Source organism: Culex pipiens, chromosome 1 (genome assembly GCF_016801865.2).
Source record: "Culex pipiens pallens isolate TS chromosome 1, TS_CPP_V2, whole genome shotgun sequence".
Lineage (NCBI taxonomy): Eukaryota > Metazoa > Arthropoda > Insecta > Diptera > Culicidae > Culex > Culex pipiens.
In genome coordinates this window covers 126,906,887-126,975,799 of record NC_068937.1, presented here as the reverse complement: position 1 = coordinate 126,975,799, position 68,913 = coordinate 126,906,887, and the positions used below count along the sequence as shown (strand labels likewise).

General features: G+C 41.9%; 9 protein-coding genes and 1 long non-coding RNA gene across 11 annotated transcripts in view; 6 read left to right on the top strand and 4 right to left on the bottom strand.

Annotated features, from left to right (window-relative positions):
- Positions 1 to 16,749: 16,749 nt before the first annotated feature.
- LOC120421806 (single-stranded DNA-binding protein, mitochondrial) lies at positions 16,750 to 17,495 on the top strand. Its single transcript, XM_039585083.1, has 3 exons — positions 16,750 to 16,979; positions 17,042 to 17,150; positions 17,210 to 17,495. Exons 1-3 carry the CDS (start codon positions 16,886 to 16,888, stop codon positions 17,430 to 17,432), a joined length of 426 nt encoding a protein of 141 aa, XP_039441017.1. The 5' UTR covers positions 16,750 to 16,885; the 3' UTR covers positions 17,433 to 17,495.
- On the bottom strand, positions 17,478 to 26,040 carry LOC120421807 (claspin). The gene is made up of 5 exons (XM_039585084.2): positions 25,180 to 26,040; positions 24,957 to 25,121; positions 22,356 to 24,899; positions 17,757 to 17,915; positions 17,478 to 17,697 (listed from the first exon to the last, which is right to left on the bottom strand). Exons 1-5 carry the CDS (start codon positions 25,855 to 25,857, stop codon positions 17,572 to 17,574), a joined length of 3,672 nt encoding a protein of 1,223 aa, XP_039441018.1. The 5' UTR covers positions 25,858 to 26,040; the 3' UTR covers positions 17,478 to 17,571.
- LOC120421804 (cytosol aminopeptidase-like) lies at positions 17,975 to 19,779 on the top strand. The gene is made up of 2 exons (XM_039585082.2): positions 17,975 to 18,245; positions 18,311 to 19,779. The coding sequence occupies exons 1-2, from the start codon at positions 18,051 to 18,053 to the stop codon at positions 19,700 to 19,702; spliced, it is 1,587 nt and encodes a 528-aa protein (XP_039441016.1). The 5' UTR covers positions 17,975 to 18,050; the 3' UTR covers positions 19,703 to 19,779.
- Positions 26,041 to 26,257: 217 nt separating the features above from the next.
- On the top strand, positions 26,258 to 29,010 carry LOC120421803 (probable cleavage and polyadenylation specificity factor subunit 2). The gene is made up of 2 exons (XM_039585081.2): positions 26,258 to 26,552; positions 26,767 to 29,010. Exons 1-2 carry the CDS (start codon positions 26,404 to 26,406, stop codon positions 28,961 to 28,963), a joined length of 2,346 nt encoding a protein of 781 aa, XP_039441015.1. The 5' UTR covers positions 26,258 to 26,403; the 3' UTR covers positions 28,964 to 29,010.
- A 589-nt stretch (positions 29,011 to 29,599) lies between these two features.
- On the top strand, positions 29,600 to 32,008 carry LOC120421817 (anaphase-promoting complex subunit 4). The gene has a single exon (XM_039585095.2). It carries the CDS (start codon positions 29,672 to 29,674, stop codon positions 31,973 to 31,975), a length of 2,304 nt encoding a protein of 767 aa, XP_039441029.1. The 5' UTR covers positions 29,600 to 29,671; the 3' UTR covers positions 31,976 to 32,008.
- Positions 32,009 to 37,928: 5,920 nt separating this feature from the next.
- On the bottom strand, positions 37,929 to 39,348 carry LOC120421821 (histone deacetylase complex subunit SAP30 homolog). 2 transcript variants are annotated; one of them, XM_039585100.2, is made up of 3 exons: positions 39,171 to 39,348; positions 38,910 to 39,088; positions 37,929 to 38,729 (listed from the first exon to the last, which is right to left on the bottom strand). In XM_039585100.2, exons 2-3 carry the CDS (start codon positions 39,084 to 39,086, stop codon positions 38,358 to 38,360), a joined length of 549 nt encoding a protein of 182 aa, XP_039441034.1. In that variant the 5' UTR covers positions 39,087 to 39,088; positions 39,171 to 39,348; the 3' UTR covers positions 37,929 to 38,357. The 2 variants fall into 2 exon arrangements, with proteins under 2 accessions (XP_039441034.1, XP_039441033.1); XM_039585099.2 differs by having other exon boundaries at positions 38,910 to 39,348.
- A 3,227-nt stretch (positions 39,349 to 42,575) lies between these two features.
- Positions 42,576 to 44,244, top strand: LOC120421816 (uncharacterized). The gene is made up of 3 exons (XR_005606027.2): positions 42,576 to 42,672; positions 42,733 to 43,036; positions 43,096 to 44,244. It is a non-coding gene; the product is annotated as an uncharacterized LOC120421816 (long non-coding RNA).
- Positions 44,245 to 45,229: 985 nt separating this feature from the next.
- Positions 45,230 to 46,237, top strand: LOC120421820 (ribosomal RNA-processing protein 7 homolog A). The gene is made up of 2 exons (XM_039585098.2): positions 45,230 to 45,390; positions 45,448 to 46,237. Exons 1-2 carry the CDS (start codon positions 45,363 to 45,365, stop codon positions 46,179 to 46,181), a joined length of 762 nt encoding a protein of 253 aa, XP_039441032.1. The 5' UTR covers positions 45,230 to 45,362; the 3' UTR covers positions 46,182 to 46,237.
- LOC120421819 (integrator complex subunit 15) lies at positions 46,234 to 47,561 on the bottom strand. Its single transcript, XM_039585097.2, has 2 exons — positions 47,403 to 47,561; positions 46,234 to 47,341 (listed from the first exon to the last, which is right to left on the bottom strand). The coding sequence occupies exons 1-2, from the start codon at positions 47,476 to 47,478 to the stop codon at positions 46,308 to 46,310; spliced, it is 1,110 nt and encodes a 369-aa protein (XP_039441031.1). The 5' UTR covers positions 47,479 to 47,561; the 3' UTR covers positions 46,234 to 46,307.
- A 13,589-nt stretch (positions 47,562 to 61,150) lies between these two features.
- LOC120421815 (luciferin 4-monooxygenase-like) overlaps positions 61,151 to 68,913 on the bottom strand; it is a 9,454-nt gene continuing 1,691 nt past the window's right edge. Inside the window, exon 2 of the mRNA XM_039585092.2 lies at positions 61,151 to 62,122. Coding sequence (XP_039441026.2) covers positions 61,266 to 62,122 — 857 coding nt within the window. The 3' untranslated portion in view covers positions 61,151 to 61,265. The remainder of the gene's footprint in view (positions 62,123 to 68,913) is intronic.

Below are 68,913 nucleotides of genomic sequence, written 5' to 3'. Positions count from 1 at the left end.
CCAGTATCAAAAACCATAAAGTTTGATACCCATATTGCCCCAACTCTTACGGTTCGGCAAATGTCCCCCCATCGGAACATCCGCGGGGCCTCCGGCCACTCCGGATTGTGGCCACTACTGCCGAAATGTCAAATTTCATGTCCAGTATCAAAAACCATAAAGTTTGATACCCATATTGCCCCAACTCTTACGGTCCGGCAAATGTCCTCCCATCGGAACATCCGCGGGGCCTCCGGCCACTCCGGATTGTGGCCACTACTGCCGAATTGGCAAATTTCATGTCCAGTATCAAAAACCATAAAGTTTGATACCCATATTGCCCCAACTCTTACGGTCCGGCAAATGTCCCCCCATCTGAACATCCGCGGGGCCTCCGGCCACTCCGGATTGTAGCCACTACTGCCGAAATGGCAAATTTCATGTCCAGTATCAAAAACCATAAAGTTTGATACCCATTTTGCCCCAACTCTTACGGTCCGGCAAATGTCCCCCCTTCGGAACATCCCCGGGGCCTCCGGCCACTCCGGATTGTAGCCACTACTGCCAAAATGTCAAATTTCATGTCCAGTATCAAAAACCATAAAGTTTGATACCCATATTGCCCCAACTCTTACGGTTCGGCAAATGTCCCCCCATCGGAACATCCGCGGGGCCTCCGGCCACTCCGGATTGTGGCCACTACTGCCGAAATGTCAAATTTCATGTCCAGTATCAAAAACCATAAAGTTTGATACCCATATTGCCCCAACTCTTACGGTCCGGCAAATGTCCTCCCATCGGAACATCCGCGGGGCCTCCGGCCACTCCGGATTGTGGCCACTACTGCCGAAATGTCAAATTTCATGTCCAGTATCAAAAACCATAAAGTTTGATACCCATATTGCCCCAACTCTTACGGTCCAGCAAATGTCCCCCCTTCGGAACATCCCCGGGGCCTCCGGCCACTCCGGAGTAGCCACTACTGCCGAAATGTCAAATTTCATGTCCAGTATCAAAAACCATAAAGTTTGATACCCATATTGCCCCAACTCTTACGGTCCGGCAAATGTCCCCCCATCGGAACATCCGCGGGGCCTCCGGCCACTCCGGATTATAGCCACTACTGCCAAAATGTCAAATTTCATGTCCAGTATCAAAAACCATAAAGTTTGATACCCATATTGCCCCAACTCTTACGGTTCGGCAAATGTCCCCCCATCGGAACATCCGCGGGGCCTCCGGCCACTCCGGATTGTGGCCACTACTGCCGAAATGTCAAATTTCATGTCCATTATCAAAAACCCTAAAGTATGATACCCATATTGCCCCAACTCTTACGGTCCGGCAAGTGTCCCCCTATCGGAACATCCCCGGGGCCTCCGGCCACTCCAGTTCAGGTGGTGGCCAGTTCCAATGATCGACTCCCGTGACTGGCATGTCTTAGCTGGTCCTTGCCTCCAAGCCATCTGCTCCCGAACCTCCAGGCCGTCTGCTACCGGGCCACCAGGCCATCTGCTTCTGATGTGTTCTCGTCGAAGTCCAGCAATAGAATGAATTTTCGGGACCGACCGAGCCGGGTTTTGTTGCCTCGTCGACGATCCGAAAATTATGAGGTGGAGTGGGGGTGATTTTAGATACATCAATCTCACGTCTCAATATTGACTGATTGGGAAACGTTCGCTCATCCAACCAGCGTGCACCAAAAAGAGGGGAAATTTGCCGAGAGGGGAATTCGTCACGTAACGTTTTCGCTTCGCGAAAATTTTGGATTGACACCACGTATAGAAACCTTAGGACAAAGTTCTTTGTCAAAAAAAATATGACCATTTACGTCAAAAGATCCGTAGTTCCTCGATTCGCAACAATGGTCGATACAACCATAATCCGAAAACCGTTAGTTCAACAGATCAACGAATTTTGTCCGATATCATTACATTATTGATTGATCGAGACTCTATGGACAATTTGACATAAAAGAATGCCTAGTATTCTACATCAATCAAAGTTTATTGACAGCATTACTCTAACTTAACATTTGCAACTAACTTTAACATCAAATAGATTTGGAAAGGATACAGATTTATTTTAAATGCTAATGCTAAGCAACAACACAATTGTACTATCCTGAAGTCCCAACCTAAAACCCACATTGTGATAGTGAAAAAGTCACAGAAGCAGCGGTGTCTTGTGCAATTGTGATATTTTCACTATCGGAGAACTACCTAGTTCACGAAGACAGCTTATCGGTCAACGCTTAAGCCCTGGGGCTGCGACAAAGCGAGTTCTCATAGCATGAAGTGGTGTCCATAGTGCTTATAAAAAAGAATGTATACCCAAATTTTAACTAATGCACTAGGATCAAATCATGCCCCTTGACTTTACAAGGCCCAGGGATAAATGAAATTTTGTTCTAATTTGGAGAAAAACGAATTTTAGTGTCGGAGGTCACGGTGGCTCTTACGGCTTTTTGAAAACTCACCCGAGATTTTCATAAAAGTGGTCTAACTTCATGGAAACTATGTTAGAAAGGTCCCTTAAGTCATTTATTATCTCTTTTCAACGTTTTATTAGACAAAATGGCTTGTTTTCTCTAAGGTGGCCCATTCTGCACCGCAGGGTGGTCCATTCTGCCCGCACCCTGAAAAAGTAGTCGAATTTTTTTTTTTTCATCAACCAAGTATACAGCATTGAAGGGAACATCCCAAAACATAAGCCTACTACACTGAATTCATACATTTGTATGTTTTTTCTATGGTTTTTGGCGTATTTTACTTTGGCGGGCCATTCTGCCCCCCTGCCCCTACCTAGGTTCCTACTTGTGACTAGTTTACATCCGTGTTAGGGATGAAACAACCTTTCCCTTCTCGGGAAGTTCTTCGTCATGATGGTTATCTTTTTATCATTGTGTTGTTCAACATGGAGTAGTTAACTAAACAGAAGTTACCAAGAATTCTTTGACTATACGGTTATGTCTACGGCATTCAGAATCTCAGATCCCTATGGGTCATACGCTCCCGTTGGTAAATCTCATGTTATGAGCGGTTAGTTCGCGTTTTGGCGAACAACTTTGCTGAAGACTGCAAAGCGTTTCGCCCACTCTAAAGAACTTTACAGAGTTTACAGACACCTTAATGTTCTCGATATTTTACTGTTCTCGAAATTATGCTCGCAGAAAATTTCATTTTATTTTTTCAAACCCCTTGCCGATTCATGTTGAGCAGCAGCATCACACAAAAGCATAAGCACAACTCTGGCCCCAGAGTGCGACGCCCCGCAGCAACAGAAAAGAAGAAGGAAAAAAACCGGTTCCAGGCCGGAGACGATTTAGCAGGCAGAGATAAAAAGCCAGCCGGCCGGTCTTTTTCTTAGGAGCCACCACCAGCATGCTGCTGCTGAGATGCTGAGCAACAACCTACTAGCAGCAGCTTAGAAGGGTGTAACAGAGAGGAGATCCGGAAAAAGGTGTCGATTTCTGCAGGTAGGATCGTTTCACAAAAAGGATCCCTTTTTTTGGGGGGTTTGCTTTAGTTTAGTTTTCTTAAGCAGATTAGACCACCAGCACGTGGTGTTTGAGGATAATTGGGGTGTTTGAGCAAGGGATTTTTAATTGCAGGGTAATCCCGGATCTAAGCAAGACCTTGAAAATTATTTCTTGAGCGACTCAGACTCTGTACAAAGATGTCATTGCCACATTTCCGAGTAGAGTCCCTTTTTGCTCGTTCCATTTTTAACCAGCAGGCCCTTCAAGGTTTTCTCTAGAAGGCAGATGTGTGTTATGGTTTGTGTTGAGGCTCAAGTAACGATCGAAACTCGAGGAGATGGAAGCAGGCAGCACACTACACTTTTCCTCCACTCGAAAGTTAATTAACATTACCGTGTTCACATAAATTATTTCCAGCCCGACAATACGAACCAGCACACACACACATACGAGCTTCTATAGGACCGGAATGAGCGCCCTCTCCGGATCCATTCCAGCTGCTAGGCGAATATTTGAAAAGGGCTTAGAGAATTTTATTGTATTTTTGACTGATTCCATAGCTTGATAATCAAAATCAAACGTAGTTGATTGATATCAAATTTTCTTAAGACCGTTTGAAATGTTACTACAGAACTCTTCATCTAATGTTGCCGTATGAGATTGTGTGCTGCCGTTTGCGTTTCGCCATCCCCATATCGGGGGACGAAGACTTGTACCAATGTGAAGAAACCCATTTCACCTTCATCATTCCAGGGCGAGGAGGTTCGGAAACGCCAAGGAAGGTGGATGTTGTTTGCGCTCTTCTCGGTGTTCCTTTCAGAGGCTCGTCGTCGTGTGTGGTTGTTGCTGTAAATTCTGAACCATCACACCAACACAACAAAAGAGTGAGAGCGCAAAATAGCAGTGTCCTTGTCCTTTTTGCGCCTTACGAGAAGTCTCGAATTCGTGGCGTAATGTGGACAGTTTCTTCGCTTACCACCCGCCAAACGAACTTTAAATTGCAGTTACGTCAATTACATCACATTCATTCATTCGCTCGAGCACGCGGAAGTACTTTCATTTTTCAAAACTCGCCTAGATAAGCCTCCTCTTCAGCGCAATGAATCAGAGAGAAAGAAAAAAAAGTGACCGTTAGGATGCCGTACATACATTTATGTATGACGAAGAAACTTGGTCCACCACCGCAGAGGTACACGGTGCGGTGTTGACGCCAACCTTCGCCGACCCAGGGAAAGAGATGGCGGGGAAAGCTGGTGGTGGTGCTCGAAAATTAACGGTACATAGTAGTTTAGTTTGCATTTTTTTACCCCTCTGTAGTCTTCTTCAACACTGTTTAGATATCCGGTGTACCGGTGTGTGCAGCAATGTGCCGGTTGGGCAATGTGAATTTTAAAAGGGGAATCGAAAATTCTCAAGTGAATTTTTAAGAATAAGCTTTTTATCACATAATCAATGGATACACTGAATTTGTAACATGTGCAAGGACACTTCGCATAGACGCCCTTGTTCTCATCATGTCCTGCAAACTCGTGGGTGTATGGAAATGTATGTATGTATGATCCCCATACCCGCAACAACCTTGGTCCTGAAACACTAGGTGAATAATTCGATCATCTTTTACTCCGTAATCTGACACCCACGTGCATGTTTTTTGCACGAATTTGAATGCTACAAATACCGGTGCATAGAGCAAAATGGTATCGCTCTTCCTTCTCCAAGCGCCAAAAATTTGTAGCGGGTGTAGGGACACTTCGCATAGACGCCCTTGTTTCCACCACGTCACTGAGGGTATGGAGCGACGAGAAAGTAATAATCATACCACATCAGTCGAACGACCAAGGGAGCATCCTACCTCGTACATTTATAGTAAAATTTGCGTGGTTGGTCCTAAATGGAACGTATGAATGTAAGAGTGAGTGAAAGTGTATTTTGATATTTAAAATGGATAGATATCACCAAATAGGGAAGCTTCACCTCCGACATTATTGGTCTTGACATGTCACTTGAATCTTCGAGAATTATTCTGGCCTTGATTGCTGAACTACCGAAAAAACGGAAACTGCGCTACAAAAAAAAGAACGCTCCCTAGGTTGACATTCCGAAAAAGCGAATAATACTCGGACTGCACTTATGTTCTTTAACGCTCATAAGGCCGTTGCAAATATTTTTCTAAGTTTATGCCCCCCTCATCCCCACCTTCAAAATCTATGAATTTATCGACATTTTGAAAAAATTTACCCATGACTGTTCAGCATTTTATGATGTTTTTTTTTTTTGTAATATTAGTATTCAATCTGCAAAGACGGTGTAATTGTCAAATATAATAGAGCATTTTTAAGCTTTCTAAAAAGCACAAAACACAAAAAAAACGATATTTCTATGAATTCATAGACATTTTTAAAAATTAGGACAGTAACATGACTGTAGCATAGGGTGCCCAGAAAAAATGACCCCCTGCTCCACAAGCGAAAAACGGTTTTTTGGGTTATTTTAAGCATCTGTGTAAATTTTGAGCAAAATTGGATGAGATTAACCCATTGATACCCGAGCCTAAAGTTGGCGAAAAAATGTTTTTCATACAAAAATGACTTTTTTAAATCGCTAATAACTTTTCAGGATCGAGTTTTACAGCTTTGGTGTGTTCTACAAAGTTGTAGAGAATTAAATTTTCAATAAGAATCTCACTTTTGGGAATATTTGGATGGAAGTAGCGCACCGTGCAGACCAAACCGTAAGAATCATGGGTTTTCCATACATTTTTTCGATTTTTCCCATACAAACTTCACCTCCGAGTATCAATGGGTAAATGATGACCGATTTTGCTCATATTTGGCCCAGAGTCTTAAAATAGGTCAAGGAACAATATTCAGCTTGTGGAGCGAGGTTTTGAAAAACAGTCCCACATTCTGGGCACCCTACTGTAGCATTGTGTTCAGCATTTTGTGATGCTTTTAGTTTAAAAATAAAAAGACAATAAAGCTTGCAATTCGAATTTGAAATTTCAGGTCAAATGTGCGCTTTCCCAACACGGATGTAGACTTCGAATACCCGAGTTACACCAGCAAATACACTTCCCAAACACGGACGTGGATTTCAAGTACCTAGAACGCAAATAATTTTTCAGCAAAACTATAGATTCCTAAATACATAACTCAATTTCAAGTAGATCACAGATCGCACTTTTTTTTTGTGTTTGACAATTTGACAAACTCGCAAAATGTATGCAAGCTGACGGAACGGAATCGACGCCACACCTTATAATGTGGCCCTATTAAACCTTGCGGTTTCGTCAACGGATCCACAGGCGTGTATCGTTCTTTTTGCGACAAGACTCCGCCTCCCGGGTCTCCTAAATGTGAAGGTATGGCACGGGGAGGGGGCACCGAAAACCTTAACACTTAGAATTTTTGCGTCCGCCTCGGGATTCGAACCAGTGATCTCTGGATTGTGAGTTCAGTGCGCGGTTCGATTGATCCACACAGGCAGACAAGCTGACGAGTCTGCTGATAAATGCAGGCAAACTGCCAAAAAGTTTGTTTGCGAGTTTGTTAGTCATAGTCTGATACCTCCTTTAACTGACATAAATTATGTTATCACTCCTAACTTTTATGTCTACGGCGTAACTAGGGGAACGGCATGTATTTTCATTGAGCTTCTAATGATAACTCATGGTCACTTTAATGTTCAATTACAGCTTCTACAAATCGTTTTTAAATTAAGGGACCATCCATAAACCAAACCATTCAATAACGTAATTCATGTTAGTTTAGCTCATCGAGAGTCACAAGACAATCACTAGATGATGGCGCTAGATTTCCTTCAACATTGTATGCATTCTAGGTACTTGAAGTTCACATCCGTGTTAGGGAAGCGCATATTCGGTGATCAATTTGCATTGCATTCAACCTTTCTGTCAGTGTGAGGAAAACGCTCAATTTGCCTGCAAATTATCTTCATTTTAAAAATTCATATATTTTGAAAATAAAACTGTTTTGATAAGTTGGAAATATGGGCTCGTGCATAAACCACGTGGTCTTTTTAGAGGAAAGGGGTGCAATAAAATTTTAATGACATTTCTAAATTATAATTTCGTTCAAAATTCCCCAAATTAAAAAAAAATCATTCCAAAATGTGCCCCAAATTAATTACCGCATTTCCCTCCTCCCTCCAAGTACAGCGTGCAACACACAAAGCACTTCCCATCCTCGCACCTTCCCCCACACACCCGCCAACACCGGTGCGTGCTTTTCCAACACAAACACTCTCAGAAAACTACAGAAACGGCAGATGCAACGTTGGCTCCGTCGTTTTCTAGATATCCGCCCTGTGTGTCGGTGTGTGTGTGCGCGCCCGCCACCAGCACAAAATTTTGTTTACCAGTGTTGCCAGCGATTTTGCCGGCCGGCTTATTAATCTTTTGTTTGTTTTACTGTTACCAACTTCCAACTACTGTCTGACAGATAACGGGAGATTTATGTCACGCGTGATTGTTGATTTAGCGGGCTGCTTGGATTGAGTCGTGATTTTTCTTGTTTTGCAAAAGTTGGGATGTGCAAAATGCTGCCAACACTGCCACCGGCGGCGGCGGCGACGGCCGTTGTTCCGGGTGGGCAGGTGGTGGCAAACGCATGCACACAAGCAAAGAAGAAGAAAAAACGCCGGTTTTTTCTGATGATGATCCAGAAGAGATGCTCCTTTGTGTGTGAGTGCGTGCGTGTGTGTAAATTAGATCCTTTACCCCCAAAAAAAGAAGGATGAGAAGGAACAAACGGGAAAAAGAGAAACAAAATCATATTCAAGGCTATTCGCAGAATTCCAGCGAAAAAAAAGAGATCAACCATTTTGTTGGTGGCGCTGCTGCTGCTAGACATCAAAACGTGAGAGTGGCGGAGCCGGAGCCCCAAAAGCGATCGATGGTCCCGGCAGCAGCAGCCACCACAGCAGAAGACCGTTGGAGAAATCATGGAGAAGAATCGAGAAAAAAAAACGAGAGCACGATGCACAAGCCTCCATTTTTGTTGCAAGAGCAACGACTACTTGGATGGAGTCTTTTATTTTCAGGGGATGTTCCGCAAGGGTCTACCCGGATGCCGGCAACGGAACGGGTTTTCCGTTAAATTTACGACCCCCCTCTCGTCATAAAAAGAGGGGAAAGCTCAACAAACTTTTACGAAAGACGAAAGAATCACAAAAAACGAAAAAAAAATTACGAAGCGGAACCGGAAGTACTCACCTTGACGAAGCTGATGGACGAGGTGGTGCCCTCGATGTCGCAAATGATCGACTTCGCGGCGAGGATTTTCTCATCGAAAGTAACGGCTGCCATCTTTTTTTCACCTTTTGTGTGTATGTGTGTGTGTGTGCACTAAGAGCAAAAACTCACTGGTCCGGGAGGAAAACGCTCGGAACAGAGGGAAAAATCGATAATTCTACACCCGCAAGAGGAGGTAGACTTTTCAGCGCTGGCAGTGTTGACGGGGACCGGGTAATCGGTTCCGAAGCGCGGACAGGAAGCGGCCAAACTTTCTTCTTCTTCTTCTCAATTCACTCACACCGCACAAGAAAAAAAACCGTGTGTGTTTCGCACAAGCTGGGCTGGCTTTTACTCTTCTTCTTTTTTTTCCTCCTTGGCTGAGAGAAAAGATGGAACGAGAACGAGTGAGAGGCGAGGACGTCTAACCGGGTCGATGGCTTCCTACAGACTGAACGCGGTCGACCGTCCGTTGGCTTGGGGTTGCTGAAGCGTTTCGAGCGCGCGCGTTTGTGTGTGTTTGGGCGCTGCGCGCGCGTTGAAGCGTTCGTGTGGGAAGGGTTGCCAGCCTGCGGACACCTGCGAAATCAAGGTACAGAGGGGATTTGCTAATTGGAATGGACATATTTATGCAATTTCCGCTAATTCGAACGTATTCGAATTAAAATGCATTCAACTGTCAAAACTAGTTGTCAAACTGATGTTTACGTTTCAACTCCACCCAGTCACGAAATATTCTAGCAGAGCTGGTTCAGTCAGAATCCTGCTAGAACGGTGGAACATATCTGCTAGAATGCTGTAAGAATACCCAGCTCTGTAAGAATCCTGCTAGAACGTCGTGACTGGGCATTGTTCGACAATTTCCGAACACGTGGTTTCAAGCTTTTGACAGCTATCAGTCGTTCCAATTAGCGAATTTGGATTCACTCATTCGAATACACTCAACCCCCGGTGGTTGGTCGCTTTTTCGTTTGACACTTTTTAGTTTGTACCCCGTTGGTTTGACAAAGTCAAACTAAAAAGTGACGAACTGTCACTAATTACACGGCGGTTTGTCACTGTTGCATACAAGCAAAAAATTGCATGCAATATGTGGGAGTAGCGAACAGGTACTAAATCAGAGGTGCCGTAATCTGAGGCGAATCGGGACTTCAGTCTGAATAGGGACAGTAGTTTTTAGAGCACTTAAAGTTTTTAAATTTGGAAATGGATGTACACATTTTGTTGGTCTGAGAATATTTCGTGACTGGGAGAAAGCAGATTCTGTTGCAAACAAATCAACTTCTGTGGTACTCAGAGGTGTGATTTTTTTATTTTTAAATTTTCGTTTTTTTTCAATCTTTTAATTTTACAATTTTGATTGGGTCATACAATTGTCTGCATTTTTGTATGACCCAATCTCACCCCCAGACCCAAGACCCAATGTCACCCCTGATGACGGTTCTTGAATTTTCGATTTTTTCTATTTATCATTTATAACTTTAAAATTGCAGAATTTTGAATTTTGGACTGATGATTGTTCAATAGGGTACTAAAGCCCTATGTCAATTTTTATGTACAACGGTAAAAAACACGATTAAAAACCATTTCTGATCACTTTTTTTCAGTTGATTGCAAATTTTTTTTTTACAAGACAAAATTTTTTGATTGATCAACTATGAACCCCTTGGAACGAGCTGTCAAGTAGGAGCTTTTCTGTCAAGAAGGACCACGAGGTTAAATTTTCAAAATTGATTTAAAATTCCATTTTAAACTCTTTGTGGTCGTAAAAAGGGTCATTGTGCTCAGAAAAATAAGCTTTATCGCTATAAATAATAATATCAGCAGTCTAAGCTTCATTTTAGGACCCAATTGGAATGGAAATATTTATGCAACGTATTCAAATTAAAAAGCACTCAACCGTCAAAACCAGTTGTCAAACTGATGTAGATGTTACAACCCCACCCAGTCACGAAATATTCTAGCAGAGCTGGTTCTGTTAGAATCCTGCTAGAACGGTGGAACATATCTGCTAGAAAACCAATACACTCTCAAACGAGAAAAGCCTTCCAACTTTGAGCATCAGGCTCACTCTCTTCAACACACTCACACACACATTCACACAGAAAGCAACACGCAGAAAAATTAGGCATATTTACGGAAATGCGAGCAATTTTAAGATTTTTTACGTTTTTTGGACCTCAAACTTCAAAGCCCGTTTTACCCCGCTTCCCTTTGTCGTAGAGGGCTCATATTTGACATGAGTTCATCTCATGTATAGACAAACAAACGCTGAAAGTTTCATCCAAATCGGAGCACCTCGATACGACCTCTAGAACAAAGCGAGCAATATTTACAAATACTGCCTCTTAAAGCATTTAAATTTGGAAATGGATGTACACATTTTGTTGGTCTTAGTCTGTTCTAACCGAAACCAACCAGAAAAATCAAAATATTGTGCTCCAACATGGTTAAAACTGCTGTCCCAATTCGCCCCATGTGTCCCGATTGACCCCAGTTTACGGTATGTATATGAATCTTGAAATTCCTGCTTAAATTGTTTTTATTTTGAATTTTCATATTTAATTATTTTTTGGATTTATAAATCTCTGAGTTCTTGAATTATTTAAATTTATATTAGGTTGATAAAATTTAATAATATTTTGTATGACAATTCCCTAAGCTTTTTCCTTATTGGTAAGAATGAAGTGATCCAGACGTGAACACTTCATTCTTATCAATAAACTAAATTTGGACCTCGTTACCAAAAATACCACAGGCTCGCACAGACTATCGTTATCAAAAATACCACAAATTACAAAAAAATATTACGAGCTAGCCTATATGTATTTTCATATGATCCTCAAATTTTTTTCCCAGATTGAGTACATATCTAGAGTTTTTTTTTGAAAAGGTCCTACAAACAAAATTTTCAATTTTTGCTTTTTGGGTGTTCTTAGAACCGCCTTGAGTCAGGGGTATTCAAAAACACCCAAAAAGCAAAAAGTGAAAATTTTGTTTATAGGACCTTTTCAAAAAAAACTCGAGATATCTGGAGTTTTTATTTTTTTTTTGAAAAGGTTCAATAAAACATTTTTTTGCTTTTTGGGTGTTTTTGAAACCGCCTCGAGTCAGGGATATTAAAGAAACACACAAAAAGCAAAAACTGAAAATTTGGTTTATTGGACCTTTTCAAAAAAACCTTACTTAATCCACCCTTAAGTACGGTATGCTGATCGGAAGGAACGCGGTCAAGAAATGTTGCGTGTTCTTTTCGTGACCCCCCCAAGAAAAGTTGACAGTTCGGTATGAGCGCGATTGACGGTGTGGTCGCTTGAGGTTCTTTCGAGGAAAAAATAAAAAGATTAAAAATATTCAAAACTTAGAATTAAATAGATAAAAAATGTTTATTCAAAAACTTTTAACAACAATTATAAACAAAATTAAGAAATCAATAAATAAAAGCAAATTTAGAAATTCTAAATATGTAATTATGAAATAAGGAAATTAAAAAAAACTATGTAATTATGAAATAAGGAAATAAAAAAATTATGAAATTAGGAAATAAGGGAATTAGGAAATTTGCAAATTATGATATTAGCAAATTAGTAAAATAAAGAAAATACGAAAATTAGGAAACTATGAAATAATGAAACAAGGAAATTAAGAAATTAGAAAATTAATATGTAAGGAAATTAGGATGTTAGGAAGTTAGGAAATTAGGAAATTTGGAAGTTAGAAAATTAGGAAATTTGGAAATAAGGAAATTTTTTAAATTAGGAAACTAGGAAATTAGGAAGCTAGGAAATTATGAAATAAGGAAAATAGGATATTCAGAAACTAGAAAATCGTGAAATTAGGAAAATAATATGTTAGAAAATTAGGAAGTTAGGAAATTAGGAAACTAGGAAACTAGGAGTTTAGGAAGTTAGGAAGTTAAGAAATTATGAAATTAATATGTTAGGAAGTTAGGAAGCTAGGAAATTATGAAATAAGGTAAATAGGAAATTCAGAAATTAGAAAATCGTGAAATTAGGAAAATAATATGTTAGGAAATTAGGAAGTTAGGAAATTAGGAAATTAGGAAACTAGGAAACTATGAGTTTAGGAAGTTAGGAAGTTAAGAAATTATGAAATAAATATGTTAGGAAATTAGGAAGCTAGGAAATTATGAAATAAGGAAAATAGGAAATTCAGAAATTAGAAAATCGTGAAATTAGGAAAATAATATGTTAGGAAATTAGGAAATTAGCAAAGTTAGGAAGTTAGGTAGTTTGGAAATTTGGAAATTTGGAAATTAGGAAGTTAGGAAATTAGAATACTAGGAAGTGTGGAAGTTAGGAAATTGGGAAATTAGGATATCAGGAAACTAGGAAATTAGGAAATAAAGAAGTTAGGAAGTTAGGAAGTTAAGAAGTTAGGAAATTAGGAAACCAGGAAATTAGGAAGTTAGAAAATGAGGAAACTAGGAAATTAGGAGTTCAGGAAGTTAAGAAATCAGGAAATTTGGAAGTATGTAAATTAGGAAATAAGGAAATTAGGATATTCGGAAACTAGGAAGTTAGGAAATTTGGAAATTATAAAATAAGGCTGGTACAAATGTTTGAATTTTTTTTCTGGAATTCTTAAATTTTTAAATTCTTAAATGCTTAAATTCTTAAAATCCTTAATTCTTAAATTCTTAAGTTCTTAGATTCTTAAATTCTTGAATTCTAGATTAAATTTTCAAAAGGTCCTATCTGCATAGGAAACCCATGAGGGATAGGTTGTTTTGAAAATTTAATCTAGAATTCTTAAATTCTTAAATTCTTAAATTCTTAAATTCTTAAATTCTTAAATTCTTAAATTCTTAAATTCTTAAATTCTTAAATTCTTAAATTCTTAAATTCTTAAATTCTTAAATTCTTAAATTCTTAAATTCTTAAATTCTTAAATTCTTAAATTCTTAAATTCTTAAATTCTTAAATTCTTAAATTCTTAAATTCTTAAATTCTTAAATTCTTAAATTCATAAATTCTTAAATTCTTAAATTCTTAAATTCTTAAATTCTTAAATTCTTAAATTCTTAAATTCTTAAATTCTTAAATTCTTAAATTCTTAAATTCTTAAATTCTTAAATTCTTAAATTCTTAAATTCTTAAATTCTTAAATTCTTAAATTCTTAAATTCTTAAATTCTTAAATTCTTAAATTCTTAAATTCTTAAATTCTTAAATTCTTAAATTCTTAAATTCTTAAATTCTTAAATTCTTAAATTCTTAAATTCTTAAATTCTTAAATTCTTAAATTCTTAAATTCTTAAATTCTTAAATTCTTAAATTCTTAAATTCTTAAATTTTTAAATTCTTAAATTCTTAAATTTCTTATTATTTTAAAATTTCTTTATTCTTAAATTTTCATTCTAGATTTTTTAATTTTGGAAGAAATAGAGTTTTTGATTGTTATAATTTCGAGGTTTTCGTAAATTTGTATTTACGAATTTCGATATTTCCGATTTTTAAAACTTTTGGAATTTCAACTTGTACATTCGATTCCAATTTTAACATTTTTGATCTATGGGATTTATAAAAACGTTAAAAATTAAAATTATTATTCAATTCTGCATATTTTTAATTTTGATTTTCCAAATTTCAGATTTTTGTTGAAATTTTCTTTATTATTTAAAAAAATGTTATTTGAAATTTCTGAAATGTTTGTTTTTTCACATTTTTGAATTTGTTGTTTGGTTGGATTTCAAAATTTCAGATTATTATTGTATTTTCAGTAAGAACATAGATATTTGTATGATTATTGTCAAGTTTAATTTCACTCTGATTTACTTCATTTTGGTCCCGCGAGTGTGGATAAATCGGACAGTGCAGGGGACTCATAATCCAGAGGTAGCTGGTTGGTACTAGCAATAAATTGTTGGTGACACGATGGCCGACATCTATAAAGACAACTTCTTTTTTTACTCCATTTCGACCGAAAAACTAAATCTGTCCTTTTAGTTTCAATATTCTGCTTTTTGAGATTCGGCGGGAATTTTAAATATTATTATCTCCAATACAAAATTATTAAAACGTTTGTAATTATCAGTCGCATTCAAAAAGAAAAATTACAATTCTTTGATTTTTTCATTTCAAACATATTACAAACAAGCACCGCGCGAAGAAACGTCAAACGCAATCTTTCCGTTTCTGTTACTTTTCAGCTGCGTACCGCTTAAGTAAAATCTTTTCGTGACCCTTTCCTTGACCGTTTCTTGGGCGTTTTTTTGTATGGAGTTTTGCGTTCCTTCCCATCTGCGTATCAGCCTTTAGGTGGTTGGTGCCTTCCTCACATTTAAAAGGTAATGCTATCCAAAATAGGGCGGACCTTTAAGTGTTCTATCAATTTGACTCATTATTCATTCATTCAGATTGGGTAGTCAGATCTTCATATTTCGAGGCACTTATGTGCTTACAACTTATGATAGAGTAGTCAAATCTCCAATTCAATTTGTGTCCGTTGGAAAGCTTTTTAATTACCTATCCAAAGATAGGTCGCATGATATATTTGGACAACGTTTTCATCAAAATATCTGAGATCTGGCCTCCAAAAAGTGTATAAATAACACTTAAGTGCTTATAACTTTTGATAGGGTTGTCAGATCTTCAATGTTTGGAACGCGTTGGAAAGGTCTTTTGATTACCTATCCAACGACAGATCGCATGATGGTTTCGGACAACGTTTTCATCAAAATTTCTGAGATCCGGCTTCGAAAAAGTGCATAAATAACACTTAAGTGCTTATGACTTTTGATAGGGTTGGCAGATCTTTAATGTTTTGAAAGCGTTGGAAAGGTCTTTCGATTACCTACCCAACGACAGGTTGCATGATAGATCTGGACATCGTTTTCATCAAAAAATCTGAGATCTGGCCTCCAAAAAGTGCATAAATAACACTTAAGTGCTTATAACTTTTGATAGGGTTGTCAGATTTTCAATGTTTTGGGCGCGTTGGAAAGGTCATTTGATTATCTGTTTAACGACATGTCGCATGATAGATCCGGACAACGTTTTCATCATGATATCTGAGATCCGGCCTCTAAAAAGTACATAAATAACACTTAAGTGCTAATGACTTTTGATAGGGTTGTCAGATCTTCAATGTCTTGGGCGCGTTGGAAAGGTTTTTTAAATACCTTTCTAAAAATGTATAACATGCCGGGTTTTCTTACAAAAACCACCCTTTTTACAATCTTCCGGACTTTAGTCAAAATCGTTTTTTTAGCATAACTTTTGAAGTACTTAACTAAACTGCATAATTTTTAATAGCGACTTATGGGACCTCAAGACGGATCGAATGACGCCAAAATGGACAAAATCGGTTAAGCCAATGTTGAGATAATCGAGTGACAATTTTTTGATCAACATCCCACCACACACACAGACATTTGCTCAGAATTTGATTCTGAGTCGATAGGTATACATGAAGGTGGGTCTACGAGGTCTAATTGAGAAGTTCAGTTTTCGAGTGATTTTATAGCCTTTCCTCAGTAAGGTGAGGAAGGCAAAACTCCAGATATATATAATGGCATATCTACAATCACTTAGCTTAGAAAATATCACTTAGCTTAGGAATTTGAATCAATGGAAATGAAGCCGAGCTTCTACAATGGAAAAGTAATCAAATTAGAAACTGACGTATGGTTTGAATAATTTCAAAATCTACGGTAAGTTGACGTTTCAATATCAAAGGTAAACAAACAACTGCATAGCAACGTATATCAGCCCAGCAAAATTTCTAAGTTGATTGTGGATGACGGCCGTAAGTTGCGTACTTTCCTAACTACTTTACTTAGATGTTCTAAGCTAAGTGATTGTAGATAGCCCATAAAGTTTTTTTTTCTAAAGGTCCAATAAACAATTTTTTTTCAGTTTTAATGAATACCCCTGACTCAAAACGGTTTCAAAAACACCAATAAAACTAATCGACGCTAAAATTCTATTGGACCTTTAAAAAGATACCTGATTTTATCCTAGTTTGGCAACATTTCCTTTGCCGTCGTTCGACAAGGCTGTGCCATGGTTATTTGAGACAAACGCTTGCCTTGTCCGATGCCGGCAGCTGTCAACAACAATCCGTAAAAGCATTTCTCACGAATCAAACAAGAGCGCGCATTTTTTTTCCGTTCCATTTGCATTTAAAATAAAACAAATTCATTGTTCCAAAATGTTTCTCCGACCGACGGCCACCCGCCTCCTCTCGAATCTCCCCAGCTGCCTCGCCCGAACCTACAGCAGCGCTCCGGATCGCATCGAAAAGAGTAAGCTAATTTCCGCAACATGCTTTCAAACCGAAACAAAATTACGTGACGTTCCGTTTCAGCCGTAAACACGGTCACGCTGCTGGGCCGCGTCGGTGCAGATCCTCAGAAGCGAGGCAGCGAAGCCCACCCGGTGGTCACATTTTCCGTGGCGACACATTCCAACTATCGGTGAGATTTGCTGAATTTACTACGTAGTTTAGAAATTCTTACAATTGTTCGAATTGCAGGTATGATTCGGGCGATTGGATGCAGAAGACCGACTGGCACCGGGTCGTTGTGTTCAAGCCTGCCCTGCGGGATGCCGTCATGAACTACCTCCGGAAGGGCCAGCGAACGATGGTGACGGGAAAGATCACCTACGGCGAAATAACGGACCAGGAGGGCAAACAGCGACCGACGACCAGCGTCATCGCGGACGACGTGATCTTCCTTCAGAACCAAAGTCAGTGACGGGATTAGCTTAGCTTTGTAGAGTTGAACCAAGAATAAAGTTAGTTTTGTTATAAGAAAGTCTTTAAAGGTCGTAATTTATTCTATTCTTAAACCAGTAAGAGATATTGCTGTACATTTTGGGCCGAATCAATCGTCCCTACAGAAGTCCAAGTAGAAGTCGCTTCTTGGTTTTGTTGCCGTCCTTGCTCGCGTCAGTCGTTTTGATCTTCTTGGCACTCTGGTCATCGCCGGCGTCCACCGCGTCCAGTGACCGCTTAGAACCCTGAAAAGATCAAGAAAATTTAGAAAGTATTCAAAAAATTTAACGCATATCAAACCAACCATCTTATCCACCGCCGGACTAACGGTCGCAAACACAAAGTTGCGTCCCTTGCTCGCGGCGACCGTGTTGGTTCCTTCCGCTTCCGGGTTCGTCTTGACCAGGCTGGCCAGCTTGTTCAGCGTGCTCGCGTCACGTGTCAGGAAGGATGCCTTGTTGCCCTGTAAAAAAGAAAGAAGTATTTTTAGCATAAAACCAAGCAACCCGTGATTTTGGCGAGCTGAAAATTTTATTCCCGTCAAACTCTTTACCCCGTGAGCAGTCTAAATTTTCGCCTCGATCTTCCGGATTCAACCATGCTGACCCGTGCCTGGAACCCTCGGAGCACGCGCCTGCTCGGCAGCATTTGCCGTCGCTTTTCCCACGCGCAGACGGTGGTCGGAGCGGAAAAGTGCGCCAGTCCGCCTTCGCGCGGCCTCGTGCTGGGAATCTACTCCGACTCGGACGAGGAGAGTGGCCTGCTGACGCCGAATGCGGCCAAGTACAATGAGGTTTGTGGGTTTGGCCCCTTCGGATGTTATAGATTCTGAGGGTTTCTCCTCTCTCTCTCTCTCAGGACTACACCCACGGCGCGCTGATGGACATGCTCCGGATCGCGGGTCCGATGCCACGGCGCGGCGAGGCCCGACTGTTCTTCAACCTGGAACCGACCTATTCGGTGGTGGCCGTGTGCGGCCTGGGCAGCGACTGTCTCGGGTACGATCCGGTCGAGAAGATGGACCTGTCGAAGGAGGCGATCCGGCTGGCCTCGGCGACCGGCTGTCAGGAGCTGCAGAAGCTCAAGACGAGCCGGATCTACGTGGAGGACTTTGGCCACGCCGAATCGGCGGCGGAAGGTGCACACTTGGGGCTGTGGGTGAACCAGGAAATGCGAGCCGTTGAACGCCGGCAGTTTATACCACAGTTGCAGCTTTACTACGAGCCGTCGCTGCCGTGCGATTCCAACGGGTGGAGAATTGGGTTGGCAAAGGCGGAGGCGCAGAACCTGGCGCGGCAGTTGATGGAAGCCCCAGCTAATCACATGACTCCGACAAGCTTCGCTCAGAACGTGGTGCACATTCTCTGCAATTCTGGGGTGAACGTGGAGGTGAAGGTTCGCAGCTGGGCCGAGAGTCAGGGCATGGACGCGTTCCTAACCGTGGCCAAGGGTTCCTGTGAGCCGCCAATCTTCCTGGAGCTAAGTTACTACGGTACCAAAATGAGCGATCGCCCGATCGTTCTCATTGGCCAGGGCAACACCTACGACAGCGGTGGCATTTGTGCCAAGAAGATTCACGCGCTTAAGGATATGCGAGGGGACATGGCGGGCGCTGCCAGCGTGGTCGCAACCTGCCGCGCAATCGCCGCCCTTAAACTTCCGGTCAACATTCGCGCCCTCATCCCACTTTGCGAGCACATGATCGGTTGTAACGCCGTCAAACCCGGAGATGTCGTAACGCCTCGTAATGGCAAAAGCATCGAGATTGAAAACGCAGACTACGAAGGAGCGCTGGTCCTGGTTGATGCCCTCCAGTACGCGGGAAGTTTCGGTCCAAAGTACATCGTTGACGTGGCGACCCTCTCCGACCACGTGCTGGAATCGTTCGGCAAGGTGTGCAGCGCGGTTTTCACCAACTCGGAAGAACTGTGGCAGCGGATCAAGCACGCCGGCGTCCACACCGGAGACCGGATGTGGCGACTGCCGCTGTGGGACTATTACACGCAGCAGATGACCTCGGCCGAACACGTGGACGTGCAGAACGTGGGACGGGGCGTCGGTGGAGAATCGTGCAAGGCTGCGGCACTGCTGAGGGAGTTTTTGCCCTGCGGCCAGTGGATGCACATCGATACGTACAACGTGATGACCACCAAGGGCGAGGACTTTCCGTACCTGCGCCGGGGAATGGCCGGACGACCCACCCGGACGCTGATTGAGTTTATTGCGCAGGCCTGCTGTAAGGAGCAGTGACGCGGTGCTGAGCTATTTATGTATTTATTGCTGTTTTATTTATTTTGTATCGATGGAATAAATTAATTTTGTCAGAACTTTTTTTTCGCTCTACACCAAGCTATTTTTGAGTTGTGTCGGCCCGACAGACAAATATTACGAACATTGCTTACATTGACATTTCACGTTTGATTTAATGACAAATATTCGAGTTATTTTAACTCAGAATTCGTAAAAAATAAACTAATTGAAGTTAGGGTTGAGGCTACAATTTAATGCAAAAATTTACCCAGACTGCAGTAAAATTTTCCTTAAAATGAATAAACTTTACTTAAAACAGCAGAAAAAACAAAAATGGAACAAGCTGCAGAACTTGTTTTTATTGCACGGGCGCTGCATACGAAGGGAGCTGAAAATCTTGTTTCTTGTATTTTTTCGATTCCGTAAACATTCTTGGAATTTGAATTTCACTGTGAAATGCAACGTTTGTTCGTTTGTTTGTTTGTTTGTTATGCCCATTTTAAGCCTCATAAGCGGTCGTGTTTGAATGATGCTGGATAATCTGGAGTGTTCCTTGAAATTCACTAAAACCAAGTACACCAACGAGTAGAGAAACTTTTTGTGAACATTTCTGTTTATTTTCACTTTTATTAAAAGTTATGCTATTCCTTTTACAAGCATTTAAAAAAAATATTTCAAAAATGCATTCTAATCAGTCGAGTGCATTGGGCCACGCCCATTTTTCTATTTTCAGCTTAGTTCTTTTTTTCTTCCAGCGGTCTGCTTAGTGCTGCCAAAATTGATGAAATTTTAAGCGAACTCTCACGAAAAGTAGCATTTATAGCGAAAGTTTCCTGGCAGCACTTGCTCACTCCAACAGGCGCTGGTGGTGTTGGTGGCCACCCTTTGTTCTTTATTTGCCTTATGGTACGTTCGTTTGATGGCTAGTGCCACACTGAGTGCCGCACTCAGAGCTGTCAAAGTTTCTTTGAAGAAACTCGCGCTAGTTCCGCACGAGTTTCGCCGCCATCTTGGAACTGAAACTCTAGTGCCGCACTCGATATTTTTTCAGTTTCATGCGAGTTCCACGCGCACTAACAAATCTGGAGCAACATTTGAAAGGGGCGGTACGACATTGCTCTTACGGCCTTTCATTACACGCGTTTAAATGGGACGAAAGGCCGTAAGAGCAATGCCGTACCGCCCCTTTCAAATGTTGCTCTGGAAATGACGTTCGATTGAACCAAAACTGACACCGACGAGTGCGGCACTCAGTGCCGCACCCACTCTTCAAACGAACGTACCATTAGCTTCATGCTCGGTTTTCTTCAGCCTTCGATTGGAATGGGTCGTCAAAATACAAACGTCAAAAGACTTGGCGCGTTTGTTTTTTTTTATGGCGCTTGCTAATTATTTACAGGTTTCGGGATTATTTTTCAAGTCAGTGACTAACTAATGGACAAAAGAACATGTTGCCGGTAGTTGGAAGCAATTTTATATCTTAAGCGCTTTGAAAACATTAACCTCTCATCTTGCGTGTGGATCTGGGTGCTGAAAAGACAGAATGCGTGACGTGATCTTCGAAAGCTCCCCACTGCTTCCTACTAATACAACTGCACTACAGCTGTAAACATAAACACACTAGAAGGCTATGTTCAAGCTCAAGCGTGACATATTTTTTGCTGCTGAAGTGAATTGTTTTGAAACATTTTGGATCTGTTGATGTTAAAGTTTTCGCTGGAAAATTAAGTGCTTCGCGCTTTTTTTCTTCGTAGACTAAACGATGGGAGGCCAAAAGAGGCCTTTTTTGTTTTCCACGTGATGAAAAAACAAAATAAATTATAGATCGATCACAATACTTGCCACTTCTTGGTAGCATTTTGCGAACAGTAAATTGGTTCCGCTTTGACAGTTCTAAATTGAGGCCGCTTTGCGAACCGCTATTCTGCATCCAGGTGTGGATGTGTGTGCCACCAAAATGATGAGAAATGGTCTCGCAAAATAGAAATCTTGACTTTTTTTTGATAAGGTCCTATAAACAAATGTAAACATTGAGTGTATCCCGCTTACTCCGATCGACTTTGACATAAGGTGTGAAAGGGATACACTCAATGTTTACATTTGTTTATAGGACCTTATCAAAAAAAAGTCAAGAAATTATGATCAAAAGTGCATTAAATTTGTTTTTTTTTGGCCAGTAAGTGCCATCAATTTGCGTGCTTACATGAGGCGGTGCTGTTGCTGGCAAGTTTATAGCCTAAATAGTATTTTTGGAGCTTTAATCGAGCATCAAACTCTCCATATGACTAAGATAGGTGTTTGATTAGTAATGGTATATTTACCCTAGTTGTCAAACTCTAACACAGTATCGAAAAATATTACTAATCGATACAGGTGTTGAAAAGTTGCACTTTTTAGCACTCAAATGGATGCTGAAAAATACTTTTCAGTGATGTTATTTTTGGCGATGAAAGAAAGCCGTTTAGTTTTTAAAAAATGACAGGAAAAGAGGTCATGAAATGGCTATACGAACAGCAGAACAAAGGAGAGGGATAGATTTTTTGGGTCTTTTCTTAACCCTCTCTGGTTGTTTTTTGCTGCCTCTGCTCTCCATTTAAAATTGTCCTTGACCAGTTCCTTACCAAGTGCGTATACCGCTATAACCTCAACTCACCTGCACAAACGACGACTTGCTAATCAGGAACGGCGAATCCTTGGGCGTCGTAGCTTCCGCACTCTTCTTGCACCTCACCACGGTAATCCGCTTCTTCGTGTGCACCATCGTGGTCGTCGACGCCGCCACCGTCGTGTTGGTCACCCCCGAATCATTTTCCTCCTCCTCCAGCGTCTTGTCCAGCAGCGTCGTATCCGTCAGGTGTACCTCGTCCAGATCGATGTTCTTCTCCTTGAGCAGCGTCTCCCGCTCGTGGCGCATCTTCCGCCACTCGGCTTCCGATTCCTCCTCGCCGGCCTCCCCATCGCCACCCTCGCCACCATCTTCCGGTTTCTTGTCGTAGTCCAGGCTGAACGTGGTTTCGACGTTCTTCCACCGGAACTGGCGCTCCCTCCCGACGCCATCCTTTTCCTCGTCCTCGAAGAACATGTCCTGCAGGTTTTTAACCTCTTTTTTGTCCTGTTCGAGGAGGCGACGCGCGTGGATACGGCCCAGGTCTTGCTGCAGCTGATCCTGGTCGAACTGTTCCTCGTCTCCCACCTCGACGTCGTACCGATCGAGGTCCTTTTCGTCTTCGTCTGCACTGCCCCACTCGGATTCCGACAGTTCGGCTTCCTTCTCCAGGAAGGCGTTCGCAACCTTTTGTTTGTCCTTCTTGGTCAGAACCACCTCGACTTCGTTCTCTTCCGAGTCGTAATCAACGTACCGTTCCGGCTGGTCTTCATTTTCTTCCGGATCTATCGGTTCTTCAGCGTCCAGTTCTTGGTCCGATTCGCTTTCCTCATCATCGGAGATGTTAAGGTTGCGACGCTTCTTCCGTTTGACCTTCTTTCGGCTGCTGTCGTCTTCTTTCGGTTCACCTTCTTCATCCGACGACCCGATCACCAGCTTGCCCTTGCTGACCACCTCGCTGTTTTGCTCCTCCTCAGCTTGCACTTCCGGTGCTTGCGTCGCAAACGTGCCCGAACAGAGCGCCATCAGCTGGCTATCGCCCAGCTGAGTTGGCCCGGCTTGGCTGAAGAGGGCCGCGTCGTTTGGTACCGCTTGCGTGTCTCCGAACCGCCCCGAACACAGCGCCAGCAGGTCGTTGTCCGCTTGGGTGGCGCTGCTGACTTCCGCAGTTGGCTCTTCGGTTTCCTTCCAGAGCAGCGACATGGTGTCACCAGTTTCCAGGTTGTTCTTGTCCGAGAGGGTGAACTTGTCCGATTCCAGCGTCGAGAAGAGTTCTTCAGTTTCTGACTTCTTGAGCAGCGTGGCGTCCTCGGTAGACTGCTTGTCTTGCTTGGTTTCCTCGTCGGAATCTTCAAACGCTGCAATGATTCGGCTTTTCTTCTTCTCACCCTGAACTTCCGGTTCGTCGTCACTGCTCTCTTCGCTCGAGTCTACCTGCTCCGGATCTTCATCGCCGTCTTGCTCGACCTCCTCGTCATCAACCTCCCCAGCTTCACCGTCCACCAGCTCGTTCCCACCTTCAACTTCCGCCTCCTGCTCTTCATCATCAACCACTTCTTCATCCTCATCAACCTCCAACTCCGCACACTCCTCCTCATCCTCACTCTCCTCCAGCTTCTTGCCACCCTGCTGCTCCTCCAGCCGCTTCTTCAGCGCCTCCATCCGGATCTTGGCCATCTTTTCGCGCAAGCCGGCCTGCAGCTTGGCGAAAGCAGCCCCCGGAATCGGATCTTTCCCGTTCGGATCGCGGCTTTCCTGCTCTCGCACCAACGCTATCGTGTCCAGCTCGATGGCGCCGTTTTCCGTGCTCAGGATGCTCACGCTGGGCGAGTTGCGGGCCGACTGCGCCTTCTTGCCGCTGCACTTGGCGAACCGCGCGAAAAGGGCGTCCGGTCCGGACGGGGTTTTGGGCTTCAGCTCGCCGGAATCGAGGTCGATCAGCATGTCCGGACCGCCCTTCAGCGTGGGGAAAGCGGGGATCGATGCGTTCGCGAGGAGTTCCGCCTTCTTTTGGGACAGTTTTGAAGTGGGCGTTGTGCGGGTAAAGAGATCGTAATCGATCGCGACACCGCTGGTGGAAGGTTTCGGAGAGGTGGGTTCATCGGTGGGTTGGGAAGCCGCCAGCAGCGCTTCGGCGTTTTCGCACGTTTTGTTGACCAGCGCGTCCAGCTCGTCCGGTTCGGTGTCGGTGACGCGCAGCGACTCGATCGGTTCCGTGTCCATGGCGGGGAGGATTGTCGTCGCTTCAGGTTCCGAGACTGGCACTTCTTGCGGCGTTTCAACGGGTTCCTTAGCAGGCTCCTCTTGGACGTTTTCGTTCTTGAAGAACTCGATCGTTTCCTTCTCGCGCTCCTCCAGATACTTGGCGAACGCTTCCAGCTGTTCCGGGGGCATCCGAATTGCGGCGGCCAGGCTCTGGCGGCCGTCCACGGGGAACTGGAGCGGATTTTGAATCGTACGCCGGTTCAGGAACTCCTCCAGCGTGCGCTGCTTCGGTTTGTGGTAGGGCACGGAAATCGAAGCCTCGCGCGCCATCCGCTGCGACTCGCTCTGGATCAGCTTCATCTGCTCGGCGGCGACCTTGGCGGACATCTGAAGGACAGTTTGTATTAGAATCTACTTAAGAAATCAATATGAATGAAATTATACCCGTTGCGGTTTGTCTTCAGAACTCTTCTTGGTCTTGCACCTCTTTTTGTGGTCAGGATTCTCCGTTCCGGAGTCACTTCCGGCGGCGCCAGATCCGCTCTCGGAATCGCTGCCGCTACTGCTGCTAGCCTTTGAGCGACTGTCGTCGCTAAAGTCCAGATTGAGCTGAAATCAAAACCAATTAAATTTCTATACCTATTTACAACAATCCTAAAATACTCACACTGGCCAGCAGATCCTTCGGGTCTTTTTTCTTCTCCTTGGCCTGGGACCGCTCCTTCTTCGTTTTGAGCTTCTTTTTGCGCTTCCTTTCGCCACCGACCTCAACGGAGTTTTGCTCCTTCCCGGAGCTCGAGTCCGAATCCACCAACGACTTGAGCCGGCTCATGGTCTTGTCGATCTCGTCCCCGATGGCGTCAATCGCCTGGTTCTGTTTGGCCAGCTGGTCCGAGTCACTTCCCGAGTCTGCAATCAAGTTTCGCCGAGTTGTGACGGTTTTGTCCGCCTCGTCGGAATCGCTGTCGATGATTCGGGACAGCTTTTTCGAAGTTGTGGTGCCAGCTGGACTCTCATTTCCGGATGGCTTCGGATTCTCATCCTCGGAGTCGCTATCGATCAGTCGGGATATTCTGCTGCGCGGTGGAGTGACCTTCTTCTCCTCAGCTGTTTCCGAAACGGCAGAACTGGGAGGTTCCTCCAACTTTTTGGGATCCTCACCGGTCTTCGGTTCTTCATCCTCGTCAGAATCCTCCATGCGCAGCGTGTCACCCTCGGTCAGCTCGCAATCGGAGTTGTACTCCAGGGTCATCGGCGATTCCGTCTCGCGATGTTTTGATTCCTCCAGGTCGTCGTCCTGCTGCTGTTGACTACCTCGCGAACTTTGGTTCGAATTTTCGTCCATTTTCAACTGATAATCTTACGTTTCGATCATTAAACTCAATCTATTCACTTTGTCGAGTGCACCGGAACGACCTCCACTGAAAATTTACGTTTTTAACCCACTTTTGGCCGGAAATAACACAAATCCTCGAAGTCACCTGAAATTTTCACCGATCTACGACGAACTCTTCGAATTTCGCGCCAAAACGTAAGGTAGGGAGCATTCTTTGATTACGTGACGCAGTTGAGTTACGTTATACATACACAAAAAAAAGTTTTTTAAACTTCATACAAAATTTAAATTTTGTATGAAAAGTGTGCTCCAAAGAGGGGAGGGGCACGCCTTAAAATCTTAAATTTGGCATTACGTAATAAAAGAATGCTCCCTTATCAAAACTCAAACGAGAAACGTCACAGCAAACGTCAAACTTTGTGCGACCAAAACAGAGTGGCCGCCGCTTTTCCCCCATCATCCCGTCGTCGGAGTTGGTTTCGCGGATTTTCCCGGTGTTTTTTGAGGCGATTCGGTGACGGTTGACTGCAGGTGTCGTCGGAGGAGCGTCGCGCGATGACGTCGATTATCAAGCTGCACGCCATTTCCGGCGCGATGGACGAATCGCCGCCGTGCTACATCCTGCAGGTGGACGAGGTGCGCTTCCTGCTCGACTGCGGCTGGGACGAAAAGTTCGATCCGAACTTTATCAAGGAGCTGAAGAAGTGAGTTTGCGGGATGGTTTTTGAGTGGTTTTGTGAAAATTTGTGGGATTTGATTGATGAAAAGTTATTTTTTTTTGCTCAGTTATTGTTACACTAACACGAAAGTTTGATCAAATTCAAGTGAAATTTGCAAAAATATAAAATACAAAAGTGTCTCAAAATTGGGTAACCCTTTACAGTACTTTTAATCAAAGTTTTCTTCCAATTTCTCCAGGTACGTCCACACGATCGACGCAGTCCTGCTGTCCTACCCGGACGGGCTTCATCTCGGCGCGCTGCCGTATCTGGTGGGTAAGCTCGGGCTAAACTGTCCCATCTACGCGACCATCCCGGTGTACAAAATGGGCCAAATGTTCATGTACGATCTTTACATGAGCCACTACAACATGTACGATTTTGATTTGTTCACGCTGGACGACGTGGACGCCGCGTTCGACAAGATCATTCAGCTCAAGTACAACCAGAGCGTTTCGCTCAAGGGCAAAGGGTACGGCATCACGATTACGCCCCTTCCGGCGGGCCATCTGATAGGGGGCACCATTTGGAAGGTGGTGAAGGTAGGCGAGGAGGACATTGTGTATGCGACAGACTTTAACCACAAAAAGGAGCGTCACTTGAATGGGTGCGAGCTGGAAAAGCTGCAGCGACCTTCGCTGTTGATTACGGATGCGTACAACGCTCGGTATCAGCAGGCACGGCGTCGGGCTAGGGATGAAAAGTTCATGACTAATATCTTGCAAACGCTGCGCAACAACGGAAACGTCCTGGTGACGGTTGATACCGCTGGGCGCGTACTGGAGCTGGCCCATATGTTGGATCAGCTGTGGAAGAACAAGGAATCTGGTTTGATGGCGTACTCGTTGGCGCTGTTGAACAACGTAAGCTACAATGTGGTCGAGTTTGCCAAGAGTCAGATCGAATGGATGAGCGACAAGCTGATGAAAAGCTTCGAGGGTGCCCGGAACAATCCGTTCCAGTTTAAGCATTTGCGGCTGTGCCACACGATGGCAGATTTGGCGAAGGTGCCTAGTCCGAAGGTAGTGCTGGCGAGTTCTCCGGACATGGAAAGTGGGTTTTCTCGGGAGTTGTTCGTACAGTGGGCTGGGAATGTAAACAACAGCATTATCATTACCTGCCGGTCTTCGCCGGGCACGCTGGCTAGGGATCTGATTGATAACGGTGGAAATGGTCGTAAGCTGGAGCTGGACGTGCGACGACGTGTTGAACTCGAGGGAGCTGAGCTGGACGAGTACATGCGCACGGAGGGTGAGAAGCACAATCGGTCGGTCATCAAAAGCGATATGGATCTGGACAGCAGCTCCGATTCGGAAGATGAGCTGGAGATGAGTGTCATCACTGGTAAGCACGACATCGTGGTTCGTCCGGAGGGTCGTTCCCATACGGGATTTTTCAAGTCGAGCAAGAAGCAGTACGCGATGTTCCCGTTCCACGAGGAGAAGATCAAGTTTGACGAGTACGGTGAAATTATTCAACCTGACGAGTACAGGATGGTTGATCTCGGTCCAGATGGAGCTGAAGATAACAAGGAGAACCATCAGATCAAACCGGAAGATATCAAAAAGGAAAAAATGGACGATATGACCGTACTCGACAAGCCAACCAAGTGTATTAACAGCCGAAAGCTGGTGGAAGTGAACGCCCAGGTTCAATTTATCGACTTTGAGGGACGTTCCGATGGTGAGTCCATGTTGAAGATTCTGTCCCAGCTGCGCCCACGTCGAGTGGTGGTGGTTCGCGGTTCCTCTCAGAACACTTCCCACATTTCCGAGCACTGTCAGCTGAACATCGGTGCCCGAGTGTTCAGCCCAAATCGGGGTGAAATCATTGACGCCACCACCGAAACTCACATCTACCAGGTTCGACTGACGGAGGCGCTGGTTTCTCAGCTCGAGTTCCAGAAGGGCAAGGACGCCGAAGTGGCCTGGGTTGACGCCCAGATCGTTATCCGAAACAAGCAGTTTAGTGGAGCTGCGGCTGAACCGGAGACACCGACCACGGGAGCGTTGACCGGCGTCACCAACAGTATAACGGTGAACAACGCGATTGCGGCGGCTGCTGCGGCAGCGTCGGACCAACCGATGGACGTGGACCAGGTCGAGATCACCGAGGACAAGAGCGACAAGCAGATCCTGACGTTGGACCCGCTGCTAAACGACCAGCTGCCGGCGCACAACTCGGTGTTCATCAACGAGCTGAAGCTGATCGACTTCAAGCAGGTGCTGATGAAGGCGAACATTGCGTCGGAATTTTCCGGTGGTGTGCTGTGGTGTAGCAACGGGACGCTGGCGTTGCGACGTATCGACACCGGAAAGGTGACCATTGAGGGATGTTTGTCGGAGGATTACTACCGGATTCGGGAACTTTTGTACGAGCAGTATGCGATTGTGTAAGGGCGTTGGGGGAGTATAACAATTTTGATTAGATTTTGTGGTCGGAAGTTTTGTTGGGTTTTTATTTTGATGACAATTCACGTTAAAAAAACGAAGTTGACTTTATAGCTGTGGGCCACCATTGCTAGTACCAACCACTAGTGTCTTCCTTTTTATCTACAAGGACTTCGCCGCCCTGGGCTCCTAAGTGTATGAAAGTATGGCACGGAGCGTGGGCGCCGAATACCCATATTTACACAAAGAATTTTAGAGCGCCCGCCGCGGGATTCGAATCGGCAACCTCTGGATTGTGAGTCCAGTGCGCGGTCCGATTGATCCAAAAATTCGATTTTAACCAAAATTTCTACACAGCTCTCACAAGAAAAATCAGGCTAGCTTGAAAAATCTACAAAAAATAAACCTTGAATGAAAACGTTGATTACGCCCCATTGCAAAGTTATTGCGGAAATAATCTTGATTTATTTGAACCTTTTTTCACAAATAAACCTGAAAACCTATTGAACTTGCCTACCCAAAATTGAGTACACCTCTAAAAAGCTATTTGAACCAATTTTATGTTTATTGTTTCTCATTAACCGTGTACAATTCGTTGACGTTTCGAGACAAAAAAAGAGAAGCCGGCGCGCTGTTTGTAAACAAACCGGTGTTTGCAACGGAACTTTAATCCGCGGTTGTAATCCTTCTTCGTTAGTGCACCTTTCGGCCACAATGTCCAGCTTCAAGTACTCGGCGGCGGGTCACCAGAAAACGCAGATGAAGCAAACCGGCAACCGGAACGTCGGCTACCGGGTGGACGTGCTCAAGTGGAGTGACAAGATGGACCTGCTCGCGATCGGCAACGACCGGGGCGAGGTGATTCTGCACCGGCTCAAGTGGCAAAAGGTGTGGCAGCTGGCGCCGCCCGAGGAGGGCCTGCTGGTGCGCGGAATCGCCTGGAGACCGCTGGAGAAGGTGATGGCCGTGGCGTACAGCAACGGGACGGTGCTGCTGGTCAACATCGAAAACAAGGAGGAAATTTACAGCTTCAGCGTGCGGGCGGACATTAGCTGCATGAACTGGACGGAGAATACGCGCGAGGTGACGGAGAATAACTGCAGCGGGGATGCGATTAACAATCACACGACGTTTCTGCCTCCGTTGCCGAATCTGAATTCGCTGTCTTCGACGGCCAAGTCCAGCGACTACAATTCGCTCAAGTTTTACTCGAAGCAGATCTTGAATCTTCTGATTATCGGCAGCGTCAACGGACACATCAATCTGTCTGTGTTTGGAATGCTGTCGTGCTGCGAAATCGATCTATTTCAACGGTTAAACATTCGGCCGGATGGAGCATGCATTCGGGACGCAAAAATGAGTTCAAATTTCAAGCAATTGTTTGTGACGATCGAGCGGGAAGGTCTGCTCGAGGTGTTCATCTTTGAGAACGACATTCTGCAGAAGTACTCCACTTCGTTGCTGAATTTGGCCATCAAGCACGCGCACATCCTCGGCACGATGGCTTACATCAACGACACGATCGAGTGCATAATCGAAGCGTGGGAAACGGTACTGCTAGAGATGGACAACAAACTGACCAAGTACGCGCACGGACAGCCTCAGGGTTCGATCGCGGCGGACTTTCTGGAGCTGCTTATGTTTGGGTGTACTTCGCCAGCGCTGGAGCAGTTTCTGCTGAGGGATTTGACCGAGAAGGGACTCAAGAAGTTGGGCAACAGCATCGAGTTGAGCTATTCGACGATCCAGAAGTTGGTGGTGAAGCCGCTGCACACGGCAATCTGCAGCGTGTTCTATCACTTGAACACTCTCCAGGGGATGATCAGCAACGTGTACTACTACAAACCTTTGCTGGGGGACGTGACCAACGAGGCGTTGGTCAACTGTGGCGCGTTCCTGATTAAGGCGTACGAACTGCAGCAAACGATCGACACGAGCACGCGCGACTTCAAGATCTTTTTCCGCTGGCTCTACATCGTGATCTTTCGCCTGATGGACGAATCTCTCCCCGAGGACAATCCTTCCGTGACGCAGCAAGAAATCAACTACCTAGCGGAATTCCTGGACAACTTTGACGCGGCAAACGGTCCGGAACTCCCAGCCGATGAAACCATCACCGAGGAAAAGAAGCGCAAGTTCAACCTGGAACGCGTCGGTCAATATCTGGAAGACAAACCCCTAACCTACCCACCGATGGCGGACAACGCAAACCAGTGGGCCAAGCTGCTCGAGCAGAACGCGTGCCTCAAATCGTGCCCGCTGATCTTCCCCCACCACGACGGCAGCTCCCTCGTCCAACAGCACAACCAGCTCAAGCAGAGCATCGAGCGTATCTTCGAGAAACCCGTCGCCGTCATCGGGGCCGACTTCCAACAGCGCAGTGTCCTCTCGATCCGCTGCCCAACCTCAGAGCCATTCCAACGCGCCGTGTCCCACATCCCCACCAACGAAGGCAAGCAGTCCCTGTTCGCTCTGCTCGAGTCCGAGTCCAGTCTCGTCATCGCCCAGTGCAACTCCGCCTCCCTAATCCGTGCCCTGCGCGTCCGCTTCGACGAAAAGCCCTACTTCGACTCGCGCCTCACCGACGTCGGCGAGCTCACCTTCAAGCACGTCCAGTTCTACAACGAAGACACGCTGTCCGCCCTGCTGCGCTCGCGAACCGCCGAAGGACGCTCGCAAAGCTACTTCCTGCAGCTGCCCCTGCACCGCATCCGGGAACTGCTGGAAGCGATCCCGTACGGCAGCGCGCAAACGATTAGCGAGCAGGGCACTCGAATGGTGAACGCGTACACGCTGATCGACGGGGACGGGGCGTTGAAGCCGTTGGAGGGGTTGGACGGGGGGAGGATTGCGGTGTCCGGGTCGCGGAACGTGGCGGCGGTCGTGTCGGAGTCGCTGAAGACGATCCGCATCTACGATATGGACGCGCAGGAGGAGGAGGACGAGCTGCTGCTGGACACGTCGCACGAGCATAACAGCAGTTTGGACAATAGCAAGGAGTCGGTGCAGTCGAATTGAGGTTAATTTGAATAAACTAGGCTTAGGAAATTCTTTTATGATGTTTTCTTTAAGTTCCGACCTGGAGATCTACTAACGAGCATTTATCTAGATTTCCCAAATTTTCTTTTTGGCGATTTAGCCGTTTTGATTTGGATTAAACTCTTGCCATTAATACCTTATGACCCAATAAGCCATCTAGCATAATTTGTTATTTATCGGTTTGTCTCTTGGGTAAAGTTTTAGGTTGTGATCAGGAAAGTAAAGGAAACAACTAATTTAGACATTGGAGTTAACCGATTATCTAATTTAAGATTTTTGAAGGCCTCGTGGGGGCGGTGGTTAGCGTCTTATCCTCCTGGCTTTCCATCGGATGGGGAAGTAAAACGTCGGTCCATTTGCGTAAAAGAGGTTTTGGGTGACTCACCACTAGCACAGACAACAGACGTAGCGGCTAGAACAAAATAATTTGAAAATCGTGTGTAAAAACATGGCTGCCGCATCCTGCTAATCTACTAGCGCCATCTGTTAGCCTATTGCCACTCTCTAAAGCAGCCATGATGGTTTTCTGAGAAGGTGTGTTTGAAAATGCATCACCCAAAAATGTTTAAAAAATATATTATTTCTAGATTAAATTTTCAAAACAACCTATCCCTCATGGGTTTCCTATGCAGATAGGGCCTTTTGAAAATTTAATCGAGATTTCAACTTTTCGAAAAAAATAAAAAGGTAAAGATTATGTTTTAATGCTATAGTAAATCTACTTTAATTATTAATTAACACGATTTACGAGCACATGGAAGTTTTTTTTTCATTTAATTATCAATATTAAAAAAAGGCTAATCTGATGCTTTTTTAAACACAGCAACCAAGGCCGCGCTTGAGGCTGTCAAATTCTTGCTGGTTGTGTTTATAAACAAAACCAACAGAGGTGAGGGAAAAGGAGGAGGAGACCCGGTGGAAATCGGGAGGATGGGCAATCGTTTCTTGGAGGATAAATGATCCGGAACCAAAAACGAAACAATCCGGAACTGTCGAAAAATGAAAAACAGCAAGGTATGACACGGTAAAGTCTGGATGTCATCGGCGCCGTCAGCAAGAGCTATTATCACGGCCAACCCCGTAAACGTTTTGGCCCCAAACGTCCGCATTCCGAAGATTATCTCCGGAACCGACAAACTAGCTACCACGATCATTTCAACGCTCACCTCCAAGGCATCAACCTCTTCAACGCCCTCGAAACCCACCCCACCTTCAAGTGCCGCCACTTCCGGCGAACCTTCGTCGCCATACCAAAGGCCTGAATCCTTAATGTTCTCCCCGGCGCGTCAGATTCCCCCACCGGATTTCTAGTGCAAGCGATCCTCAAACACCAGAACCAGAACAAACGATTACAAACGTTGAAAACCAACAAAATGAAAGTTGGCGGAAAGCGATATTTTGACAGCGGGCAATGTGTCAGGGCAGAGCGACTGCAGCGCCACAAACGGATTGCCACAACTAAAAAATCTGTAGCAATGATTTACACAACGGAAGAATCGAGCCCAAACGTCTGTTGTCTGTGCCACTAGGGTGCCCAGAAAAAATGACCCCCTGCTCCACAAGCGGAAAACGGGTTTTCGGGCTATCTTAAGCATCTGTGTAAATGTTGAGCGAAATTGGATTAGATTAACCAGGATTAACCCATTGCTACCCGAGCCTAAACTCGGCGAAAAAATGTTTTTCATACAAAAATGACTTTTTTAAATCGCTAATAACTTTTAAGGATCGAGTTTTACAGCTTTGGTATGTTCTACAAAGTTGTAGAGCATTAAATTTTCAATAAGAATCTCAATTTTTGGGAATATTTGGATGGAAGTAGCGCACCGTGCAGACCAAACCTTAAGACACTTAGGGTTTTCATACATTTTTTCGATTTTTTCCATACAAACTTCACCTCCGAGTATCAATGAGTGAATGATGACCGATTTTGCTCATACATATTTGGCCCAGAGTCCTAAAATAGGTCAAGGAACAATACGTGGTGATTATTGCATTCGATCGTAATTTCTCGACTCTCGATCGAGATTTCTCTATCGTAATATTACGAATACGATCGTAATTTGTCGATAGTAGATTGAGATCATTCGATCGTAATTTCTCGATCTAGGTACCATCGACAAATTACGACCGACGATCGAAAAAAAAAATCAATATGGGTACGAAGCTCGTTTTCGAAACTTTTTTTTAATTCATGATTTTGAGAAATTTCAAAAAACATCAAAAAAAAATTCAAGAATTTCAATAATTTCAGAAATTACAAAAATTTCAACAATTTCAAAAATTTCAACATTTTAAAAATTTCAAAAAATTCAAAATTTTTAAATATTTTAAATATTTCAAAAAATTCAGAAATTTTAAAAAAATCAAAAATTTCAAAAAAAAAGCTAAAAATAAAAAAAAGTTTTTTTTTTGTATTTTTAAAATTAAATATTTTTGTTAATTTGTTCTTGACTTTTTAAAGTTACTTACAATTTATTCAATTTTATTTTGATTTTCTTTATAAAAAATAAATAAAAAACATTTTTTTAAATTTTTGTAATTTCTGATTTTTTTTTAAATTTTTAATTTTTTTTAAATTTCTGAAAATTTTGAAAATCTTGAAATTTCTAAAAATCATGAAATTTTTGAAATTTATGAAATTTTTTAAAGTTTTGAAAATCTTGTAATTTCTGAAAATCTTGAAATTTCTAAAATTTTTGAAAGTTTTGAAATTTTTGAAAATTTTAAAATTCTTAAAATTGCTGAAAATCTTGAAATTTTTGAAATTTCTGAAATTTTTATTTTTTGAATATTTTGAATTTTTTGACAATTTTAAGTTTTGAAATTTTTAATTTCTGAAAATTTTGAAAATCTTGAAAATCTGAAAATCTTGAAATTTTTGAAATATCTGAAAATCTTGTAATTTCTAAAAATTTTAAAATTTATGAAAATTCTTTATGAAAATTCTTAAAATTGCTGAAAATCTTGAAATTTTTGAAATTTATGAAATTTTTGAAATTTTTGAAAGTTTTGAAATTTTTATTTTTTGAATATTATGTTTTTTTTTTAAATAGCATAGCATAGCATTGGTGTCTACCCGTAGTTGCTACTCTGTTATTGACCAGGACCTTCAAGAATTGCTCCATGGATCACAGATGAAGAGTAGGAACCAATCATCACCACTTCACAACTTTCAAATGTCCCTATCATGCTAGCCAATCACAGCGCCGGCCACGACCAGTGGTAAGACACGGGGGAAGTGGATGGGAATTTTAGTCCGATACTTGAGTGATGAAGACCGCTAAATCGGCTGCGTCTTCGACAAAGTATCACGTGAGGTTTGAGGGTGTTAGTAAGATGGGTGTGAAGCCAGGATTCACCGTGGTAAGTGATGCGGCCGGTCAAATCTATTTAAGGTGTATTCACATTATACCGCATCCGCAGCCGCAGCCGCATCCGCACAAAATTTGACAGTACGGACGCACAGTGCGGACGCGATTTCTCCAATGCATTTCAAATGTTCCCATTCACACTGTTCCGCATCCGTATATGGATCCGTACTGCGGATACGGATGCGGAACAGTGTGAATGGCTGCATATGAAATGCATTGGAGAAATCGCGTCCGCACTGTGCGTCCGTACTGTCAAATTTTGTGCGGATGCGGCTGCGGCTGCGGATGCGGTATAATGTGAATACACCTTTATAGTCCTTAATTCTTCGTATGTTCTTAGATTCATCTTGAAAGCTTTCCAATTCGGTTCACCAAGCTTTTGAGGTGAATTCTGGTCGTGTTGAAAGTTCAATATTCGCCTATCGAGTATGCAACCAGTTCTTGAATTCAACTTTGCATTCAATATTGTACATTGTTCTGTTCTTAGGTTCACGAATTCCAATCATGTTTCTTGGATTCTTATAGCATTCTTAATTCTGGAGCAACATTTGAAAGGGGCGGTACGACATTGCTCTTACGGCCTTTCATTACACGCGTTTAAATGGGACGAAAGGCCGTAAGAGCAATGTCGTACCGCCCCTTTCAAATGTTGCTCCAGAATTCTTCTAGTCAACTAACCCTCGATGGTCTGGTGGTTAGCATTTTTGTATGCTGCGAGCTAATGAATTTTTCGTTCATATTCAAGTGTTCAGAATTCCTTCTTTCCATAATTTCTCGATAGGAGCAGATGGTAATCGAACCCAGAACCTTGGGACCAACCTTGGGACAAACCACGTGGACACTTTTTTGGGAATCTTTAACCCCCCCCCCCCCCCCCTCGTGGACAATTGTCCATACAAAAAAAATATTTTTTGTATGGATCGTGGACAACCGCGATACCCCCCCCCCCCCCCTAAAGTGTCCACGTGGTTTATGGATGGTCCCCTTCCGCTGACAAAGCGAACAGCGTAACCATTGAGCTACGCCTACCCCTATATTTTGTATTTTTTAAAAATTTTGAAAATCTTGAAATTTCTGAAAATTTCTGAAATTTTTGAAAGTTTTAAATTGTTTCATTTTTTAAAGTTTTTTAAATTTTTGATTCTTTTTAGATTTTCAATTTTGTTTTTTTTTTAACATTAAAAATATTGAAATTCTGAGTTCAATATTTTTAATGTTAAAAAAATAACAAAATTAAAAATCTAAAAAGAATCAAAAATTTAAAATACTTTAAAAAATGAAACAATTTAAAATTTTTAAATTTTTAAAAAAATCCGTTTAAACAAAAAATATTAAAAAAATGGTATTACAAATTAAGATCGTAATTTTTAGATCCTCGATCGAGATTTCTCAACAGTAAAATTACGATCGTAATTTCTCGATGGTAGATCGAGATTTGTCGATGGTAAGTCGTAATCTTACTATCGAGAAATCTCGATCGTGAGTCGAGAAATTACGATCGTAATATTACGATCGAATGCAATAATCACCACGATATTCAGCTTGTGGAGCGAGGTTTTGAAAAAAGTCCCATTTTCTGGGCACCCTACACATAACCGTCGGACGCCAAGAAATTGCAACAGAGACCACAAAAGACCCGGGGGTCGTTAAAGTGGATTGCTTTGCTTTTTTTTCTGAACAAGACAGCAAATCTAGAGTTTTTTTTAAAGGTCCTTTAGGGTGTTATCACATGTACTGCAGTATGTGGTTAAATGTGTTCAAACTTATGGTACGTTCGTTTGAACAGCCGGTGCGGCACTGAGTGCCGCACTCGTCGGTGCCAGTTTTGGTTCAATCGAACGTCATTTTTCAGTGTGCGTGGAACTCGCATGAAACTGAAAAAATATCGAGTGCGGCACTAGAGTTTCAGTTCCAAGATGGCGGCGAAACTCGTGCGGAACTAGCGCGAGTTTCTTCAAACAAACACTTTGACAGCTCTGAGTGCGGCACTCAGTGTGGAACTAGCCATCAAACGAACGTACCATTAGGTTCAAACCATTTTTTAGATTTTTCAGTGTTTGTTTTTCTTATGCGATTTTGGTTATGTGTGTAACGAGGTGCTGAAACCAGTTACATTCCTCTACTCTTGATTTTGCGTGTAAATGATCCAAACTTGCATACCCCTGGTGGCCAGCACTGTAATATAGTACTTCTAGTTTGAGTACAAGGCTGCCATAAAAGCTCTCTCAAAAGCTAAAATTGTGTCTCTGCTAAATGTTGTGAAGTTCTACTGTTTGCCTAACCACCGGGCGCATTCGACACTTTAATTTGTTCAAGGGAGCGTTATTTTATAACGAAACGTAAAAATGAGGGTTTGGGTTCGTTATAAAATTTCCATACAAATTTTCAAAATTTTGTATGGTGGTTAGTGCGCTGCTTGTTGAGACGCGCAGTCTTTTCTTTTTATTCGTGTTACATAAATTTCATTGCTTTTTGTATCATTGACCCTGTCGTCTTTGCCACCGCATTTACTTTTTTCTCGAGCGATTTCAAATTTCTGATTGAAAACAACTCACCAAGGCTTCCGTATCATATTTATGTTTATTATTATGGTAAGACTACAAGCTAGAGCACAATATTATACTGACTTGCCTATCGTTACGATTCTAAACACGATTCCGTACCATTTGAGTGGGGTCAAAACAAGCAAACCGTTCGTCGAACGGGGGTTATTCAAAAGAAAACATTCAATTTAATCGCAAAAATATATAAAACGAAAATATCTTAACGTTTTAGGTTTAAAAAGCTAATCGCTTCACGTACAAAGAAGTAAACTGTGGAAATCGATCTTTTAGTTCGCAGGGGATCGAAAGCGAAGAACACCTTCAGCACTTACAAAGTATGGCAATGATGCAGAGGTACGGCTTACTTGCGATCCCCTACTCTTCTGCACCTCAGCACATGCCGCTGCTCTCTCTCCCCCGCGGGGGAGGATGAGCCGGAAGCTACTTTCAGGTGGCCTCGTTCGCCGTGGCATTCGCGTTGCTGCTGCTGTTGTTGTTGTTCTTCTGATCGAGCTTGTTCGAGTTGGACTTGACCATGTAGATAAAGTAGGTGAGAATTTCCTTCTCCTTGATGGGAATGGTCTTGAAGTGCTTCATGATGGTTTCGGAGAGTTGCGCCTTGTTGATGCCGGGCCGCGTTGACACCTTGTAGAAGCGCTTGTACCGACGGAGTGTGTTCACCTGAAGCTGGTACAGGTCGACCTCTGGAAGGTCGGTGTCCGTTTCGTTGCTGTCGTCCTCGGAGTCGCGGCGACGGCGCTTGGTCCGGGCGCACTGGATGCGGGCCTTGTGGTAGTCGCAGATGTAGATGTGGCGGGCCTGTAGGGATGCAGTACAAACACTTGTTTAGTCTAGAATATTAGTCTATGAAATAATTATTGCGATTTATTACTTTGATTTTTCGACTGATAAAATTTATGGAAAATTCTTCAAAAATTTTAAGTTTTGACATTTTAAGAAATTTTTACATAATCAAAATCCTAGATTTCCGTAACTCACAGCAGTGTCGATGCTCAGCTTGAGACGCCGCTGCGTCACCGTTTTCTGGATCCGCTTACTGTAGCTGGCATTCCCGGCCTGATTCCGGCACCGTTCGCCATCGTCCAGCAGACAGCACACCTGGTCCGCTGGCCCCCGGGAGTCCTCCTCGCCGGTGCTGAACCCGTTATTATTCATGGCTACACAAAAAAAAAAATTGTCTTTTTTTTCACTAAATTTTCCGCAAGAATTTTTCAAACCACAAATTTCCCAACTTTTCACCACTTGAGGCACATTTTTTCACACGAAATCGCAGGGAAACTGTCTCTGGAAGCTACTTCGGCGACTTTCAGCCGGAAGTGGGTCACAATCGATCGCGAAACGCGGAATACTTCACACCCGGAATCGTTCTCGCAAATGGCTTCTGTCTGCTGCACAAGAAAATTAGGAAAACAGACAAGATTGGCCTACGCGTCGCCGTCGTCGTCGTCGCGGTGAGAATGTGTGTTGTTGTTGTTGGTTTTACACAGTAAGGCGCTTGAATGTGTGAGTGTCGTTTTTGTTGGAAATTTGACAGTGCTGCCAAATTGGCAGGTGCTTTTGGAAAAGCCTGCGATAATATTTATTTTCTGGGAGGATAAATATTTAACAAAACTGGAGAAATGGGAGAAACTAAAGAAAAGATATTAACTTGGACTTCGCACTAAATTATTGCTATCGATCGCACTATTGCGACTTGTCAAACTAGCTTAGGAAATTTTAATTTTCTCAATAAATTCTCAAAGCGAGTCGATGTTGCTCACGTGTCAATCGCAATTTTAAAGTGCGAATGTCCAGTTTGGTGTAAACTGCAACTGGAAATGTAAATAAACAACTGCTGGTTGCCTAGTTTTTGGAAATTTTGTTGTCAAAAGTGCGAAAGAAAAGTGCGTGCCAAATCCAAGTTACAGTGCAAGGATCAATATTTTGTGAAAAATATACCTGGAATATATTTTTTTAATTCTTATTAACTTTTTCACAAAATTCAAAGTCTTTAACAATCGAGAGCAATTAAATTGTGTGCGTGCACCATGGAGTTAAACTTTTCGAAGTGCCATGGAAAACTTCACCGCAACTTCACAGAAAGTTTAACTCCATATTGCAGATTTGACAGCTTGATAGCTAGCCTCCCCAGCTACCATTCAACACTGCAAGTTTGGCAAAAAAGCGTTATCCATCGTTATGTGCAAAAAATTCGTCTCTCAAAAAAAAATCCACACGTTGATGCTACGTGAAAAATCACGTAACCTCGATTTTACCCTCACTAGGCCCGTTTTACGTGACACTCGTAAACATAATGCGAAAGTGTTCTGCGAAAGTGTTTCGGCGCGTTGAAGTTAAGCGAAAAACCTTATATTATTTTTCAGGGCTGAGCTGTAGGTTAGTCGAGGTTAGTCGTCGACTAACAAGTTGTTTACAAAAAATGTCGCCCTCCTTAAACAATTTGGCGCCCTCAGCAGGGCCCAAGAGAAACTTTGCATTTTGCAAATTTGCCAAGTTGCCGATTTGTGCTGCGCCTTCATGAAAAAGATATAGCACCCCCTCAGGAGGCCCCAGGGCGCCCAAAATGCCATTCTTTGCAAATTTAAAAAAAATGCCTAAGGGAGATTTTTCCAATAGGTTTTTTCATGTACCTTTTATGTGTTTTGAAATGTAACTTCAACGAGATTCGAGTGCGCCATTCGGCCAAATTTCTACGTGATTATTTTAGTATGAAAATTGTTGGCGTAAGGTGAAGACCTGCTGCCGGACGTGCGTTCACAATTTTTCAAAGAGTGCAGCAGACGGTTAGTAAAATAGAGGTTAAATATTTTTATAAGAATTCATGTTTTTTTTGCAGATCTCTAGAAGCCTCATCTTATTTCCTGGTGGCCTTTGTAATTCTGGCCGGTGTTATCATTAGCGGTGACCTCAAGAATATCTCGAAGGCAATCCCAGGCGCAATCCCGGTCATCATCCTGCCGTCGATTTCATCCGTCGGAACGGCGTTTGCTAGAACAAGTTGATGGCGGCCACGTCATATCGAAACGCGGACGGCAGAATCGGGAAACTATGACCGAACTTCTTCGCGGTCGACTACAAGCTTCCGTGGCCGTGAGGTTACGGGTTTCGCCTTGTAAGCGAAAGGTGATGGGTTCGATTCCTGCCTGGCTCGGCAAAGTCAGATCCCTTAATAGAGTAAATATGCTCACTGGGAATACTGACCGGTAGGGGATGGGTTTCGACTAGTGAGTTCGATTCTCGTACCGGGATGATGAAGTTTAAAAAAAAGCGCGACTGGGGACTGAGGACGAACCGACAACGACGGGGCCACTGTTGGGTCAGGATTAACACCAGTGCGAACTTGACTAGCCAGACCAGCTATCTTTTGAGCCACTGACCCCGCCGGAACGATCACCCGTGGCCAACTTCGATTCGTCAAGTGGACACCAAACTGGTTGCTCAACTTGACATCACAAAATCATGAATTTGAAATATTTATGAATGTAATTAAAGAAGAATTCAAATATTAATTACTTAAACGTTCATGTAGAGTTCACCAGCCGATACATTTAGCATTTACGTGTTAAGGCTAGTACGCTGATCGGAAGGAAAGAGGTCAAGAAACAGCCTTACGAACAGCAGAACAAAGGAGAGAGAGCGATTTCTTGGGGCTTTTCTTCACCCTCTCTGGCTTGCTTTAGCTGCCGCTGCTGCCCATTTGATTTTTTTCTTGACCGGTTCCTGGCCAAGCAAATTTCGTATCTACTACACACAAAAAAATATTACGGTAATGACAAAAGTAACTTACTTTAGAATTAAAAAGTTGTTAAAATTTACTACATTAAAAGTATTTTTCTTGTTTTGAAAATGAAAACTTTTACTGCTACAGTTTTTGAAAATCTCATTGCTCACTGATTTAAAAGTTTTCACTTTTAATTCGACTGTAAAATTTCTTTCATTTTGTCGTTCTCGTGTAACCGTGTTCGCCTAAGTCCAAAATGTAAACAAACGTTTTGGTGATTCCGGTGAGTGGAGGTCCACAACGACTATCAAAACCGAACGCGGCCGCTGCCAGGACTTGGACGAGGAAACCTTCGAAAGAGGATGGTGCGGGCTCAGGTGCGGGTGCGGAACAAGGTTGGGAGATTAGGGGAAAGTTGGTTTTCAAAAGGATAAGGCCATGGCTGCAGCTTCCTGCAGGACCTGCAGCTGTTTCACGACCGAAATGGGTAAGAATGAAGCTTGGGTGTTTGGTGGCGTTTGAGATTATTTTGTTTGTTTTTGTAGGACGCCGTTTATGTGGTTGTCGAAGATCGGAGGTCGGGATGTGGATTTGCACCGCACACAAAAAAATATTACCGTAATGACAAAAGTAACTTATTTTTGATTTAAAAAGTTGCTAAAATTAGCTTGAGGGAAAGTTTTTTTCTTGTTTAAAATATGAAAACTTTTACTGGTAAAGTTTTTGAAAATCTCCTTACTAACTGATTTAAAAGTCTTAACTTTTAATACGACTGTAGAATTTCTTTCATTTTGACGTTCTCGTGTACCCGTGTACGACTAAGTTCCAAATGTAAACAAACACTTTAGTGGGTTCGGTGGTGCTGGTGATTCTAGGCAGCAGCCAGGAATCGGACGCGGAAACCTTCGTGAGCTAAACAGCAGCGAAGGAGGGTGGTGCGGGTGCGGGACGAGGTGAAGTGCTCAAAAAGGACAAGGCGAGCTTCCTGCAGGAACTGCAGCTGTTCCACGACCGGAATGGGTAAGAAGAAAGCTTGGGTGTTTTGTGGGGCTTGTGATTGATTTTGTTTGTTTTTTTTAGGATGGGAGGTAGGAATGTGGATTCGCACCGGTTGTATTCGGTGGTGGTGGCCCGGGATTGGTGATTGAAGGTCAATTCCCGCGAGGACTGTAACGAGATCATCGAGGAGATGGCGCTGCCGAAGAGTTGCGTGCACAACGAGATAGCATTGAAGAAGATAAACATCCGGTTTTTGGACAAGTACGAGACAGGTGATTTTCACGGTGAGGAGAAGGAGCCGACGAAGAGGAGGACGTCGAGAAGCGGGATAATCGGAGGTAGCCAGAGCGGATGTTGCACTCGGTGCCGGCGGTTTACAACACCTGTGAGTAATGAGAATGTGTACAGTGGCTTGCCAACTTCACTTACTTCCATCTCTTTTAGCAAATAACCGCCCACAAACGCTCATCTCGCGATGGCGCAGCTCCAGCCGAATGAACCCTGGACAGCGTGCCGAAAAAATCTTTGTCATTCTCGAAGGAGGATGAAGTGCTCGAAATCGAATTCCGTTCCGAGGGCCTCATCAACCCAATCTTCCGGATGCGCTTCCAGAATCGGGAACTCCCCGTTCAGGCACTTCACTTTCCAGCCAGGAAACGTCGATCACCCTTGCCGAATCTACAGACAACTTCTCCAAACCTGTCCTGATGAAGGCCGGCAACCATCCTGTTCTCTACTTTGCTGTCGCGCGTCGAAACGTCCGTCTGGAACCGTCCAGCTTGGGGTCTTCGAAAGTGACCGGTGGCGTACCTTAAGAATCGGTACAGCTTGGACTCGGATTTTGGCCAGAAGCGTTAAATACAATAACAAAATGTCTTATTTAACATACTGTTTAAAACTTTTAAAAATAAATATAAAATCAAGCCTAGAATCAAGCACATTTTTCTGAAATTAACACTGTAGTATTAAATGTTGTTTATTCTTGCTATAAAAGGTTTCTTTTCCAATTAAAAGTAAAACACTTTTACCGATACAACGATTTTGTTCCATAAATGCATGGTAGTATCAAAAACTTTCCAACTTTTAAATTGAAAAGTTTGAACTTTCTACGAATATTCACCAACGCGAACTTTTAATCCAACGAACGATCTTTTTAAATTCAGAGTATTTTTTCTTTGTGTGCGGTTGTATTCCCGGGGTGGAACGGGGTGGGTAGACGAGATTGAAGGTGAAGCAGATTTCAATCCGCTTTTTGAACAAGTACGAAAAAGTTAATTTTCACGGTGAGGACAAGGATCCGACGGAAGAGGGAAACGACGAGTAGCGGCATAATCGGAGGTGGTCAGCGCGGATGTTGCACTCGGTGCCGGCGGTTTACGACCATCAGCAGCATTATGTGCCAGAAGTGATGACGGGACAGTGTGGGATGTCCCGAGGGTCCGCAGTCCATTTCTCGTTGCGGGACGAGTATTACCTAAACATCCGGAAGAACAGTTTGCACTAGTTCTGGAAGGACCGTCTGTACGAAAGCCGCAGGTCCTGGAGCTGTCGTACTCAGATTACTTCCAGAGGTTTGAGCGAGATCCGATGAATCTGATCAAAAACATCTACCTGGAATACCGAAGAAGTTACAGGTGAGTATTGAGAATGTGTTCAGTGTCTAGCCAATTTCATTTACTTTCAAACTCTTTCAGCAACTCCCGCCCTCAAACGCTCATCTCGCAACGGCGCAGCTTCGGTCGGATGAACTTTGAAGGCGCGGCGAGTTGGCAATATCTGTATCATTCTCGAAGGAGGACGAAGTGATCGTGAACTATCCGTTCATGCGCTTCACTTCCTAGCCGGAAAACGTCGACTTCCCTTCCCGAATCAACAACCAATGGCCAACTCCTCCAAGCCTGTCCTGATGATGGCCGGCAACGAGACCACCCTGTTCTCTACATCGCTGTCGCGCTCCAAAATAAAGGCCGCGATGTTGCTCCCCAGCGAAACATCCATCCGTAACCTACTCAGCCTGGGGCCTTCGAACGTGACCGGTGGCGTACCGTAAGAATCGGTACAGCTTGAATGCGGAAGTTGGCCAACCATAAGCAGATCCGTTAAAAACGAAAAAAAAATCGAAAACATACTGTTTTAATATTTAAATATTGAAATAAAATCCATCACATGTTTCGAAAATCATCACTGTAATGTTAAATGTTATTTATTCTTGCCAAAAAAGGTTTTTTCTTATATTAAAAGTAAAAAACTATTACCTATACAACGATTTTGTTCCAGAAACGCATGGTAGTATCAACAACTTTTTAACTTTTAAATTAAAAAGTTTGAACTTTCTACGAATATTCACCAACGCGAACTCTTAATCCAACGAACGATCTTTTTAAATTTAGAGTATTTTTTCTTTGTGTGTAGGGCCGCCTCGTAGAAGTTACGTGAAAACTCTAGTGTAAAAATACACATAACTTTTCACGTAACTTCAACGTGAACATTTTTTTTGAGTGAGCATTATGCACTCTGTGAACATACTGCAAAAGTCTGCAAGTTTGTTTTACCTTATCTGGCAACTCTTGCAACCCTCACGCACACACCATCAGATGTTTTGACAGTCGAATGATCTGCAACTGGTAACCCTATCGAAACGCACGAGGAATCCAAAAGTGTAAATAAAGCAGTTTTTTGAAGCGAATCTTTAGTTTAAAAAAAAATTCAAAATGAGTTTGGATGCCGCCGAATTTACGGGTAAGCTTTGGCGATAAATTAACCCATTGAAATAAATTTAACGAGCTTTCCTTGTAGAACACCCGCTCAAATTCGACCCCTCAGACAGCGCCTTCCACCGGATACTCGTAAAAGAAAATGAATCCCGCATGATCAACCGGTTGAAACCCGCTGGCCGGACGCTCTTCGTGCTGAACGTCCCCCCGTACGCCACGGCGGCATCCCTAGCGCAGGCCTTCAGTGCCGCCGGTCCCGTGGCCAGCGTCCTGCTGCAGGAGAAACCCTCGGAAGAACCGGAAAAGGAAGACGCCGGCCACAAGTTCAAGGTGGCTTACGTGGTCTTTGAGAAGGCCTCGTCGGCACGGAAAGTGCTGGACAAGAAGTGCTCGCTGAGGGCGTTGAACGAGGACGGGCAGTTGGTGACTGGGATGGACAAGTGGCGGCGGGAGTTTGAGCAGGACGTGCCGAATCCGGTGGAGTTGCAGCGCGAGATTGATGAGTACATGGCCGGGTATGATCGAGAGGTGCAGAAGCAGAAGAAGGTGGAGGAGGAGGGAGGCGAGGCGGATGACGAGGGTTGGGTCACGGTGACGAAGGCCAGCGTGAACACGTTTACCCAGCGGGAGGCCACGATCAGCAAGATGGAGGAGAAGATGAGCAAGGACCGGCGGCAGAAGGAGTTGAAGAACTTTTACACGTTCCAGATTCGCGAGTCGAAGAAGAACGACATTGTCAGTTTGAGGAAAAAGTACGATCGGGACCTGCAGAAGATGGAGCAGATCAAGAAGACGAAGCGGTTTAAGCCGTACTGAGGATGCGGGGAGGGGAGAGTTCGTTCGGCGTCAATAAAGAAGCTTCTTGCGATAAACTGTTAATGTATACTTTACAGAAGAGAGTTTTGTACTTACGAAAGCTAATTCTACCGAAGGCAGGGGCGGCTACACGGTCTTGTTGGCGTTGATGACAATTTGAAGAAGTTTGTTTTTGCTTGGGAGGGTCTCGAGTCGGCACACGAGCTGGGGAATGTTTCCAAAGATGCAGCGGGAAGTCAGGGCCACCTGCACGGCTTGGGCAAACCGCTCTAAACTGTTGTGAATGTATTCTTCGTTGAGCGATCGGCCCGACTTGACAATCTGCTCCATTTCAGACTGTAGGCAGTTGATGATCAGGCCGAGGTGTTGCGCGTTCAGTGCACTGGGAGGGGCAGTCAGCGGAGGGGTCGCTTCCAGTAGACTCTGCAGCACTGCCAGGTGAAGTTTGCTGTACAATTCCTGCTTACTACTGGTCAGCAGCGACAGCACGCACCACCGAATCAATCCAGCCAACGGACATTGCACGGGCATTGCGATTGCCCCCGCCGGAAGTGCCATCGGTTGCTGCGAGGCCAAACAGAGCGCAGGGTTCTCCGAAACCCACTCGGTTATAACGTCCAGCAGCAAATCCGGAGGAGCCAACAACTGACCCTTACCCCCGTTCAAGTAAAGATCCGTAACGGCAGCCATAAAATTCGCCGCAAACCGGGGCGCCACCATCGGCAGCGACTTGAGCTGTTCCGAAGACTTACTCGAAAATATCACAAAGTCCTTCACGATGCACTGGGCCAGCTCGAGACTCGGCGGCGACGTACAACCCAACTGTTGCATCCACGTCCCGGCTGCGCACAGCAGCGGAGCAATCGAGCCCGAAACCGCCGTACTGATCAGCTTGTTCAGCACGCTGGTCCGGCTAATCGACCCACCAAACAGCGAAAAGAAGATCGCATTCCGCGTCGCGTCCGGTCCCGGCCGGGAGAAATACTCGCACAGCACCAGCACCAGCTGGAACTCCTCGATTGACGAAAGCCGAGGCATCGCCGGATGCTTCTGAAATTGGGCTTGGGAGCGCGAGTGGTCCTCCTTGCGCTCGCGGAACACAAACTCCGCAATCAGGTCCATCGCGTTGTCGTGCTTGTTCCGGTTGATTAGCAGGTTCTCTGGGGGAAGTGAGTAAAAGTTAGCAGGTCGAATCGTGAGACAATTCTGAGCAGAAATCACCGATTAACGGTAGTGCCTCCCGCGCCATGTCCGGGAAATCCATTTTGCGTAAAATTTGACGCTCCTGGCTGCTCATTTTTAGGATTTTTGCCGAAAAATGTTCCTGAAAAAAAATCTCTGCTGCAGCAAAAGCTGATTTTTTTTGTTGATAAACAAAGTATAAATCACAAACGTTTGACAGCAGTAAAGCGGGTAATAAGCTTGATTTTTTTTACGAGAATTTTTTTTCTTGACTAAAATGTGCGTTAGCTAAGACACAAACCACAATGAAAAATAAGGATAGATGCCGAAGCTTAAGCTTTTGATAAATATCCTGCAAGGATGCTTTTTGAAATGTGAAAGCTCCATATAGGGGAAATAAGGGAGCGTTCTTTTATTACGTAACGCAAAAAAATGGATTTTTAGACCCCCTCCCCCCCTCGTAACAAAACTTCCATACAAATTTTAAAAAAATTGTATGGAGCGTAACACTGCCTTCGACCCCCCCTCCCCCCCTACTGCGTTACGTAATAAAAGAACGCTCCCTAAACCCACTCTCGTCACACCAAGCTTTTTGACATATTCTCGTCACTTTTGCAGTTTGCCACTATGTAGGTATTCAAACGATTCAAACAACATTTTTAGATAGGGTATATGGCCCTATTTTGGACCTACTATGCAAAGCGTCAACACATTTCGCATGGTTCTCAGGAACGGTCTAACTAATTTGGCTCGTTTCAGGATTGTTTTGTGCCTTAATTTATGCTTAACAAAGTGTACTATTGAAAATTGAAAATAATTTAACCATTTCATTGTAATAAGCATTTCAAGTAAAACATTTTTTGGATGCTTTTTGGACTTATTGAATGTATTTTGGAGACATCGTTGAACCTATTTTGGACCCACACTCTGATTGGTTGAAATTTTGACAACTTGAATTGCGGCGTGCGGCGTCAAAACGCACACTGACAAAAGCTCGGGTTGATAAACCAAAGGGCCTATCCACGATTTAAATTGGGAAATATTTATTTCAGAATTTAAATAATTATTATAAAATAATGGATTTGAATTTGAAAACGTGTTTTAATTATATTGAATGGAAAACTCACGCATCCTTAGCAAGTCGCTGTCCTATTTTCCAATTTGCGTATTCTTCCGACTAAATGTTCAAGCATTAGAACATAGAAAAGGGTTGAGACGTTATTTTTCGCAATAAAACCACCTCAACTTAAGTGGAATGAATGACAGAGATAATTAAAAAGCTACAAAGATTTTTTTTATCTTCAGTTCTAAATTTTACGCAGAGCTGAAGTTCAAATATTACCTACTAAACAATCAAGAAATTTTAAAGGGAGATTATAGCTTGTAACTTGGTGTGAAACTTTCGCATCTGTTATGTTAAACTTTACAGTCGCTTGACATATGTTTCACTTTTAAAAAACAATGTAAGATTTGACAAGATTGCCTACCGTTCGGATCGGCTAGGAGGGGCGTAGTTTCAAAATTGATTATATTATAGGTGTTGAATAAACCATGTAACTAGTTATGTCTCAAATCATAAAATATATAAAAGTACAAAATTAGACTACATCCTCAAAGTTAACATCGCATTTACCTCCAATGCTACAATTTTTTTCGAAGATTTTTATTTTTCTAACAGTTGCAATGATTTAATTTTATCTCTCCTTTCCGGAGCTTGCAGAAAATGATCCGGGATGGTCTGAAAGCTGCAATTTGCCCAACTAGCAACACTGCGAAGTGCACAAAGACTCAACTAGCTCTCCATTTATCGAAATTGTTTCACACACCTCTTCTTTCAAAATCTCTTAGATTGTTTTTTTCGAAATGATTTAAATTCCCACAAAAATTTATAAATTTTCAAAGCTGGAGATACAGTTACACTTCAGAATAAGTAAAAATGAACAATAATCGAAATATTTTGATCAAATTTATGGTTTATTTGTGTTTCTAATATGATTGACGCAGTAATCTAAAAGTGTAATTTATTATAAGCCAACGCTGTCCATTGTGTAAAAAAACGTTATAAATACCTGTATTTTTAATTATATATATTAGGCTGGCAAGAAAAAATATTTTTTTTTTGGGAAATCTCAAGAGATACCCCTTGGTTCAATTGTTTAGGCAATAATAAGTAACTGTGCCTATTTTGAGCCAAATCGGTTAAGGTTAAAAAGTCGCTTTTTATCGTTGAAGTTTATATGGGGAAAATCGCAAAAATGTATTCAGAAAACATCATTTCAGTATTTTTCTGCCAGGTGGCGCGGGTCTCGCCCAAAATTGTCCAAGTGTGAGATCCTGTAGGAAATTCAATTCCCTGCAACTTTGTCGAAGGGTCCAAAACGATCCGAGTTGATCCTGATGAATTATTAGCAATGCGATGAAAAGAAATCGGCTTATATACTTGAAGGTATATACTGGGTATATAAGAAGTACATAAGAAAATAATTTTAAAAAAATCACCTAAAATGAGGATCATCTCGGATCGTTTTGCACCCTTCGACAAAGTTGTAGTGATTTGAATTCCTACAAGAATCTTACACTTGGACAATTTTGGGCAAGACCCGCGCCACCTGGCAGAAAAATACTGAAACGTTGTTTTTCTGCATACATTTTTGCGTTTTCCCCATATAGGGAGAGGGGGTAATATGCACCCCCGGGGCAAAATGCACCCCCTGCTTTTCTCGGCATTTGGAAGAATTTTTCGGGAAAAAATCAAAGAAATTGGAAGCTTAACATTGCTAAACCATGCTAGAAAAATTTGAGCATCGTAGTATAAAAACAGCTTAAGTTATTTGCAAAACTGTAAAAAATTTCCCTTAGGGGGTGCATATTACCCCCTCTCCCCCTATAAACAACAAAAATTCGTATATTTATCGAAAACTGATCGACTAGCGCTTAGGACCTTTTTAAAACTAACCCTAGATTTTTTTAAATAAATTCATACGACCTTATCGAAACCACTCTTGAGCAAGGTTGACAGCGCCTGTCGCTGTGACAGCTGACGATTGAATGAACTAGGCCCTTTTGGTTTTTCAATCGTTTCCAGTTCAATTCCAGCAGGGTAGCCAGATTGCATTTTTGAAGCAAATATTAATTAATAGGTGCAGCTAAATTGGTGAAAATGAGGTTGCGAGAAAAATATATCAACATCAGTTTAAATTTTAGGTCAGATTGCAATCAGTCTTAAAAATCATCCCTATCTTTATTATTAATTTGCATTTTTATCATTAAAAAATCATATTTTCATTGTTTCTGTTTATCATTTGCTTTTTAAAGCTTAGTTTTATTTGAAATAATTACAGTCGGAAAAACTAATCCAAATTATTAAGTAAAACTTGGCATTAAATTTCAATGAAGTATCGAAATAAATTCATAAACAAAACTGGCAACACCTTGTTATACATGTATTGGTGATAGCCTTGAACTGAAGAAAAAGTAGCTCCAAAAACTGATCCAACGCGGCTGATTTAAAAATATTTTTTCAATTGAGTTTTTTTTAACTATAGATCAGTAATTTCAATGGTTTAGTGACTAAAAACATATAAGTATTAAATAAATAACACTTACATTACTCGGAAACCGGCTGAAAATAGCTTGATGCTAGTGAAAAACAGAAAGTTGTACAAGGTGTCCCGAGCCAAAAGTGATAAGCAACGAGGCCGAAATTTTTGGACCTAATCGATGTGCTAGGAAAATTATAGGAAATGCGAGTGGCATTGTAAAAAGTGGCTGAAAAAGCGGAAATAATCAAAAATGTTAACATTTTTGGAAGAGGTAAGCTACAAAACGATCCTGCTTACACTTTCTGTTGATTGGATTAGGTAAATTCGTACTTTAAAAGCCTGAACTTCCTCGATTAATAAAAATAGGTCCAAAATAGGTACTAGGTCCAAAATAGGGTCATATACCCTATTTAGTATTCAGTCTGCAAAGACGGTGTGATTGTCTTTTAACCACATTCAAGCCTGATTGGTTAAGTCCCCACATTGCGCAAAGCGATTCACTTTTGTATGGATATTTTAATTTCCATTTTCAACTACTCAAAATTTAAGTATGATGACATTCGGTAAAAAATTTGCTAAGATATATCAATCAAAAATTGAAGGTTTAAAAATCGGGATATTTGTCACCTGCGTTGACCAAATCGGCTCATATTTTGAGTGAAGACTTGTCAACCAGGTCCCATGTTCAAAAAGCTTATTTTGAAAAAATATGCTGATTATTTCATCGTTTTTCATGATAAAACAACGTTTTTCATAATTTTTACTGAGTTTATAAAAACTTAATATAAAAATCCCTTCCGCATAAACACGGGATATGCAGTCTTGAGATATCGTGACATCTGTAAATGAATTTCAAGAAAAATTCGTTTGGACTTTTGAAATGTACCTTGTGCGTGGCAAATTTGTCTGTAGCTCATTTAGTGATCAAGTTTAATGATAAAATTTTCAGAAATATTGAAATAAAAGGCAAAAAAATGCTCAAAAGGTTTAATTTTTGTAAAAATGCCTTAAAAGGATTCAAATCCATTTCAAATTCTATTTTTCAAAATTTGTAATAAAAAGTAACGTAGCGAGTAGTAAGCGAATGTCCAAATTTATATATTGTAATCGACTGCAATTTAAAAAAGAATTGGAATGATTTGATGAATGATGACACAAACACGAATTCTTCGTATTTCTTTTATACCTACTTATTTAGATTTTTTTTCCATGTAGGTACATCCATTCAGTTAAAATATTATTGAGTGTCCAATCACAATCGATGACTTTTCACCTCAATTTAAAATACTGGCAACTTTCATTTATTAATGAAATATTGTAGCTTTCGCTATTCAATTCTTCGTCATTTTTTGTTATATTCAACTTACTATAGCAGATTCATAACACCAACTTTGCCATTATGATGTTTTGTAATAATATGTTATTGTGTAATAAAAAGGTTCCTTAAATTATTGGATAATCGAGTTTGGCCCTTGGCCTGGACTCACGTAGTAAATGTGATCTTCAAATTCTATGCAACTCATTGAACCAGATAAATGCGTATTACAAAGGATACAAAATACTGTGATCTGGTTTTAAGGTATCTCTTTTCTTTTACGTATGTCTTCTTGTTTATTTTTGTATTTCGTTTGTCGATGCATAAGTCAACAGAAATAACTGTTATAATAAACTTATTTTAACTGGATAATTCTTTGAAAAATCATCAACAAATTTAACTGTATCATATAAATGAGTAAGAACAGGAATAAAAACGTTGGCTTACGTCTTATCCAAAAGATGCCCCTTATATATACACATCCAACTAAAGCCGGTTAAAACCAAGGGGATTATCACGTTTTAATTCAATGAAACAAAAAAACATAGAGTGTCGTCCTCCGACATCCTCGGCAAATCACGGAGCGGACAATTAAAGTGCACCTCGACCTCCCCTCCCACCCCCGAGATCTTAATCTGCTTCCGCTACTGTTCTGTTTTTAATTTGATGCACAGAAATAAGCACAGTCATGTTGGTCCTTTCAAGAGACGAGTGGGAGTTGGTGGTTAGGCCATCTCCTAATTTCCGGTTCATTGGCTCATCGTTTTGGGTGTGGGGCCAAGGCAAATCAATTTCGTTAATTAATTTTTAAGTCCGTTCCTCGGTGAGTTAGTTCTCGTCCCATTAGGGCCAAATGGTTACGATTGTGAAAATTTGCTTAAAACTGGTGGGTTGGTGCGGTGAACCACTCAAAATGGTTTCCCACCTCCTCTGGAAAATGATTATTGCAGCAACGACAGTTAAATCGCCTGGAATGGAGTCTGATTTATGGGAGCACTACTATACGGAGTGGGCGCTAGTTTGCATATTAAGTATCTCTTAGAATAACGTTAGTATAGAGGGGAGGGAAACTCGCCCTCGTTCGGCTCCAATCGCTCGTGAGAGGAAAAGCTTTAAAATTTTACCATCTTTTCAAATCCGCGCAAAGTTCACAGTTCTGAGCGGAACATACCAAAACTCGCGAAATAAAAATAACCATAAAAACCATGATGATGGCAAAGCAATAAGATTGGCTCCCGACCAACCAACGTGAAAACAGCAAAGATGATGGCATCTCCTCTTAAGGGTGTCACCACCGTCTTGTAGTAGTGGGTGGTAGGGTTGAGTGCGTTGTTGAGATACATTTTCAACGTGGAAACATCTAGGCTGCTGAAGCAAGATATTGTTCGAATGTATTCAATCTTTATGTCCTTGCTTCTGCGTTTATCCACGGTGCTTAAATGGTTTATCTGTGTAACTAAACGATTCAATGATCTCAAGTGGGTGAAACGATAAGCAAATTGCTTTATGATTGAGTAAAATATTTCTCGATTGCTATTTTAATAATGCGAATTTTTGTCTGTTTTCCGATCATTACTATTTTTTTTTAAATTTACAGTTTTCTCATAGAAAAATCAAACAAATATTGGAAAGTTGTACACCAAATTGTTGGAAATATTTTTTCTCATCCGAATCCGGCATAAGTTTTATAAAAATGTTGATTATGAAGGAAAAAACAATTTTTTTCAAAAAATCATAGGTTTACGCTATTTGTTCATAGATGGCGACATGCGAGGGGGACGTCACTCCGCGATAACACACTAAAACGCACAAAAACTAGCTCGAAAAGCATCAACGCTACTCAACGTGCCGAGTTTTCACATAACGCCACCTTAAAGCAAGTTATCGCAAGTTAACGCGCGTTAAAGCGAGTTAAAGCGGTCAGCATCTGCTCGATTTTTGAACCAAACGAATCGATCTTGCAACCTTGCTGGCTTAAGTCGAGTAGTTTTTATTCGGGTTTGGCAACTCGGTATTTGTTTTGGTTTTTTTCCTGCAGTTTCGGGAAAAATAAACAAAGCAATCAGTGTGTTTTATTTTTGCCCACTCGGTGGTGAAATCGCTGCTGGTTTGTGGCGCTCGGAGCAGGTGAAATCGTCCCGTGTTGTGGCGCCGACGGTGAACGTGATAATCTACAATCCGTAGTACACCGTTTACACCGATGGCGGGACCGGCGAATCCGACGGAGCAGATGCGGGGGCCGAGAAATATGCTGACAAAGTTTGTGGTGGCCGAGTGGAGGTCGACGAAACGGACGGGAAGACGGAAGATTTCTGACTGCAACTCAAGGAGGAGAAGGGTAAGATTTTTTGAGGGTTCGAGTTAAGATTTTAATGGTTGATTTTGTTGGCAGATTTGTGTGATAAAATGCGCACCACATCCTGATGGACATTGATATTTTGGTGCGACTTTACTGAAGAGATGGAGCAGGCTTGGAATAAGCTTCATCACCCGCCCTTTACGATAACGAGCACGAAGCAGCGATCGCGGAAATTCTCGAAAACCTCGGTGAATTAAACAGCGAAGTTAACAATTTCGAAGCTGAATCCCATCGTCTACGGGCTAGGCCAGCATGCGCGGAATTTTACCGTCCCCCAGCGAATCGCCGAAACGTTCGCCAAGAAACTGGGAAATTTCCTCAAGAGCTCGGGAACGATCGCCAAGGCCAAGGCGATCCGATGCGGCTAAAGATCAAAGACAACAATGAGCCCAGCATAATCTGGGGACGGCGCGGATGCGGAACGGACCCCGCAAGCCTTGAAATTAGAGGAGGAGGTGGACGTAGATATAGAATGCCTGCCGGAAGACGATCGGCGCAAGCTGGAGGCGAATTCTTGAAGGGTACGCGCAACCTAACCTAACTGCCTTAATAAGCAGCGATTGTCGGGCCGGGAGTTCAAGGGTCGTCTGTAGCGCCGAAGCAAGAGGTGACGGACTCACAACAACAGCTGTTCCACGGTGAAAATAACAAGAAGGAGGTGCTTAACGATTAGCAGAACGAGTTCGCAGAATGGGAGGCAGGTGTAGGCGGAGTGCGCGTCGCGATTTGGAGAATCGGGGCCAGATGCAAGATTGCAATGCGCCGATTATCTAAGAGGCTACGGCAAGTTCAGGAAATCATTTTTGGAAGGATAATCTGGAATAAATCGAGCAGTATAAAATTAAATCAAATAAATTATTTAATTTTATCTTTATTTTATATTTGCTATAAGAACAATTTAAAAGCTGATTATGCTTCCACGACTTTCTCTCCGCACATCGAACTTTTCGGAACTTGTGTTCTCGAGGTAGTTTTGCTGGTGTTCCGATTGGTTCCGGTTGAGCAGCTTCCGTTTCGTCATTTTCTTATCGCATTTTTTTTCAATCACGGTTTCAGTCTCGGTAACAGTGTTCCGTCAGACATCCGCGGTAAAGTGCTGGACAGGATTCCGTGGGGCACTTCGGTGGCTGGCCCATCAGATGGCCCTCCGGATGTTCATCGCCGTACAGCACAGCAGACTTATCATACCCAACCCCCTGCCAGCTTGCGTTGGATGCGGTTGTTTTGGGTGGGTATCATTCGACCCACCTAGGAGGTTTGATCGTCTTCCGGAAGACCGTCCTGGTCCTGTAACTTGTTGACCCGCAGCACGGAATTGTCCCGCTTGGAGGCAGATTTCGCACTATGATTGACGCGTAACTTGGCCAACAGGTTCCTTCCGCTTATGGTCAACTATCACATTGCACGCGGAACACATGAATTCCCCGCAGTCCGGATCGTCGTGAAACGTCCCTTCCGGATATTGCCTGCCCGTGTCTCACACGACACGTACAGCGAAACCTTCCTCGGTGGACGCCTTCGATTCTTCCATTCCCCACAAATTCTTCAAGTGCATTTGCGCCTGCCAGTGCTAATCGATTGAACCTTTCCGGGTGTGATCCATCACGACGTTGCACCGGGAGCAAAGCAACTCCCCCCGAAACCGCATCGACGCGGATGCGTGTCCCCTTCGAACATTGGCGCTCTCGGTCCTCGCAGGTCGTGTTAACGGCGGCTTTGGCGATAATATTCAGGTACTTTACTTTTATGGGAGGAGGAAGATGGTGGAGAAGAAGGATCTTCCTCCTCCTCATGGTCGTCGCGGTTCTCCGGCGACGGGATCCGGTCAAGAATTTCGGTCGCTGATGATCGGTTCCAGCAAAACAAACTGCTCGACTGATTTGACAACGAGAACTGTCATATGCGTTTGACAGTTCTCGCTGTCATAAAAATCGAGCAGTCTGATGCGTGAGCGAAACAAAACGCATGCCAAAAAGCGAGTTATCGCGGTTAACGCGAGTTAAAGCAAAATAAAGCGGGAAAGCAAAAGTTAGCGCTGCAAAGGTCTGGAAAGGGAGCTTTATCGCTCGGTCAACGCAGGAGTGTCATCCCCCTCGGCGACATGTGTCTTTTGCTGCAAATTCTCTATTGGCATTCATAAGCTAAACGACATGCGACATCTAGTGTTGAGTAGCAGAACAGAGCGAAGGATGTCGATTGAAATTTTTGCCCTTTAAGGTTATGTATGCGAATTCTGTTTTGTTAAATTCCAGCGTTGAAAACAACTTTTGAGTAAAAATTCGAGCTGATACTTTGTTAACTTTTGATGCTCTATCATTTTAAACAATATTATTTTTTCAAAAAAAAAATTTCAAAGTTTTTTTTATTGCGTTAATTTATAGAGGGCAAAAAGTTAACAATCGTACTACTTGAATTTTCTCTAAAAAGTTGTTCTAGGAGCTGTAAATTCAATTTTAAGTTTGCATTCCTATGTAACCGAACAGCGAAAATTTTAATCGTCATTCTTCGATGCTTTGCGCCATCTGTCAGTATTTTTGAGCTTTTGATCGCGAATAGGCCCCCAAAACCAAAGCTAAAAATTCGATTCGCCACCTACATTCGAGTAGGAGAACTTTGGTGCAAGGTTACGTTTACGTTTGCGCGATAAGTGCAAAGGCGAGTGAAAACTATTTTAAGAAATAAAAAGTTCTATCGATTGACTTTTTGATTTTTTTGCTAAGTTGCCTTTTTCATTGAAAATTCTGAGATCCGGATTGAAAACGCGAGAATGAGGTTAGATTGCAAATTTTGAAAATCATTCCAATTACCATTTTTCAAGCAGAGCTTTGCTTTTATGGTAGAAGTTACTTAAAAAAATATTTGTCCACATGAATAATCTACATTCTCAATTGATTAGTTAGGTTTAGGTTAATTAAAACATTTCCTTATTTTGAATCAGATAATGAACAGGTTAAATCGGCCATCACAAAAATATTTTCGTTTATATTTATTATAAGCTAATATATATAGATTGATTTCTTACCTGAAAATGGTATAATTTGCTATTAATGTCGATTTTATGATGAAATAAAACAATTTCAAATTTCAAACCAACTTACTCGCTGTAGGTTATAATGAAAACATCACCCCAATTTTCAGCGCCCTCTAGTGGGGGGTAATTATGACGTTTGATTGCCTATTGCATTGAACACATTCACCAGTCATTTAACAATCACACATTTTCAAAAATCTTTTACTACGTAACGCAAAAAATGATTTTTGGACCCCATTCCTCTCGTAACAAAATTCCTAAACAAGTTTTAAAAATTTGGTATGTCCATGAACGTTTAAAAAAAAAAATCATAGAGCGTTTTGATAAATTGTTATTTAAAAAAACCGGGGTGATTTTGATAGTGATTACGTCAAATTCACTTCCGGTACGGTTACTTCGAATGTCTAATTTGAAAAATTTGTAACATAGAGAAGCATAAATAAAAATACAAATTTAATATAAAACTTGTGGTACTGAAAATTCTAATAAATTTGAAGATATTTTTGAATTCTGTTTCAATTGTGAGTAAAATTGTTCAAAAAATCTGATAATGCAGTCTGTTTCCCAATTCGAACTCATTTCATGTTGGTCCTTTCAAGAGGAGAAAAACATGACTTTTCAAAGTAATAAAATAGTGCTATTTATCTAATTAAAGTTTACTAACTTTTCAAAATTTGTCGAAAACTGCTTCATAAGGTACTTTGAACACTTATCTACCAAGGTCAACATGGTTTCATATCATGCCGTTTGTATTTAATTCGTATTTTTAATTTTACAATAAAACCATAAACCTATCATAGTCACCCCGGCTATCAATGTTATCCAGTTGTATGGTATGTACAATTCTATTCATAACTATTCAAAATATTTTTAAATGAAATGAAAAAAATAAATAATATAACATAAGAAAAACGTAGGTATTCGGAATTTTTCCTTACTCCTCCACTGAAGTTAGCATGATACTAGTTTTCTCTTTGTTTCTTATATTAAATGTAGGTAGTTTAATAGTTTTTATTTAAAAAAATAATACAAAGAAATATTTTTTACCACAATTTTTTAATATAAGTCGTTTTCAACCAAACTCCTGATTTCTTTAATATTCACTTAAATTTGATATTCAAATTAAATGCATCTTCACTGGCATCTTCATTTATTTACTGAAACTTCAAATGCGCCTTTTTGCAACTATGCCATTTTTGAAGACAAAAACAACAACCAAAACAAATACAAATAATTCAAAAAATCGCTGAAAAAATTTGCCACCCGCAGCTCGGGGACTTCTCGAGCACCTATCTTGGCTACTCGACGGATCCCCGATGAACTTTTTCTTCGCTGAATGAACTCGAATGCTAATTTAGCTTTAGCTTTGCTACCCGCGGTGCGAAAGTTGGGGTGCAAACATGTTGGGAGCAAATCGGATGAACTCTTCGAAAATTTTGAAAATGATATTTTATTGATATACGCAATCAATTTGGACATATAATGCAATTAGAAGCATGTTCTATCATGCTAGAATATAGTTTCATTGATTTTGATCAACAAAATGGCTAGAATTTGAAAATGAATAAATTAGATCCCCGCGGTGGGCTTGATTCAGTAGCCAAATTAGCTCCCAGCGGTGCGGAAACGTGCATTAGGTACGGAGCAAAGCTAAAACTGGGGATCCAACCGATAGGTTTGCCACGCAATTAGATCTCTGCGGTGGAGATGCCCTAAGAATCATACTGACCGTGGTAGACTTTTCTTAAACTTCTCAAAGTGTCATGATTTTCTCAAAGAACATGATTTTGAATTGGAAAATGGAATGCATTTTCGGATTCTTTGGACAATTTTCCACTAGGAGAAGGTTAAATAAGTTTGTAAATAATAAATAATATGTGTTTTTGAAACACAGTTTTAAAAAATCTACGAATTAATAGGCAATTTCAGTTGAACAAATTTCATGTAAAATGTGAAAACTTGTGATTGGTGCTTCGAAGTCAGTATAAAATGCAATATAAATCGACAATTTTATAAACAAAACTAGATTTAACAAATTTCAGGCAAAATTCCGACATTTTGACAATTTTACCTAAAATTTATATGTATTTTGTTAAAAAGCTTAAAAACTAAGTGGACTAAATACAAACATTGATTTTTTTTTCTTAAATCTATATCAGCCACTTTAGTGATGGTACATTTAACGTACAAATAAATTTTGAACATCTTTAATATGATTTTAACATGAAACACTACACTGAAAATATGCCACACTTTTTATTCAAGTGCCCAAACACTTGAATGATTGAATAATGTCACATCGTAGATCTAATTGGTTTGTGTTTCAACATCAATCCAAACCACTATCAAATGCAAGTGTTTGGGCGGTTGACATTTTGGTATTTTTTAACATGTTATTTTCATTCGGGTGGCTCAAGCTTTTCAATTGTTTTGCTCATGAATTTGTCCCACCTTCTTGAACTATTCAAAGTGATGAGCAAAACACTTGAAAATGATCTTAAGATCTACCCAAAACAGGCACTATTCAAAGTCAACGTGATTATCCACATGAATTTAATGTGTTTCACTGATTGATTTTTGCGCGACTTTCATCGAAGGCTAGAAGCGAGGCAAGAACCAATAGCACAAAAAACACTCCCATCTTCAACTGGCCGGCCGGCGTAGTGGTAGCGTGCACGACTAGCAAGCGAGAACCTGTAAATCGCTTGACGTACTTTTTTTTTCAACACCATTTAAAATTCAAGTGTTTGGCTATTGACATTATTTCATGGCCAATCACCGAAATTTCAAGTGTTTTGCGATTGATATTTGAGTGCTCTGTACAGCAGGGCCAGATCATGTGTAGAACACTTCGTTGAGCTGTGTAAGTTTTGCTCAGTGTATGACTATCAAAGTCACCCCGGAATTCAAACTAAGAATTTTTTACGTAACTATTTTTCTAAACACTGTTGAAAAAACTTTTTTTTTCCAAAATAGTGCATGGACTTTGTGTGACCTACCCCAGTACATGTTTTAAAAATAATAATCTTGAGAAAAACTTTACCTGTTGGAAAATATTCCAAAAACAAATTGAAATCCTATCAAAGTCACCCCGGTTTATGGTATTTGAAAACATATTTATGTTGGGACAATTTATAAATAACTTTTGACATCGAAAAAAAAAAACACAATACAATCAAACTAAAACAAACTGAAATTCAATCGTCAAACCAAATGACCTCTCTTAAATCAACATCATAAAGCCCTTCTGGTGTGAACACATCGTGGTAACACGCACGGTTCATTTGGCAGTCATCACCACGTTGCCTGTGGCAGAAAAGCAGAAATGTTTTTATTTCGGGATAAAATTTATATTTTCCAGCGACCACCAGGTGAAACCCAACTGCATCATATTTCACCCTGCCCGGAAGCTGTGCAAAAATTGTCCGATTCAATATTGACTGATGGCGGCGGGCGAAAATAGCTCATGGTGATGACCTGGCCAATTAAATTTGATTTGTGTGGACCGGCCGCAAAAGTATACAAATTAAACAGTTCTGGTAAATTAATAAATTTTATTGATATGCTGAAGTTTGATTCTGTTCTGGGAATTTTACACTCAATTAGTCAATGTATTGATTTGATATAAAAATATTTTATTCGATGTGACGAGTAATTACAGCTTTGCCTTCGTCGAGCCAATCCGCTTGCGAAGCTCTCTCCTCAGAATTTTGCCACTTCCAGTCTTGGGTATCTCATCAACGAAGAAAACGCCTCCCCGAAGATGCTTCGCTGGGGATAACTTGGCCGCAACAAAGTTGCCAACCTGCTCAGCCGTCACCGCTTGTCCAGGCTGAAGCACTACGAAAGCAGCCGGAACTTCCCCGCTGGCTTCGTCCGGAATTCCCACAACGGCAGCGTCGGCGATCGCCGAATGGCTCAGCAGAACCGCTTCGATCTCGGCCGGCGCCACCTGGAAACCCTTGTACTTGATCAGGTCCTTGATCCGATCGACCACGAAAAAGAACCCATCCTCATCGTAGTAGCCGGTGTCTCCGGTGTGTAACCAACCCGTCGGATCGATGGCCTGCTTGGTTGCCTCCGAGTTTTTGTAGTATCCTTTCATGACGAGCGGTCCCTTGATGCAAATCTCGCCTACTTGGTTTGGTCCGAGGTTGTTCGAGACATTGTCGATGTCTACGACCTTGATCCACGCCGTTTTCTGCGCTCGTCCAACACTTCCAGGCTTGGTGGTGGCAAACGAGTTCGACAGTGCTCCCAGCGTAGATTCACTCATTCCGTAAGCGGTCCGGACAGATTGAACGTGAGGTAGTCGTTTCAGCACTTGATCAGCGATGTCTTTGGAGAGGGGAGCCGCTCCGCAGAGGATCATCTTGAGGGAACTTAGGTCATACTGGGATACTAGAGGGTGCTTGGCCAGGAATACTACGAGGGCGGGGACGAGATTCAACATGGTGATCTTGTAGGTGTGGATGGCTTGGAGAAATAGCGCAGGTTCGTTAGCACCATACCCTCTTGGGGAAAGTTGTAGAGCACATTCCAGAGCATCTGAATATGAATCCGGTTTTAGTATAGCGTGAAACTTGGATTTTTTAAATATCAAAATTCAAAAAAATGATTTTTCCTATACAAATTTGTATGGAAAATTTAATCGCTTTGCGCAAAGTGGGGACTTGACCAATCGTTACCAAACTTTGGGAAGTTGTTAAGAACCCTATAAGGAACCAAAAAGTTGCTGTGCTAGCTAAATTTGGACAACTTTATTTTTTCCCATACAACCATATTACACCCTAATGGTTCATCTTCTCTTTGAGGCCGCTGTTTGCTTGTCACAGCTTCACGGGGGCTGGGATAATTGTTTAATTGAATAACGTTCGATTCGATTCGATTCGATTGAACGGTTTTCTTGTCACTTCCCTCAGCCCCGATTCAACATCTCGCGAAGGTCCTCCAAAGACGAATCCTGTGGCGGGGAAGGTGAAGAAATGACCAAGCAACAGCACTAATAGGGTGACAATGAAAAGTTTTTCTTTAATTTTCTTGTCACGCAAAACTTTTCCTTCGCTCGAGGACTTGGCGGGTGTTGCACGGAAAAAAGTTAATAAATAATTTTATTCGTTTTCATAATGGTTGGTAAAGTAACACCGCGTTGGTTTGAAAACGTTGTTTGATTGGTCTTTTGTGTTGAAGTGACTCTGCCAAGACAAGAATTACAAATTTAGATTTTTATTGTTTTGTACCAGTTTTTTCCGTGTTCTAGAATCCAACGAGAAAAAAAATGCAAGGTGGGAAGAGGATCCCCGTGTCCAAGGGCAAATCTTTTGTTCACCTGTCGTAGCCTAGCGATCGTCACTGTCGTGTTGTCTTGACACGTGTTATGATCACATGCTCAACAAATTCTACAAAATATTTTAAAATGGCGTACCTTTTAAAGTAAATAAGACAAGTACTGACATGACATGTGAAATGAAATAAAGTAGCTTGGTCGTCATTCTTTTTTTAATGTCTTTTTTTTAAATTCATAATGTGATAAGAAATCACAACCACAGCGATGGCTCTGAGGTGTTGACTAGGGTGATTGTCTTACTTCGAAGTTGGTAAGTTGGTCACATAGTAAAAAAGACAATGAAGACCCTTTCGATAAAAGAGGGTAAAAAAGTAGGTACTTGGCCAGGTGTAAATCCACTACGAAGAGCGATTCGGACTGAACGTATCTTCAATTCAATTAGGACACGTAGACTCAATAATTGGGGAAACAATAAATTCAATGGGAAGCAATGAAATTCGATCAATTACTCTCTGAATTTCTTATCTTTAGGTAATTTTTTGTAGTGAAGTGAATTTTAGAAGAAATTAGAACAAAAAAATATAAAAATCAAGGTGTTTTTGAAATTGTTCATTGAATAACAATGATCATTCGACGAGCTCAACTCTTCCCATCCTAGAACCTTCTTTCAAAGCCATAATCACACCCCAAAAACTTGCCCACTATCTGCGGCTAGCGCTTAATCACCTCGGAAAACCTCAGCCACTTCACTTTTCCGGCAAAATCCTCTCGGAAAACTCATAACTCTCGGGAACCGCGCGCAGAGCAGGAAAGGGGCTGCAATTAATAATCTCCCGGCATATCCGGAGGATTGCGGCTGGCAACACTTCCCCCTGGGGAGCTTAATCCTAAACTAGCCTGGGGCGGGCGCAGATCCGGCAACAGTCGAAAGTTTGACTTTCTCAAGAGTGCCTGCGGGCATAATCCTGCCGGAGTGCATTTCCGGTGCAGCAGCAGCAGCAGCAAAGTGTGTTTGAATTTGAAACGAGTTTATTAATTACCAGCACGTCGAGGAGTCCACGCCCCAACGCCACGTGGGGGTATGATCTGGAACGGGAAATGACCACTTATCTAGTTCTGTGCGTGGGAATAGTTTTTGGTTGTTTTGGGAAGATTGTACAAATAGGATGGAAATTTCAGGAAATGTATGCTAGCAAAAAAACTCCTGGAATTCCTGGGTTCATCCTAGGACGAATACGAAACAGTAAAGACCAACCTGTTCGAAACTCAGACCAACAGACGATGTTCGTCCAAAACTCCTCCGCAAAAGTTCAATGCTACACATCCGAAACGGTTTCGCCTTGTTTAACTTGTCTGCACACCCGAAAACTCTGAAAGCGAACTTTTCGATAATGGTCCTTATTTTTTGTTGCATTACTTTACAACATCATCGTCGAAAAAAAACACTGACCTCCATCGAACCACACATAATGCTCCGACGGAAGAGTTATCCCTGCTGAACAATTCGGAATTCATTCCTCCCCAAAAAGAGAAAGATCAAAAAAGGTGTATATTTTTGCAACATGTTGCAACTTTGGTTTTTCCATCTCTTGGCTTAACCCAGACTGAGCCTCATCTTTAGGTAGGGGAAATGGACCCATTTTAAACCTATAAAACTAACGCATATTAATTACTTTTGCTGTTTTTCACTGTCAAAATTGCACATGCTACACGTGAAGGGTGGTCTACGAGGTAGGATTAAGACGTACATTTAGAAAGTTGTTTTTAAAAGGTCCTTTATAAATATGAATTTCAATATAGGACCTTTAGAAAAACACTAGATTTTTCGAGTATTTTAAAGCCTTTCCTAGGTTAGGAGAGGAAGGCAAAAAGATCAACTTGTAGGTCATGACACTGTGTAAAATGGTTACTCCGAAATAAGAAGATTTTTTTTAGTGTTTGTCAAATAAGTTTATTTTAATGTTGGTCATGAATTGACGTTTCGGTTGAACTGTTCATGAGAGCAATCCTGATTGAATCTTGGAAGCTTTTTCAAAGTAGGTCCAAAATAGGGACAGCTACTCTATTTTCAGCTACACCAAGCAAAATGCAGAACTTTGGGCACTTTCGGGATCTAATGTTTCTTCACTTCATTTTGTGATAGTTTTTGCTTGAAATTCTTGAAATTGGGCTTGATTTTTTCAATATTCCCTCCGCCTTGACTTTGGCCAGAGCTGAGGGACAAAAACTTTAAATAAAATTTGTACAAGTCTTAATAATAAAGATCTTGAAAAATATTGCAATTTTATGTCATCCCAATTTTCAAACATCAATTCAATTTGCAGTCATGATCCGATTTTATGTTAATTTTTTTTTACTAAAAAACTTTATTGGTTTCTGTCGCTTTTATTTTCATCATGTTGATTAATATTAAACTCACCATTATTGGACCTGCTGGACCAACAATGTTCAGCCTCAACAATGTAGGCCTGCGGAACAACGCCACATCAAACAAATTCTGTCACGAGGCCACAAAAATGTCTACCGCAGAACTGACCGTGTTCACGTGTTTGCACGTCGCCTCCGGTGGACATCCACTTAATTAGGTTTGACTTTTGTTTGAAAAGTGCCCATTAGTAAATTGAAGCCATAACATTTATTTGCGATGGAACCGAATTATGCTTACATTTTCTGCTAAATTAGACATCAGGCATCCAGTTTGAGTTTATAAATTCGTCATGACATCGTCACTCAGACTTTTCACAACAATTTCGCAGAACTGCCTTTATTTTATGCCATACGTGTGCCCAGTCCCACACAAAGAAAACGGGAAGCCAATTTTTCCCTGCGAAAGTTCGGACGTGCTCGGAGAAATGTGTCGTTCGATTTTTCAGCTTCTGCGAACGAGATTTTGTTCGATTTTTGACACACATATTTCCCCTCGTCCATTATACATCAGACATCGGAGTCGTGGCGGCGGCGGCAGTGATTCGGACCCGGCGACGACTGACTTTCTACCCATCCCGGAATGGATAATTTGCACGTTTTATTGACAGGACGTGATCCGACACGGCTTCCAGCTTGCGGTACCCTCACGTGGCAAACGGGTTCTGCGAATCCAGCGCGCCAGAAATGGGGATGGTGATTGACGATTTTCCACCCGGGCAGGTGGGAGTAACAAAACGGAGGTAATTTCAAAAACAAGTCCTGTTAAAATATCTAATTTTGTTATCAGAAAGTCATGATCATCGGTAATGAGAAGAAAAAATAATAATATCGCCAACACTTAGTCTTAAAATTGTTATTGAACAGATCTTATGAGAGAGTAAGACAATAACAACTCAAAGTATGGAATATGGAAAGTCATTCAATCATTGATCGCGTTATTAATGTGCTATTCCAACTTAAAAAACAAAAAAACAATCACAGCCGTAATCTAATTTGTTATTATTTATATTGTTGAATTTTCCTTTAACTATGAAGAATTTACCAATTTTTCATAACCGAACATGTTATTATTCATTATTTTGCAAAATATGGCTAGAACTATGGGAAAATTTTGACCAATTTTGTCAAGGACCTTATTTTGGCACCGATAAATGTAAATAATATGAAAGTTGTGTCTTTTAATTATTGATATGGAGTAGGTATTCTTTTAAATATTGGTTTATCAATAATAAAAATAATTCAACAGATTGATTGGAAATGTTGTACGTAACGAAATATTTAATTATTATATTTTAACTTTCAAACATTTTGGTTATTTACTCACGGCAAAATTGTAAGCCATCAGCCAGGCGGCATCTTAATACTATACTTGACAGTTTTCTAAGGACATGGCTTGGAAAAGGCACCAGATCAGTTTGTTTTGTACAGAAAGTATGTTTTTTTCATAGCACTATAAGGTGGTGGGTGGTGTTGGTAATTCCACATTGTATAGTGCAAAGCGATAATTATAAGCATCGAACTTAAGCTTGCTGTGTTGCACAGTGCGCAAAGAATCACTCTGCCAGTTTGCTTAGGCCATCATCTCAAAATGTGGTGAAGTGCTATTGAGTGCTGATGCACGTCTGCCATCAGCCAATGTTTACAGATTTTAGTCAGCACTTGAGAATATGTAATATTTAACTGAAACCAAGCAATAATATTAAAATTTTATAATTCACAGTAAAAAAATCAGTGTTAAATCGGGGGTGAGCAGACATAATGTTTTTTCTTCGGTAGGGGAGAGTGGGGAGACTTGATCCCATTTTTTTTTGTAACGCACATAACTCTGTCAATTTCTCATAAAACTATGAACTTTTTGCATGAATTGAAAGCTCAAACATTCAACTATATTTGGCTGATAAGGGTATTTCATTAGATGAACTCTTTGCATCATGCCAAGCATTTAAAAAAAATATTTTAAACCGGCATTTTCAAAACGTTAGGGGTAACTTGATCCCCCTTCCAACATTTTGAAGAAACCTTAAGCAATATGTTTCTTATTCATCAAAACTTTTAATTTTCTATAAGTAACAGTAATTTAATATGAAACCTATACGTTTGTGTTCAAAATAACAAGTTTAGTATTTAAAAGGTTTAAAAACTTAAAATATTCTTTTTTAGACCAAAATTGAGCATGTTTATAAAAGCTGATAATTTTTGTTTACAAAACTTATGAAAAATTGTTCAAACTGAAGTAAGTTATGTACAACTATACTAAAGGAAACTATGTACGAAAAACCCAGCCCAATTAATTAATCTTGAGGTTGATTCCAGTGCCTGTAAAAATGCAGGGATCAAGTCTCCCTAAACGCACTTTTTTAAATAATTGATTGTAAAAATAGTATGACAATAAATTTAAATTTAACGTTAATTGCGTAAGGGCTTCCTAGTTTATAAGTTTATCAAACAATTCATGTATAAATTTTTTTTAGAATAAATTTTTAGTGTGTTTTTTGCAGTACTTTTTAGAAAAATGCGAGGAAAAATGTGTGTAACTCAATCTAAACATTTTTTAATTTTTTTCTTTGTTTTCTACAATGAGTTTAAGTCAATTTCGCACAACTTTCTAAAACCAAGCTAATTGTTTTACCCGCATGCTGACGAGATACAGGCTTGGGATCAAGTGTCCCCGGGGATCAAGTCTCCCCACTCTCCCCTACATGCTTTTTGAGTAAACGTTTTCTCAAACAATATTACATGCTTTTGCTCACAAAGGTGATGTGCATGCTTTTACATGTGATTTTACCATCGGATTTTTTGCTGTGTATTATTATAACAGCTAATCTGGGTGTTTTTACAACAAGTTCGATCTCCTGAAAATAACAGAATTGGAAATTTTCCAGTTATTTCCACCTGCTCGGGCACGTGTGCGCCGGCTCTTTTGTGTGCGGATCTTGTTTCAATTGATTGAAATTACGGGAATTGATTTTAATAACATTTCGTTTGAGGTTTGTCCCGGGGGTTTGGGCAATATACACTTTTCTGTACATTGACGAAAAAGAATCGAACAGGATTTGATTTCCCTTGCTAACAGGAAAAGTTAACATCTACACACTGAAAAAATTATGTGTAAAATCGCATGTAAAAACATGCAGATCACCCAACAGACTTCCAGAATTAAAAATAAGTTGATAAATGATTTTAAAGCATAAAATTTGTTATTTGTTAAGGATTCTTAAAATGTCTTTTCATTTCTTCAAAAACTAATTGAAACTTTAAAATTTGTTAATAAACATAGTCTGTGATATAAGTTTAAAATTTGTATAAGGCTAGCCATACTAATTCTCTTGCACAACGGCATATGATTAAATCATGACACCAGCCGGATATTTTTCTTATTCATATCAAAACATTTATGGAGAAAAGTGTCCTGTCTCCGTCTCTCCGTCGTTGTTGCTGCTGCGTCGTGCCCAGCCTTGGCCATAGAAGTGGCCGCTTGGCGTGCAAGCGTGCGCTTAAAATGGAATTTATTCTAATCTCGGAACTTTATTGAATTAGAGGCTGCCAGCAGGAGGAGTCTTTCTCTCGCTCTGGACCGGGTGTCCCTTAC

Bases quoted from the DNA above. Each gene is read 5' to 3' on its own strand.
- LOC120421803 (XM_039585081.2), top strand. From the start codon at position 26,404: ATGACGTCGATTATCAAGCTGCACGCCATTTCCGGCGCGATGGACGAA. The intron at 26,553-26,766 runs GTGAGTTTGCGG...CAATTTCTCCAG, and splicing joins TTTATCAAGGAGCTGAAGAA to GTACGTCCACACGATCGACG.
- LOC120421807 (XM_039585084.2), bottom strand. From the start codon at position 25,857: ATGGACGAAAATTCGAACCAAAGTTCGCGAGGTAGTCAACAGCAGCAG. The intron at 17,916-22,355 runs GTGAGTTGAGGT...TCTTTTTTACAG, and splicing joins GCAAGTCGTCGTTTGTGCAG to GGCAACAAGGCATCCTTCCT. The intron at 17,698-17,756 runs GTTGGTTTGATA...TGATCTTTTCAG, and splicing joins GTCCGGCGGTGGATAAGATG to GGTTCTAAGCGGTCACTGGA.
- LOC120421817 (XM_039585095.2), top strand. From the start codon at position 29,672: ATGTCCAGCTTCAAGTACTCGGCGGCGGGTCACCAGAAAACGCAGATG.
- LOC120421821 (XM_039585099.2), bottom strand. From the start codon at position 39,086: ATGAATAATAACGGGTTCAGCACCGGCGAGGAGGACTCCCGGGGGCCA. The intron at 38,730-38,909 runs GTGAGTTACGGA...GCATCCCTACAG, and splicing joins AGCTGAGCATCGACACTGCT to GCCCGCCACATCTACATCTG.
- LOC120421804 (XM_039585082.2), top strand. From the start codon at position 18,051: ATGCTGACCCGTGCCTGGAACCCTCGGAGCACGCGCCTGCTCGGCAGC. The intron at 18,246-18,310 runs GTTTGTGGGTTT...TCTCTCTCTCAG, and splicing joins ATGCGGCCAAGTACAATGAG to GACTACACCCACGGCGCGCT.
- LOC120421819 (XM_039585097.2), bottom strand. From the start codon at position 47,478: ATGAGCAGCCAGGAGCGTCAAATTTTACGCAAAATGGATTTCCCGGAC. The intron at 47,342-47,402 runs GTGATTTCTGCT...CACTTCCCCCAG, and splicing joins GGAGGCACTACCGTTAATCG to AGAACCTGCTAATCAACCGG.
- LOC120421806 (XM_039585083.1), top strand. From the start codon at position 16,886: ATGTTTCTCCGACCGACGGCCACCCGCCTCCTCTCGAATCTCCCCAGC. The intron at 16,980-17,041 runs GTAAGCTAATTT...GTTCCGTTTCAG, and splicing joins TCCGGATCGCATCGAAAAGA to CCGTAAACACGGTCACGCTG. The intron at 17,151-17,209 runs GTGAGATTTGCT...TTCGAATTGCAG, and splicing joins GCGACACATTCCAACTATCG to GTATGATTCGGGCGATTGGA.
- LOC120421820 (XM_039585098.2), top strand. From the start codon at position 45,363: ATGAGTTTGGATGCCGCCGAATTTACGG. The intron at 45,391-45,447 runs GTAAGCTTTGGC...CTTTCCTTGTAG, and splicing joins GGATGCCGCCGAATTTACGG to AACACCCGCTCAAATTCGAC.